General features: G+C 35.2%; 4 protein-coding genes and 1 long non-coding RNA gene across 7 annotated transcripts; 3 read left to right on the forward strand and 2 right to left on the reverse strand.

Moving 5' to 3' along the window:
- Nucleotides 1-20,712: 20,712 nt before the first annotated feature.
- LOC122290778 (lysM domain receptor-like kinase 3) lies at nucleotides 20,713-22,245 on the forward strand. Its single transcript, XM_043098418.1, has one exon. The coding sequence runs from the start codon at nucleotides 20,833-20,835 to the stop codon at nucleotides 22,051-22,053; it is 1,221 nt and encodes a 406-aa protein (XP_042954352.1). The 5' UTR covers nucleotides 20,713-20,832; the 3' UTR covers nucleotides 22,054-22,245.
- Nucleotides 22,246-23,788: 1,543 nt separating this feature from the next.
- Nucleotides 23,789-24,788, reverse strand: LOC122290779. The gene is made up of 3 exons (XR_006236552.1): nucleotides 24,672-24,788; nucleotides 24,535-24,591; nucleotides 23,789-24,105 (listed from the first exon to the last, which is right to left on the reverse strand). It is a non-coding gene; the product is annotated as an uncharacterized LOC122290779 (long non-coding RNA).
- A 15,401-nt stretch (nucleotides 24,789-40,189) lies between these two features.
- Nucleotides 40,190-59,347, reverse strand: LOC122291732. Of its 3 annotated transcripts, none has more exons than XM_043099659.1 (10): nucleotides 59,098-59,346; nucleotides 52,395-52,497; nucleotides 50,835-51,021; nucleotides 49,929-49,978; nucleotides 48,047-48,125; nucleotides 47,151-47,953; nucleotides 46,014-46,292; nucleotides 45,879-45,935; nucleotides 45,287-45,447; nucleotides 40,190-40,211 (listed from the first exon to the last, which is right to left on the reverse strand). In XM_043099659.1, exons 2-10 carry the CDS (start codon nucleotides 52,467-52,469, stop codon nucleotides 40,205-40,207), a joined length of 1,698 nt encoding a protein of 565 aa, XP_042955593.1. In that variant the 5' UTR covers nucleotides 52,470-52,497; nucleotides 59,098-59,346; the 3' UTR covers nucleotides 40,190-40,204. The 3 variants fall into 3 exon arrangements, with proteins under 3 accessions (XP_042955593.1, XP_042955592.1, XP_042955594.1); XM_043099658.1 differs by lacking the exon at nucleotides 40,190-40,211 and adding an exon at nucleotides 44,443-44,659; XM_043099660.1 differs by lacking the exons at nucleotides 40,190-40,211; nucleotides 52,395-52,497 and adding an exon at nucleotides 44,443-44,659 and having other exon boundaries at nucleotides 59,098-59,347.
- LOC122291734 (lysM domain receptor-like kinase 3) lies at nucleotides 42,746-44,351 on the forward strand. Its single transcript, XM_043099661.1, has one exon. The coding sequence runs from the start codon at nucleotides 42,877-42,879 to the stop codon at nucleotides 44,233-44,235; it is 1,359 nt and encodes a 452-aa protein (XP_042955595.1). The 5' UTR covers nucleotides 42,746-42,876; the 3' UTR covers nucleotides 44,236-44,351.
- Nucleotides 59,348-62,051: 2,704 nt separating the features above from the next.
- Nucleotides 62,052-64,918, forward strand: LOC122290992 (protein FAR1-RELATED SEQUENCE 9-like). Its single transcript, XM_043098648.1, has 4 exons — nucleotides 62,052-62,114; nucleotides 62,405-63,077; nucleotides 63,159-64,726; nucleotides 64,814-64,918. Exons 1-4 carry the CDS (start codon nucleotides 62,052-62,054, stop codon nucleotides 64,916-64,918), a joined length of 2,409 nt encoding a protein of 802 aa, XP_042954582.1.
- The last annotated feature ends 7,171 nt before the right edge of the window (nucleotides 64,919-72,089 follow it).

Raw genomic sequence — 72,089 nt, forward strand, 5'->3', positions numbered from 1 at the left:
CCCTCTCAATGAGTTGCTTCCATGAGAGCACATGAGAGAATGAATGAAGAATAGATGAAATGATCATTGTTCTTCATCACCAAACTTTTTTGGCTTGTCTTCAATGGGGACCATGCATTTGGACACATGCAACCTGTACCTTACGTGTCTATGCGCCTGACTCACCTACACACATCTACAACTCACCAAATGAAGCAGACTTCCTATTGCAGCCTTTTGAATCTTCAATGGGGATGGGACGATAATTCCATTTTGAGATGTAAACACATAGCAGCCGTTCTGATCCCATGTTGACTAACATGCGAAAGGTAATGTTTGGGCTTGGGGTTCTGGATGAACCAAAAAAGAAAAGAAAAAAGACAAAAGGTGAAAACGAGAGAGAGAGAGAGAGAGAGAGAGAGAGAGAGAGAGAGAGAGAGAGAGAGAGAGAGAGAGAGAAAGAGAGAGGGCTATGGCACGTTCTGTAGTATCTTTTCACCTAGTTCCAGGTTTAAGGATACATGAACACATGCTTCCATGGCCCCCGTCTTGACAGCTTAGATGCTAGCTGGACCCTACAGTGTGCATGAACTTGCAGCTTTTCTTTTTTGGCTTGGCTTTTCAAGGGGACCACACACAAAGCAACAGTCCTTTTTTCACGCATGCGATTTTATTTTTATTTTTTTATTATTTTTTTACGGAGTAATTGTTGAGATGCACTCTATAAAAAGAACGGAAGCAGGGTCTTTTGGAAAGTCTTTTTTTCTTTTTATTTTTTCAATTGAGTAGAGTTAAAGCAGAAAAGTTTTTGTGCTAAGTTGTTTTTTTAGATAGCTTAGGCTGGGTGAGGGAGACGACAGTGCAATTATAAAGCCCCTTGGCCCAACTGTTGCTGCCCATTCTTTCTCCTCTACATGTAGTCTTTTCTCCAGTTATTTTATGAGAGAAAAAGATGGTAGTATAGTTGTAGAGCCCCTTGGCCCAAGAGTTGTTGTCCATCCTTCTTCCTCCGCCTGTAATCTTTTCTCCAGTTTATTTTGTGAGAGAGAAAGAAGGCAGCATAGTTGTTGAGCCACTTGGCCTAATTGTTGCTGCCCATCTTTCTCCCTCTGCTTGTAACCCTTTTCTCCAATTTATTTTGTGTGTGAGAGAGAGATGGCAGCATAGTTGCAGAGCCCCTTAGCCCAATTGTTGCTGTCCATCCTTCTTCCTCTGCTTGTAACCTTTTTCTCCAGTTTATTTTAATTCCAGTCGTTTAATTTGATGTCATTTATTTTTCTTACACTTTTAAGCTTTCATTTAAATTCCTGCATGTTTAATTTGATATCATTTATTTTTCTTGCACTTTTAAGTTTTCATTTAAATTCCTGCATGTTTAATTTGATGTAATTTATTTTTCTTGCTTTTAAATTTTTGCTTATTTAATTTTATGTCAGTTACTTTTCTTTGCTACACTAAAAAATTCAACAATATGAATATGGTTCATGACTAATATATTTTTCATTTCCGTTATACTCTTCCATTCATTATATATATCACCATTTTTATTTTCTCTTTGTGAATATTTTCACTATTTTATACGGGTTTGATTTTAAGCAAACTTTCCTTGTAGAGAAGCTCTAGGAATTTTATTCATAATTATTACGTGACATCCTCTTGCACTTGGGAGAACCTTTGTACTACTCATTTTTGAGTAAGTCATAGAACGGTCAATAATATTACAGTAAAATATTGTCATCCCATTTCTAGATTAGATGATATGCTTGATGAATTGCATGGTTCATGTATTTTCAATAAAATAGATTTTAAAAGTGGATACCATCAAATTAGAATGAAAGAGGGAGATGAATGGAAAACTACTTTTAAGACTAAATATGGATTTTATGAATGATTGGTTATGTCATTTGGACTTATAAATGCGCCTAGTACTTTCATGAGATTAATGAACCATATATTACGTGCATTCATAGGTAAATTTGTAGTCGTGTACTTTGATGATATCTTAGTGTACAACAAGAACTTAGATGAACACATTGAGCATTTGATATGTGTGTTCAATGTATTGAGATGTGAAAAGTTGTATGCTAATTTTAAGAAATGTATTTTTTGTATGGAAAAATTTATTTTTCTTGGTTATGTTGTTAGTAAAAAACGTATTGGGGTAGATTAAGAGAAAGTCAAGGTGATCAAGTAGTGGCCAACGCTTAAAAGCATCACTAAAGTACAAAACTTTCATAATTTAGCTAGCTTTTATAGGCATTTTGTTAAGGATTTTAGCATCATTGCTACACCACTCACTGAAATAATTAAAAAGAATGTTGTATTTCATTGGGGGATTGATAAAGCGAATGCATTTTCTACTATTATATAAAGGTTATGTTCTACACCTGTGCTAGCATTACCTAACTTTAACAAAACTTTTGAGATTAAATGTGATGCTTCAGGAATAGGAATTGGAACCGTTTTGGTGCAGGATAGGCAACCCATAGCCTTCTTTAGAGAGAAGCTAAGTGGAGCTGCTTTGAATTACTGCACTTATGACAAAGAACTTTATGCTCTTATTTGCGCTTTAGAGACATGGCAGTGCTACCTTTGGGTTAAGGAGTTTGTGATTCACACCGATTATGAATCATTGAAACGTCTCAAAGGTGAAGGTAAATTAAATAAGAGACGTGCTAGATGGATGGACTATATTGAGACCTTTCCTTATGTCATCTATTATAAGCAAGGTAAGGAGAATATTGTTGCTAATGTTTTATCACGGAGGTATGTATTTCTTACTTCTATGAGTGCAAAAATGCTTGCATTTGAATATGTGAAAGACGTGTATGCTAATGATGCTGATTTGGTTGACGTGTATATGGCGTGTGGTAAAGCGGCATTTGGTAAGTTTTACAAGTATGATGGTTATTTGTAAGCAAATTATGTGTGCTAAATTGTTCAATGCGTGAATTATTGGTACGTGAGGCAAATGGTGGGGAATTAATGGGACACTTTGGTGTCGAAAAAATCTTAAAAATTTTAGATGAACATTTCTTCTAGCCTAGGATGAGAAGAGATGTTACTCGAATATGTGGTAGGTGCATTACATGTAGAAAGGTCAAATATAAGCTTTTACCACATGGGTTGTATATACTCGTACTCGTTCCTAATGAGCCATGGGTAGACATATCTATGAACTTTATTTTGGGCTGCCTAGACAAAAAAAGTGTAGAGTAACTATTTTTGTGGTAATGGACAGATTTAGTAAAATGACACATTTCATTCCATGCCATAAAACAGATGATTCCATAAACATAGCTGATTTATTTTTCAAGAAAATAATACAACTCCATGGTTTACCTAGGAGTATTGTTTCTGATAAGGATGTTAAATTTCTTAGCTACTTTTAGAAGGTTTTGTGGAGAAAATTAGATACCGAACTTTTATTTTCCACTACTTGTTATCCACAAACTGAAGTAGTCAACAAAACTGTAACTCAACTCTTAATATAATATCATTCAAAAGAATTTAAAAACTTGAGAGGATTGTTTGCCATTTATAGAGTTTGCATATAATAAGATTATGCATACTACTACTTCTTATTCTCCATTTGAAATTATTTATGGTTTTAATCTACTTACTCCTTTAGATTTGATACATTTACCTATTGATGAAAGAAGTAGTTTCTATGAATATAGTAAGACCGAATTGGTGAAGTCAATTCATAAGAGGGGACGACTTCAAATTGCGTAGAAGAATGAAAAGTTTACTTCCTAAGCCAATAAAGGGTGAAGACATGTCATCTTTGAACTAGGAGATTGGGTTTGGGTTCACATGTGCAAAGAAAGATTGTCAACCCATAGAAGAATTAAATTACATCCTCAAGGAGATGGATCTGTCCAAATCCTTGAGAAAATTAATGATAATGCTTATAAAGTGGATCTTCCAAGTGAGTATAATGTCCCTGCTATTTTCAATATTTCTGATCTTTCTCCCTTTGATGCAGGTGACGATTTGAGGTTTAAACCTTTTGAGGAGAGAGGTAATGATGGACAGCATAGTGGACCAAGTCTTAAAGTTCACTTGTAAGTTCCAGATGGGCCAATCACAAGGTCAAGATTTAAAAAGATCAAGGAAGTAATACAAGGATTGGTGCAATCCACTTCGGCCAAGTTTGCAAATTTATCAAGAAAGACCCCAACATTCAAGATGGACTTGAAAGAAGAACAATCATTTTTAATCTCTGTGATACAAGCTACAAAGAGGGGCGACATAGCCTAATGGTTTAGTGTAGACTCTTTATTTCATCAAATATAGGCGTGTAAGCCTATTTTATGTTTGTATGATTGTAAGCATTTGGGTCTATTTAATTCATTAAGTGGACTTCTTTTAATTAGTTATAGGCATGTAGCTAAGGATGTTTTGGGCTTGAAAATGTTCAGCCCATGTCTTTTAATTGATAAAGGCCTTAGTTGGCCCTAGGGTTTCATGGACGGGTTTAAAAAAGACTTATAGCCGCATTTTGGAGGCAGTTGAACATAAATGAAGTTTTCTTCATAGAGAATTTTTAGTTTTCTCTACTTATTTTTTATTGAACTAAGAACTTATCAAAAGCAAACTCTTTGTGGCGTTCTCATCAAATCTAGATTCTTGAAATAAGATTTTAATGGGTCTAAATCATCTTGACTTGATTCTTGGCTTTCTTGAGTAAGTTTCAATTTGATTGTGTGTTAAAAGGATTTCGATTCCACGAGTTCACATCACTTTTTAGTGGTCAAATGAATAGTAAAAATGTCAAATTTACTATTCATTGTATTAGTAATCCACCCCTTTGCCTATATAAGAGTGTTTGACTTTGTTGAAAGATAGAACATTTTATTTTCGGAGAACCATTAGGAGATCCAGAACCTAAGAACCCTTATCTTCTCTTGCTTTCTTGTAATTCCTAAATATTTTCATGTACTTTTGTTCATCTGGAAAGGAGAACTACAATTGTTTCAATTGCTAATTCTTGAGTATTTGTAGTATTTTATATTGCTTACTTTCTTTCTACTTCAATTAATTATTACTTACAACTTTTATTCCAGTCAACTGGTGTGATATTCCATATGATAAGGATAATGGTAGATATTGTATGGGATCTCACATTGCTTGAGAAGAAGAAGTTCTTACTCTTTATAAGGTTCCAATGGGACTCCAATTGTATCATTAACTAATCATTTTGAAGTATAGGCCATGTAGTTTGGGCCTTCCATTAAGGTGTTACGAATGGTATTATAGCCTATCCCAACAAAAAATGTGAGACTTGATCCGTGCCACCTGAGGATGGTAGATTGTAATATCCCAAATAATAAAGATAAGGTTAGGTGGTGTATAGAATCCAACATTGTTCGGGAATGAGAAGATGTTGCTCTTTATGAGGTTCCAATAGAATTCCAGTTGTATCATTGATTAGTCCTTTTGGAGTAGTCAACGATACAACTGACCATGTGATTTGAACCTTCCATTGGGGCGTTATATCTGATCCCTTTGGACTCTAGTTATCTGGTCCCAGATTTCAATTATTTACTTACTTATTTTTATTTACTTATTTAATATTTTCATGTATTGTTGTTCATCTAAAATGGAGAACTACAACTGTTTCAGTTGCTAATTTGTGAGTATTTTGCTTACTTTCTTTTTACTTAAATTAATTATTACTTACTTACAACTTGCATTTGAGTTATTTGGTCCCTTTGGTCTTTCGTTATTTGGTTTTAGAATTTAATTATTTATTTACTTACTTACTTTTATTTACTTACATGTACTATCACTCCAGTTATCTGGTCCCTTTAAACTCCAGTCATTTGGTTACTTCGCTTCATATATATAAATATATATATATATATATATATAATGATTGCCACATGTGCTTGCCCCTCAACTTGACCTCTCATGTATTTTATTTTATTTTTTATTTTTTTAATAGTTAAGAAATGATTATTAGTGTATTGATATTTTGAAAAAAAAAATTATCTGATTTTAATGCACGAGAGTTTGAGAAAATGACAAGTAATTTCAAATAGTGTGTTGCTTAGGTTGTTTGATTTTGAAAGTTCTATGTTAACTCTAAGATAAAAATATTAGGCTCATGGAAGTTCCTGTGCATAGACACACAACTATAATTAAATCACTGATAATTATAGTATCGTAATTATTTATAACCCAGACACATTAACTTCCAACGCTAGTTGCAGTCTGTAGATACTCTATATATTGGAAGCAAGTGATCTCATCAACAACTACCTACACATTCTTAGTCAATATCAGAAAATTTCTCCACGCATAGTATATTCCAATGGTACAATACACCTTGTAATTGTATTTGACCACTATAACATACTCTATAAATACAATTGAGGAGACTCTCAGCACTCTCACATGACTAAGAAATTTTATCAAACACTCTATAGTTTGTACCAAACCCCACGTGAGAGAAGTAGAGTCTTCCTCCATGACCACCGTTATTCTGAATGTGGGAAACTTTGTTATCCTATGCCTTAACAATTCCAATTATACCCTCTATGACGTGAACAAATTTTGGTCTTGGTTGAGGGCCAAGACTTTGTTGAACATCTCCTTGGTGCAACCTCAGCACCCCCTAGAATTTGATATCTTCATCGATGGCGCTTCCAGTTCCATTAAGCCAAACCCCACCCCAGCCTTCTTCTAGTGTCGTAAAACGGAACAATTGCTACGTGGATGGATAATTGGCACTTTCTTTGAAGAGACATTGGGTCTCGTCGTCAAACTAGACTCTGCTCACAAGTGGTGTATTTTAAGGAGGTGTACACCCATGACTCCTAGGAATGTGAATTTCATCTCATATTGCAGCTAACCTACCTATGGAAGGAGCTGACCACATCGCTCAGCAATCACATATATACATTCAAAGGGTTGTGTGAAAACTTGGCCTCCATTGGATGCAATGTGCAAGACAACTTGAAGGTGTTCTCGTTGCTAAATAGCCTCAGAGCCAAATACAAGCCCTTCACCACGTTGATGTTGAAACCTCTGATGCCGTCCTAATCCGAGTTGATCCCTCTCCTTCAAGGGTTTGAGATTCCACCTCCTTACATGATTCCTCAATTAACTCTACATTTGCTTTATATGGATAGAAAAACAGTGCCCCGACCTCTAGATACCACCACCAAGATCATTGTTCTCAGCAATGATTGTTCCCCTCGAGAGACCGTGGGTTTCAGCCATCAAGCCACTCGAACAAACCAGAACAAGCCCCTGGCTCTTCAAATATGCTTGAGCCCACACCTACTAGCCCATCCAACAATCCATGGCTCTCATCCTTCAAGGGTTAACATTTGTGAAATCTATGGAAAAAAAGGTCACGTGGCCCTTAAATGTTGGAACTGAATTAATCATGCTTACCAACCTAATGATATGCCCTAGGCACTTGTTTCTTTGACCCTCGAGAATTTTTCTCATGATACCAAGTGGCCTATTGATACTAGAGTGTTGGCCCATATAGGTGACCCTGGAATGCTCGAAAACCTTCGTCGCTATCTTGGTAATGATGTTATTATCATAGGTGATAGTAGTTCCTATGCTATTACACGTGTTTATACTAACAATGATGCTGCTAAAATTAAATTAAAAGAGTCTCTTTTAGTCCCGACTTTGGCAATAAATCTTTTATCTATTAGGTAATACCACTTTGATTATCCCTATAACTGTGAATTTTATGGCATTGGTTTTGTTGTTAAGGAAATGGAGACCAACCCCGTCCTGTTGACTAGGCAAAGAAAGAGTAACCTCTATAGTTTATCTACCCCTTATGAAGCTCACTTCTCCACTTGTTTCCAGATAGTATCTGAAGAAGTGTGGCACCAATGTTTGGGACCCTCAAGCCTTTACACTCCAAGTCCTAAAATCTAAAGGACTCATTCAAATTATGGGTTCTAATAAAAATTCTTCTATTTGTGAAAATTGCCAGCTAGGCAAACTTAGAAAATTACCTTCTTCTTTTTTACCTCCCTTTAGTATTACTCATGCCATATTTGATAAAATTTATTGTGACTTATGAGGTCCTGCCCTATTATTTCTGTTTGGTAAATCTCAGCATTATACCTACTTTGTTGATGCTTTCTTTAAATACTGTGGCTAATTCCCTTACGAAAAAAAATCTAATTTCTTCTCTATCTTTTTATTATTTGAAAAATGTGTTGAACATCAGTTTAATAGAAAAATCAAAGCTTTTCAAACCTAGTTTTCTAACACCCAATCTTCATCCCATTTACAACAACAATGTATGTTTTTCACTATTTTTCTTGTCCACATACTCCTGAACAGAATGGCATGGTTGAGCGCCATCATTGTACTATCTATGAACTAAGTATGACCATGCTCTTCTACAATGGTGTTCCAAAGCTCTTATGGGTTGACGCCTGACACTTCTACTTTTTTAATTAAGCGGCCCCCCTCCACCACTCTTGATTTACAATCTCATTTCTCCATCCTTTATGGGACCTATCCCAACTATAGTTGCCTACTTTTTTTTGGATCAAAATGATATCCTTACACTTGGGATACCCAATAGAATAAATTTGACCCCAAGATCTTACCATTTGTCTTTATAGGCTACATATGCTACTACCCTACTTGTCGCAAGTACATTTCACGACATGTTTTTCATGAACTCATCTTTCCATTTAAACAACTTGGGAACCTCCACGTGCTTTTGCCCACCAAACCAATTATCTCAACTTTTGATATGTGGGTTGCCCCCCCTCATCCTCCTCTATACCTGCTGTCACCATCTCTGAAGTCCCTGTCACCACTTCTCTCAATGATCTTCCTCTCCCGATGCAATTCCATTGTCCACCTCACTTTCCCCTTTCCCCACCACCCCTACTAGTGATTCCCTTTCCATTGTCTGACACCACTATGATTCACTGACTATCATCTCCAACTCCCTTAGTGCTCTTCCTACACCTTCTTTATTGCCATCTGAACACACCATGATTACCCACTCCAAAGCTAGAATTCAAAAACTTAAACTCAAATATATTAACCTTCATGATTTCACTACCATTTCTAAAGAAAACGGTATGCTCTGCTCTTAATCATCCAAGTTGGTCCCAAGCCATCCATGATGAATTCCAAAGTCTCACATGCCAAAAATACCTGGACTCTGGTCCCTCGTGAGCCTCACATGTCTATCATCGATTGCAAATGGGGTTTTTAAAATCAAACTCAACACCGATGGCACTCTTGATCGCCTAAAGGTTGCCTTCGTTGCTAAAGGTTTTCATCAGGGAGACAATGTCAACTATCATGAAACCTTTTCTACGGTTATCAAACCAAGCACAATTTGGATTTTCATTACTCCTACTCTGATCAAGCCTTGAAGTTAGATGTCAAGAATGCATATCTACATGCTAATATCTAAGAATTGGTCTTTATGGACCAGCCTCTAGGTTTTATCCACCAAAGTCACTTTTATTATGTTTGCAAGTTAAATAAAACTCTTTATGGTCTCAAACAAGAGCCCCATGCTTGGTTTGACACGTTTAGTAATTTTTTACTAATGGATTTGTTTGTAGTACTGCTGGTCCCTCTCTATTTTTTTGTTATTCCTCTCGTGGTTCTCATTTTTATTACTCTATGTTGATGAGATTTTATTAATCGGTTCTTCTTCAACTTATCTTCATGAGTTTATTTCAACTCTTTGTAGCCATTTTGCCATGAAAGACCTTCACCCTCTTCATTACTTTCTTGGCATTCAAATCACTCCAACCCATTATAGGCTTACCTTTTATGAAACCAAATATGCCTTCGATATTTTAGAACGTGCTCAAATGCTGGACTTAAATACTATTAAAGGAATCACATCTGATGCACCTTTTCTTGACCTAGCATACTATTGTAGCCTAGTCAATGCTCTCCAATATTTCACTCTCACTCACCCAAACCTATCTTATAGTGTTAATTATGTTTATAGGACCTATCTTATATTTACAAGGTACTATTGATCTTGGTTTACATTTTAATTCAAACTCTATAGTTGATCTGTGTGCCTTTTCATATGTAGATTGGCTGATAGGTTTGCCTTATTACTAGGCGTCCCACCACTAGGTATTGTGTTTTCCTTGGAAGCAACTATATTTCTTGGTCTGCCAAGAAGTAACATACAATTTCACGTTCTAACTCTAAAGTTGAATATTGTGCTATGGCTCAGACTTCTACCAAGCTCACTTGGATTTCGTTCCTCTTACATGACCTAGGTGTTTCTCTTTCTTCTACATCACTCATCCTTTGTGACAATTTGAGTGCTCTTTACATGATAGTCAATCCAGTCTTCCATGCTCGAAGCAAACAAATCGAGATTGACTACCATTATATTCAAGAACAAGTCGAGTTGTACTAGGCCTTCTTCATACGCTACATGTCCTCGCTTCACTCTAGTTGGCTAATCTCCTAACCAAACCACTTGGACAACCTACATGGTCTTTACTCTGGACCAAACTTGGCTTCGTACCTCGATCTAGTTTGCAGGGTGTATTAGCTCGGACACATTAAGTTCCAATGGCACTTCTATAATCATAGGCTCCAGTCCAACTAATGATGATACTCTATACATGGGAAGCAAGTGACCTCACTAACAGCTATCTACACAATATTAGCCAATATCATAATTTTCCATATATAGTATATTTCCTAAATCCCAATTGTACATTACACCTTGTAATTGAATTTGACTACTATAACATACTATAGATACGATTTAGAAGACTCTTGGCACTCTCACATGCCAGAGGAGTTTTATCAAACACTACACATTGTCTTTAGTAATTACAATAATTTAACTTTAGTTACAAGAATACATGCACACAGATTTCCCTATGCATGATGCTCGTGCCCAAGACAACTATCTATCTTATAAATAAACTCAATCTTTGCAGCTAAAACGCAATTTAGATTACTTAATTGGAGTAGAACCTAAGAGCATTACAATGGCTTAGCCAAATTCACCTTCAAATTTGGCCAATATCAACATTTTTTTGTATTTGTCTATTCCATTTAAATTCAATCCCCACATTAGATTAGCCCTTCATTCTCTATATAATAATAAAATATTATTAAACTAATAATTTTTTTATTTAATTTATTTTATCACATTTTGTAACTCTACCAATTAAATGTTAATAATAATTATATTCTAATTAAATTAATATTAAAAACTATTATTAAATGTTAATAGTAATTATATTCTAATTAAATTAATATTTAAAAAATTAATGTTAAATGTTAATAATAATTACATTTTATTCAATTAATATTAAAAAATATTATTAAATGTTAATAATAATTATATTCTAAATGTTAAATGTTAATTATATTTTAATTCATTTAATTTTTGTTTGGAATGATAACTTAACATTTTAATGATTTGTATAATTGTATAATTTGTAAGAAATGATAATTTTGAGGAGAAAGTTGATTGTTTATATATTTGATTTTTAGGTACATTAGGAATTGTCCAATCTTATAAATTTTTTTCTATATCTATTATGCTATAATCTTCTTGGGTTATATTTTCAGTTTCTAAATGTGTATTGATAGTAGATGTTTCATGTTTGAATAAAGAATTCATTGAAACAGAATTTTTATGCAAAGATTTCTTATATAAAAGAGAAATAAATAGATTAAGATCTTGAGGGAACACCACCGGAACCATCCTTAAAACCTTCTTGGCAGGAACGGGCTAACCAACAGATTTTCATAACTTACCATCATAAGATTATCAATATACTCTATTTTCTTTTATGTAGGTTACCGTTAATAAAAATTTGCACCAATGAATTTTTACTTTTTTTTTATTTTATAAAACAAGAATATTTAGGTGATTTCTTACACTTTTAATTTCTGATTTTAAGAAGTTACAATGATCATCTAATTCTTCTATTATAGCTTGCGTACTTCTATATATATGACATCTTTATATTATTAAGCAATAATCTGATTTTATTAATAATTTTTTTCCTTAAGATATTTTATCTTTTCTATTAAATTATTTAATTTAAGTCTCAGATTATATTCTAAACAATTTAATTCATAACGATCACGAAAACTAATATCATGTGCATAATAATTCATCATGAAATTAAACATAAACAGAATAAATCAACAATAAAATAACTATAATAAAATATATATATAATAATTAATATTAATATTAAAAAAATATTGTTAAATGTTAATAATAATTACATTATATTCAATTAATATTAAAAAATATTATTAAATGTTAATGATAATTATATTCTAAATGTTAAATGTTATTTATATTTTAATTTATTTAATTTTTTTTTGGAATGATAAATTAATATTTTAATATTTGATAAATGAATAGTGGTATTCCATGTTTAACCAACCACTATAACAAGAATCTAAATTATTTTAGATTTATCTAATTTAATGTAAAGGATTTTTGAGCCAAATTATATAAAATTTGGCCAAGCCAATGAGGATGCCCTAAGCAATATTTGGATTGTCCCAACAACCCATTTTTTAAAAAAATTTTAAAATTTTATATTCTTTAAGATATACTTTATTAGTTTTGTATTTTTTCCCAATTTTCGGCTTTAATTTGTGGAAAATGTTGGGGACCAATGAATTGGACTCCCAATTTGACCGATACTTTTTTATATTAAAAAAAATTAATTATATAAAAAAGTTTAATAGTTAAGAAAGTATTTATTAATAAAAACAATTAAAAAAATAAAAATAAATAACTGGACGATACGCCCTTCGGTATACTGCAGCCGGCATAGAAGCCGCATCCATCCCTATAAACGATGGGGTAGCTATTGCTTGACGACGTCAGCATTAAAGTGTGGCGTCATTGCAGTATTCCTAGAAGCCTACGGAAAGGCTTAACTTCCCACGGGCTACTGTGGATGACAGTACCTACGCACCTAGCTTGCTTTTTTCGTTCTCCATTTTTTCTGGCTTCTCGGATTTCTCTGGATTTTACATTACTGCACTTGGCTTTCCCCCCATAGGGAAATGATGGATCATTGCTTCTCGATAAAAGTTATCGATTTTTTTTTAAAAAATATTAAAGAGTTTTTTAAAAATAAATTAGTGAATTTTCTTACACATTTAAAATAATTTTAAAATAAACTTTTTAACATATAAACCTACACATCACTTCTCTTTTTTTCATCTTTTTAAAATTTTATTTTTTTTAAATTAATTAAATTGTTCTATTCATTATCCATATACCAAATATTGATAAAAAAAAATATGATGTGTAGATTTATATTTAAATATTTTTAAAAAAATACTTAAAAAAATATATACAAAATTAAAGAAAATGTAACTTTTCCATAAAAACTCTCATCACCGCAGGTCCTTGCAGTCCCCTTCCACCATAATAACGTGACTGCTACAGTGCTACTTCAATCTTTGGAATTCTCAACTGACTAAACTGCCCTCTCTACATCAAATAATGTCTTTTAGGATGTTTTGCTTATAGAAGCAATTCGGTTAATCTTGCACGGTCAGCCTTCGGTTATTAATTTCATTTAAAATGAATTGGAATGTCGCATAAAATCAACCCGTAAATGCTCCATGCTTCTTACCTCGTGGAAATCGAGCTGCTGCCATTTTACGGAGATTACAGTTATGTTTTTCTTTGGAATTACATAATTTTGTAGTATAAAGTGACTCACTTCTTATTATTAATAAACCACTTGCTGCTGGACAGAATCTGTCTCTACTTGTAAATTTGATCTATGATGTTAAGGAATTGACAAGGAAGATATCAAGATGCTCAATTTAGCGCACAGATAACACGGACAATGAAGCTGCACACAAATTGGCTAAGCATGTAAGGAGTCTTGAAGACATTTCGGTTTGGTAGAATTCATCTAGTTTGTATTTCACAAATTTTTTTGTCCGATTTAATGATGTAATTGAGTTTTCTGTTTTGAATAAAGTTTCAGTTTCTATAAATAAATAAATAAATAAATTAGATATAACGTATCACATTAAATCACGTCAATAAATAAATTATCTTAAAAATAGACATTCTCTTTAATTGTTTAATCAAATACAATAAATAGACAACAAAATTTAATATTATTCCTATAAAATCTTCGAACGGTTCAAATCTCATGATTATTTTACTGATATGCCTATCTTTCTTTATATTAAACCATCAATTCGGTCAAAATACTGGCATTTTTTTTTTAATCTTTTCCCGCTTTAATATATTCCAAATATACATCTGATGCAAATTTTTATCAAATAAAAAGAAAGTAACTAGAATTGGTTAAATTATACACAAGTCTCCCTCCGCATGCGGTGCTGTAATTTCAAGAATATGCTGTCTGCTGTGGCGTCGCATGAAGATGATGATGGAAATTTAGTGATTTGTAGCCATATATGTAGGGATTATTCCCAAGGTCACAATGACCATTCATGTGCTTTTTGATACGAAGAAAGCATGTGTTTATCAAGTACTGGACCCATTTCCCTTGAGAATAATATTCACGTTCTTATTTCTTTCACGCGGGTTATGTTGAATACCACACAATGAATTGGATAGTGGATACTCATTCCTACTGTCAATCACCTCGTGTGTATATATATATATATATATATTATGTTATTATATATTAATTAAAAAAAAAAAAGGAAAAAAACTCATTTTCCACCTTTTCATTGGATCGTTTGAGGGTTCCTGGCCTCGAAGTTAATGTATCAGATGGACGGTTGGGTACATACTGAATAACATTGGAAGTCTGATGGCTTGGGGTATAATATGAAATAAAAAATGTGGTAATTTAATTAGTGATGCCAAATGATGTCTTTGAAAAAACAGTAAGAAAAAGTTGAGGAAAATAGAGAAATATATAAGAGAAGTGATGCGGGTTGATAGAGATTTCACAAAAGGAAATTTACAGTAAAAGTAGGTTAGATCAAACTTCATGTTACAAAAAAAATAATTTTACAGTCTAATTTATCATCAGTTCGTAAATTTACTTTTATGATTAAAACATTCTTAGTCAAGAAACTTGATTAGTTTGAAAAAGTTTTGGAGTACTTAAACTTGCTCAATCAATTATATGCTTGGAAATAGAGTGTAAAGAATTCGATCAGGATCGAAAAACTAACCGGATTGAATGGTTCTAGTCAGTTAAGACCAGTTGATCTTATAATTGCAAAATCTGTTCGCTTATTTACATGATGTTGTGTTGATCATGATGAAATGCATGGATTATTTGTTTCATTAAATATTTACTGTCCCTCTCAATTTTTGTCATTTTCTTATGATCACGGGGTCTCTTGTAAATGGACGTTGTTGTTTCTATAGAGGTATCGAATACAATGTCTACATCTAATACAAATGAATAAGGTGATAAGAATACATTACTAAACTAGTTATTTTCATTAGCGTAAACAAAATTCTAAACTAAGACATTTATTATTTGTTTGTTATGTTTTTGCTGTGAAGTTGTGGAGACTTGGAGTTGTGGCATTTCCTTTTCTATTACAATTCAATCATTTGTAATTTGTAATATCATTTTATAAGTAGGTGGGTTATGGCTAAATATATGGATTGTCAATTGTAATAATTTTTATATGTCATTTCCTTTACTTTTTTTCACTTTTTTTTTTCTTTTATTTGGAGTTTGGATGATTAGAGATATTTTTAAATTTATTTTTCTCTGTTTTTTGTTTTTCATTTTATTAGTATGATTGATAATCTTTTTTGGATGGATATGGATAATTTTTATTTTTATTTTTTCCTTTTTTTGTATTTTTATTTTATTTAGAGTTTGGATGTTGTTGGCATATTGCATCTTTTTCAAGTTTATTTTTTTATTTTATTTTTTGTATGTTAATAATCAGGATGAAAATGGGATAAAAGCAAGGATTTAGACCAAGACTTGACTAGCAAGTAGCAAGGTCATTTGGGCTGAATGTGAAAAGAACTGGCCCATTTGGACAAGGTCCAACTTAAAGAACTGACGGACCGACTGGACAGATTGGCAAGAGTCTAGTCCGGTCCAAATGTAAATTCGGTCTATTTCAAGATGGGAAAAGTCTAGACCGAAAGAGTATAGTCCGGTCCAAAAACTCTACAGGAACTTATCGAATTAGACTGAATTCACCCCTACAGCCCTACTTGAAAAGAAACGAAAGGAAAATTTTGAAATTCACGTTTTACTTTGATTGCCGTTTTATCATCTTTTTATAATGAGCACTCGAGAATTTACTACGCAGTGATAATTAGTGGGCCATTTCGAATTTCGATAATGGTTTTGGGAGATATGGGACAGCCGGGTAAAATCCATCATTTTCCCCTAATGGTCAAAGCCTGGGAACTTAATTATTATACGACGTCGTTTAATAATTAAAAAGACAGCACAAGGTTACAACACAATAATAATGTAAATGGAAGAGAGACATCGTTGGATAAATATTTCGAAGAACTGAGAATATAGTTGAAGTCTCTTCTTATATCAACTGCTTAAATTAAAAGCAAATTAAAACAATGTGCATCAGCTGATAGAACTGAGAATGACCCAATTCAGGATGAATAACAACAATTTTTTTTATTCCAACTTTAAGCATTTAGAGTGGGGAAATGTAAATATCTAAAATAAATCTTCTAACATTTATTATTGTATGTGCAAATTTTTTAAGAGTAATATTAGATATAGTATTAAAATGTGTCAGTCTCGCGCACTCTTTTTGAAAAAAGATAGGGTCTATCATTAAAAAATAATTTTTTATACAGGTCTCATATTTACCTAATTTTTTCAAATAGAGTGTTCGAATTTACACGCTCTAAAATTATAAATATCATTTCTCATTTTTTAAAATTCGGTTGCTTGAACAATAAATATTATAAAAACTGATTTTCTTTTACAATTTTAAGTGATTCAAATTCAAGTCGGCCGACAATTCTAATCATTTGACGAAGTGGGAGAATGCTTATCACAGGCTGACTGCCAATTGATGGGGGTTACAACCAAGACACTTGTTGGGAATTAAGGGAGCCCAATCCATTTGTTTTTGTTTTCCCCTAACTCGGGGTGGGCTACTGCATGCTAGGCCTATGCAGAAAAAGCCTTGGACCAGATCTGTTTGAAGGGACTTAGCCCGCTCCTTCATAGTCGGGCTCATCGAGTTAAGTTTGAAGCCGAGTTGATACAATCTTGTTTTAGAAAAGAGCCCCCCAAAACAAAAAAAAAAATTAAATTAAAAAAAAATTTAAAAAAAAAAAAAAAAAAAAAAAAAAAAAAAAAAAAAGTACAGGGTCGGGTCGGTTTGGCACATTTTTGGCGGTTAAGTTGGGTTGGGCCCAAACGGCTTGGGCTGGTCAGTTTGCCGGCCTACTACACATATAAAGGGGGGTAATGGGGTATAATGGATGGCTGTTATAAGATTATCCTTGTCATTCAAGTCACTGCGTGTGCTACTATTGTGGACCCAAAGAAACGGGCTCTCAATGGCTCGTTATTGAGCCTACTGGGTTGGGCCACGCTCATTGAAGATGGGCTTCTGGTTTTATATACGAAAACAACAGCATCATCACAACTCATTTCCCTTTAGAATGTACAAAGTAGAGTTTATTTCATAGGCTCCCTCGATTGTTTGAGAAAAGATGAAATGGGCGAATTGCATTATTTTCATACAAAAAATAAAATTTAATTTGTAACTGTTTTATTTGAATACAGTTTACATTATTATGTTAAATGTGAAAAATGATATTTTCAAAGTAACATTTATGTTAAAAATTCTGTTATATTCAATCACTTTTTCATATTTTTTATATACTCTATTAATATGATTGACTAAAATAATTATTTTATATTAAAAAAATAATATAATCAATTATATTAATAGAATACATAAAAAATTAACAAAAATGATTTCACATAAATTTTTTTTGTTGCATTAAAGTCAAAACCTCATCATCTTAAAAAGATTTGAAACCACTTACGTAAACATCAGAGAAAGAAATAAAAATAAATAAAGGAAACAAGCCGATCAGCAACAACTAACGTTACGAAGATGCCAGAAGTTTGGCAGCGAGGATATATTTGCCGCCAAGTAATGTCACGACTCACGAGTGATGTCAGAGACTTCCTTTAAAGCAACGAATATTGCGCGTCATTTTATAAGACTTCTTTGTTCCATTCAAGATAAAAAAACCAATTTTCTTTCCAGGCTTCTGCCGGTGGTGTGAACAACTGCATGCGTCAACATCTAATTCATTTCATTTCTAATATTTCTTTAGAGACAATTAATTTGGATGTATAGTTTTTAATATTTTAGCTATAGATGTGATTATATATGACACGATTTTTAAATCCAGTAAAAAATAAATATATTTGAATTTGATATAAATATATTTGAGTCAAAACAGATTGAACCCATAAGACACAATTCTTAAATAGGTTATGTATTATTAGTTTGAATATTGATAATAAAATATTTTATCATGAATTCAATTGTAATTATGAGTTATTTATATAGTTATTCATGTGTTATATATGAAATTATATTAATTGGGTTAAAAAATAAATACATGGGTCAATTCAATCTATTTATATGAAATGGGTTAAATGGATCATGTTCAGGTTAATCCAATAAAAATTAATTATTAACCAATTTAAGCAGGTTATATCATTTCACTCGTTATTTATATGGATCGTATTAAGATTTTAGGATCTAATTCATTTAATTAAATCAGATTGACTCATATAGTATAATACTTATGACTTAACACAGCACAAATATGACTCGCGAAAATAGATTGCCAACCCTAAATAGAATACATCCTTAATTAGGGTTAGGTAGGTACAACTTGGTTTATATATAAGAAAAAAAAATATTTTGTATACACGATTGTCTTCCAGAATTGTATCTGCACTTCAATAATGGAGTGATAAAATATACATATGTACACACTAAGCATCACCTCTTGTTCAATTCCATATATTGATGAATTTGTTTATTGTATGTGTGATGTTGTTCGAATCTTTATATAATTTGTACTTCAATAATGGGTTGAAGTACCTTTTAAATCTTATTAATTATTATTACTATTAATTAAGGAATAATTATCACTTCCTCTATCCCTTAATTAATATCTGATAGGAGCTAAATTATTCCAAAGAATAATATATACTTCATAATCTCGATCGGATTCTTTAGGGTTTTACAGCTCTTTACTCTAATCTATCAACATTAATATATTGCACTCTTAAATTTTGAGATAAAATGAAAAATGATACTTGTAATTGTAATTATATAAGTGTCAAGTAATTATTTAAAAAAATGAATAAATATAGAACTTATATTAAAAATAAAATTAATATTTTAATAATAGATCATCATTTTTTTTAAAATAACTGTATAAAACTTACATAATTAACAAGAATTACTCGATTAAAATATATAAAAATTAGGTGACGCTACATAATTTTTTTAATGATTTAAGATATAGATAACAAAATTCTTAAATAATTAGAATATGGAATCTTCAGTAATTTCAGCTGTGAAACGAGTACGTTTACTTTTTCTTCTTCTATTTATGTATTTATTTTCAGATCATAGAGACGAGGACGTCAAAGTCGTAAGCCACTAAAAAGCCGCATAATGTGAGCGTTATCCATTGGTCTGAGTAAAAAACGCGTTCATTATTTTACGGTTTACCGACCTAGCGTAGGGCAAAAACCAGGAAAAAGTCCTGCATTTGTCGCTGTAAAACACTCAAGTTGATGTCACCTCTGTCTTGTCCAAAACAGTGTAGATTGTGGATTTGGTCTACGATATTCACACCGTTAAGCAAGGGGACGACCGAGAGTCAAGTTGCTGAGATAAATGCCAAAAGGTATTTTAGATCAGATTAACAATAAAATAGTTGACGAATATATTAGATGAATAATAAATAATTTATAAATAATATTAAATTATTTACTATTACTAATAAACTGTTTATGAAAAATAATGAAACAATTTAAACTTTCTCGAACTCAACTTCACTTTACCTTTCAATTTACCTATATTAAAATATAAATTAATATTCATTGGCAGCAAAATCAAATATCAGATATTTTAACGCAATATTACAGTATTCTTGACTTCACCAATTATGAGTTAGGCTCTTTTAACTATTTAGCCATGGTTTCTCAACGGGAGTTCTTATACATGGGATCACGATTCTCTCTCCCGACTATTATAGCACGTGTGTCACCTAGGGCATAAGGAGCATAACGACTTAACGTCATTCTCACATTCCTCCAACTTATCACTAACAATCTACTTAAGATTTCAAACTCAATGATGACAACTAAACATGAGAATTATATTTGATAAGAGACTTAACAAAACACCTCACGGCACAAGCTTATGACAGCCATGCACCACCTGTATCGACATTTCTAGTTAAAGCTACAATTGCACATAATTATATGAATTATTGTAGTAAAAGTTATTTTAGCCAAGTGTTTGATGAATAAAATGTAGAAGCATTTATATGATTTTTGGTTAAAATTTACATGAATTTTACTAGAGACTGATGATCGATGCTGATCAATGTTATTTTTTTAAAATATTTATATGTACCTTTTTAAAAAAAATAATAAAAAAACAAACACACAAATACTTAAAAAATATACGGATTGGTATACTTTTTCGATACACTAAACATTTTCCATTCAATAATTCTAAACGGAAGCCTATTATTTTCCAATCCCATCATCTTCTCTCTCTCTCTGTCTTGTCGAGTCCTTTCCCTTTCCCTAACCCCAACACCACTTCGAGAGGAAAAGATAAAAATAAATCTGAATGCCTATGTGCAAATCCAAGACGGCCATCGACGCTGCCCTTCCTACCTCTACCCCTCGCACTTCCCGCACCTCCCTCACCGGCCTCCGCCACTCCCTCCCCGAGAACCCCCACATCTATGACTACTCTGAGCTCTGCTCCGCCACCAACTTCCTCTCCAAAACCTACACCTCCGCCTCCTCCACCCGCTCCTGGCGCTGCACTCTCCGCGGCAAAGATGTCCTCGTTTTCCAGCGCAAGTTCCGCCGCAGCATCGACATGCCCCGCCTCAGACAACTCCTTTCCCTTATTTTCCAAAGCCACCACGTCAGCATAATTAAGCTCCTCGGCGCTTCCGTCTCCGGCGAACACATTTTTCTCGTCTACGACTTCGTCGACGGCGCCAACCTCTCCGACTGTCTGCGAAATCCCAGGAACCGGAGTTTCACCGTGCTCTCCACCTGGATTTCCAGAATGCAGATCGCCACGGATTTGGCGCACGGCCTCGATTACATTCACCACAAAACGGGGCTCAACATGAGACTAGTCCACAATCACATCAAGAGCAGCAGTATCGTGGTCACCGAGCCTTCTTTCAACGCCAAGATTTGCCATTTCGGTGCCGCACAACTCTGCGGCGAGATCGATGAGGACCAAGGTCAAGAAGACCGCGCTACGGGTTCGAGTGCGAGTTACAAGGGCGAAATCCAGGAGGTCTCAGAGGAAGAGGATTTGAAAAAAAAGTCGTCTTCGAAATCGAAGCGATCAGACAGTCGAAAGCTGCAATTTGAAGGCGTGAGGGGGTACATGTCACCGGAATTCCAATCCACCGGTATAGCGACGCAAAAATCGGATGTGTACGCGTTTGGGATCGTAATCTTGGAGCTGCTGACGGGAGAGGAGCCTTACAAGTTCAAATATGACAAGGGTGATTACGTGAGGACGTCGGTAATAGACACGGCGAGAATGGCAATCGAAGGTGGCGGCGACGGCGACGATGGGAAAGATATGGAGGGGAGGTTGAGACGGTGGGTGGATAGCAAATTGAGGGACTCGTTCCCGGTGGAGGCGGTGGAGAAGTTGACACGTCTAGCGCTGGATTGCGTACACGTGGATCCAGATGAGCGGCCCAACATGGGACGCGTGGCGGGGAAGATCTCCAAGCTTTATTTGGATTCTAGGATTTGGTCCGACAGTGTCCAAATGCCTACCAATATTTCTGTCTCTTTGGCACCTAGATAGGGACTTTGGCCAATTATTCCACGCCTTGGAGTGTGAGGATCCAAAAAAAATAAGGAAAAAAAAAATGTCCGCCAAAGAACTAATTCAAATAATCTCAATGACAACGTCGTAAAACCATAATTCTGTAGTCAAATCCTTTATTATTTAACAAGTTTTGGATGGGACACTGCGTCTGTCTTTGTTCCCGGAAAATGACATCTCTGCTTGGTGCCATAATTTAGGTCTCCTAACATTAAAAAAATGAGGTAAAATCAAGAGATCCTCTAATAAAGTATAAGCATATTGACGAGGAACCGATGGGCTGCAGTGTTTGGCCTCCATGTACCTTTAAAAATGTCATTTAATATGTTCACTGATGAGCGTTATAGAGACGGAGGGGAACTTGAAACTTGAAAGTCTACAACGTCCAGAAACTAATAAAACAGAAAAAAGATGCCACGAAAAAGTCAGGAGTCAACGAGGCAGCAGTTGGGTACTTGGGGTCACCTACATAAATAGGTATACGAATAATGCAGTGAAGAAAACGTTAAGGTGCAAGTTGTACTAGGAAATCACCTTTATAGAGAGCTTCAATCATTGACCACAAGGATTACAGATTTGGGGGAAATCCAAGTCAGCGCAGACATGAAACCACCGTACAACTAATCTTTTGGTATGGAATTCAAGGCAAAATGCAAACATCACAAACAATAGCATATATTACAAAGGCACAAGTTAGAAATTCACTATGTTTGAAAACTACGTTTTTGCCTTAAAAAAAAAAAAGAAAAAAAAAACCCACCGAAGAAGAATAAAAACAAGAGAGACGCTTCACGCCGGTCGGGCTGTAAATGAGATAAAAACAGCCCTCCATTCACGTAGTGCCACGTAGGAAAAAACAGTGTTAGACAAATGGGGTCAACCACAGGGAATCATCAATTCATCAGCTTATTTCCGTCTGTTTCTGCCTTTTACCGGACGCCCCATCTCGCATAGCCCTTCTCCCGGACGCCCCATCTCAGCACGACGCCGACGGACGCCTCGCAGCACAACGCCGACGGACCGATGCTTCTCAACACCGTCCGCAGCTCAGCATGACCCCAAAAGTGTAGAAGACGAGTGGGAGAAATCGTCTGCCATCATGAAACTCGTCGTTCGTCACCCATTAATATTCACTTTAATTTACCAGCCTCGTTTGGCATAAAGAAAATCAACTCTTCTATTTAAAGTAGAAGAAAAGACAAATTTATCAGAGGAAGTTTTGCAATTTTCAAAATCTCATTGCGATTCAGTCGGTCGTTTCCCCAAGTGCAAACTCGTTCACGTTAACTCAGTTCCTCTCTCTACGCCATTGATGCAGGTACTTGGTTCTGGGGCAAGCTTGTTGCCATTTAAGGCTGATGGAGGACGCCATGGCTCTCCTCCAGACCGGCAAGTGCCTCGCCACTGCTGCATTCCGCCGTGAAAGCATATGCCGGTCCGAAGACAGCTTCTCCGTCTCCTCCGCCATCACCATCTCCACCACAACCCCTCCCACCACTCCGCCGAGTGATCTGACCAATACCGAGAGCGTAAACCAACTCATCAGCCACATAAAGCTCCTACTCCGTTTCGTGTTTCTGATTTCAAATGCCCCAAATAATTTTCACATGTAATGCAGGTCTACGGAGGTCTCAGTGGAAGGCTTACGTGTTGGGTTTTTATTGGCTGGCTGTTTTTATCTCATTTACAGCCCGACCGGTCCTAAGGTTTTGTCTAAAAACAAAGCAAAGAAAGATGCAGTTTCATTCCAAGCATTCTTTTCTCTTTTATCAGTTAGTAAAGGTTTCACACCTACAGCAGTTCGCTAATTGCTAGTATTATTTTCTTTGCCTTCAACTATCTTCAGACACTAGTTGTCAAAGCCACGGACCTGTTTTTAATGGCGGCTGGAAAGGATGAAGAAATGGGGGCAGTGTATGCCACCTTAAAATTGCTTTCCCTTGGATATGGATAGGTCGTGGCCAACTCTCTAACGCGCCACAGAACAGACTCTGGCACTCGATGTGCTGCTTGCTTCTGCCCTTGCTTGACCTACATGAGCGACGAAACAAACTTAAGAGGCAGTAAAGAACTGTATGACAAGCCATAAGAGTACTCACCTCAAGAGTTTAAACATGGAACTATAGTAAACAAATCTGGAAGATGAACATAACTTCTCCTCAGACTCTCCCCTTCTAATAAAACCCTAGTTCAGCAAGGGATATAATTATTCACTCGCCACTTACATGACGCTCAATATCGGTTACTATGCCAACAGCAGAATAATAATCATATTACTGACAAAATCAGGAAAAAAAAATCACATAGAAATCATAAAATGTTAAAGATTGAATGTTAATAGTAAACGATTAGAGGTGTATCCGTATATCTTATTTATGAGGGCATCATATATAGATGGAGATATGCCAAACAACAAACTTGTATTCTGCCACAAGCTAACAAAAATAGTTCTAATGTAACCTTTCTCTTGCTCTGCAGCTGAGCGCAACAAGCCCGTAACTGATTTCGCCACTTGTCCTGGAAACCCAAGAAGAATATTTTCAGTTTCCAGAAAATTATATGAGTAAATTAATCAATGTAATAATTGCATTAACTACCTTGAGATCAACAGATGTTCAACGTGAAGATGATGGAAACGATAGCCTCTTTATTTCAGCCCATCTCCCAACTCCACACTGAGAGACTCCTTCAAGATGGGAAAAGTCTAGACCGAAAGAGTGTAGTCCGGTCCAAAAACTCTCCAAGAACTGATCGAATTGGACTGAATTAACCCTACTTGAAAAGAAATTAAAGGAAAAATTTTAAGGATAATGATAGACTTACAACTCTTTTACCATTAGTTTATTATTTATAATGTATTTATTTTTTCTTTATTTTCTTTTAAGTATTTTTTAATATATTTAATCATTAAGAAAAAATTTTAAAAATATAAAATTTTACTAATAATCACTTTTTTAATCATTAAGTAAAAGAAAAATTTTTTAAAAATTAAAAAATTAAAAAAAGTAGTAAAAGAGTAGTAGAATAGTGATAAGACTAGCTATCATTATTCTTTCCCTTAATGGTCAAAGCCTGTGAACTTAATTATTATACGACGTCGTATGATAATTGAAAGACAGCACGAGGTTACAACACAATAATAATGTAAATGGAAGAGAGACATCGTTGGATAAATATTTCTAAGAATTCTTATAAGAAAAATAGTAATAATTTTAATCTTAGGTTTTATCATATTTTAATGCACTAGTTTATCTTATATAGTTGAAATGTCTCCTTATATCAACTACTTAAATTAAAAGCAAATTACACCAATGTACATAAGCTGATAGAACTAAGAATGACCTGATTCGATCAGGATGAATAACAACATTTTTTAATTCCAACTTTAAGCATCTAGAGTGGGGAAATATAAATATCTAAAATAAATCTTCTAACATTTATTGTTGTCTTTGCAAATTTCTTAAAATTAATGTTAGATACAGTATTAGGATGTGTAAGTTTCGCGCACTCTCTTTAAAAAAAGGTAAGGTCTACCATTAAAAAATAATTTTCTATATGGATCTCATCTTTACCTCGTTTTTTCAAATTAAGTGTTTGAATTTGCGCATTCTAAAACTATAAATATCATTTCTCATTTCTTAAATGCGGTTGCTTGAACAATAAATATTATAAAACAGATTTTCTTTTTCAATTTTAAGTGATTCAAATTCAAATTGGCCAACAATTCTAGTCATTTGATGAACTGGGAGAAAGCTTATCACAGGCTGACTGTCGATTGATAAGGGTTACAACGAAGACACTTGTTGGGAATTAAGGGAGCCCAATCCACTTGTTTTTGTTTTCCCCTAACACGGGGTGGACTACTACATGCTAGGCCTATGCAGAAAAAGCCTCGGACCAGATCTGTTCGAAAGGACTAGGCCCGCTCCTTCATACTCGAGCTCATTGGGTTAAGTTTGAAGCCGAGTTTATACAATCTTGTTTTTAGAAAAGAGCCCCCCCTTAAAAAAAAAAAAATACAGGTCAAGTCGGTTTGGCAAATTTTTGGCGACGGGGTTGGGTTGGGCCCAAACCCGACTTGGGCTGGTCAGGTTGCAAGCCTACTACACAATGTAAAGGGGGGTACTAGGATAAGAGAATTCCTTGGGACCGATTGGGTTGGTTTTAGTCAAACAACAGCCTGCCAATCACATACCAATACCTAAGACTTCCACCACACTTATCATGGACCAGCACTACATCAGAAACGAATTTGGGGCTTCAGAAATTAGAATTTCGTTCAACCCATCTCTCTTCACAATTTCAAATTAGAACCCCTTGCGATTGCTTCAGAAATCATTAACTTCGTTCAACCCATCTCTCTTCGCGATTTCTCCAATCTGTGTTTTACAAGGTCGGTCGGTCAATGGTTGTTCATCTGGCTTACTTTTGGCAGCTGAAAACCAATTACTTGAGATCCAAAAAAAAAATTTCTTTCTGTTTTATGGACATGTGGGGTCAATGGTTTTTCTTTCTAAACATTCCCACTATGTTTAGTAGTACATGAGAATATTCAGGAGGAGTCTACGATTAAGATTGGTGATTTTAATAAATAAAATTAAAATAAAGACTGTGCTGAGGTTAGGGAGTAATGGCTGCTGTTATAGAATTTTATTGTCTAGATATTTTACTTTAGTTCCAGGAATGTGTTGGTGGTGATGATAATTCTGTAGTTTAATTACTTTTGTTGGTTGTGAATATGTGCTTTGTTTTGTTTCACTTTTTTGGTTAGAAGCATAATGTTGTAGAAGATATTTTCAATCTAGGCAGCAGGGCAGAGGATGCAAATACAGTGCAGAGGGTAAAATTCCAATCGGCATCAAACTGAGATGGTTGAGTTGGCGTCGGCATCGGACTGAGGGCAGTGCACAGATAGCAGCGAGGAAGAGAAGGCAAGAAGGCAAATGAGAAACGGGTTAGTATACAAATTGATTCTATGTGGTGAAGTGTATTTTTCTTAGAGTGTTTTTGCTTACGTGGCTTAAGATGAATGGATGGCTGTTTTTGTGGGATTTGCAGGCCGACCGGTGTGAAGCGCTTCTCATGGATATATAATGGATGGTTGTTATAAGATTCTCCTTGGAGTTTTGCTACGGATCAGCCACTGTTTACGGTTGATCCGTAGCACACCAATCGGCATACCAATCAGCATCGAACTGAGATGGTTGAGTTGGCGTCGGCATCGGACTGAGGGCAATGCACAGATAGCAGCGAGGAAGAGAAGGCAAGAAGGCAAATGAGAAACGGGTTAGTATACAAATTGATTCTATGTGGTGAAGTGTATTTTTCTTAGAGTGTTTTTGCTTACGTGGCTTAAGATGAATGAATGGCTGTTTTTGTGGGATTTGCAGGCCGATCGGTGTGAAGCGCTTCTCATGGATATATAATGGATGGTTGTTATAAGATTCTCCTTGGAGTTTTGCTACGGATCAGCCACTGTTCACGGTTGATCCGTAGCACACCATACGTGTCTTTTTTTTTTTTTTTTTGTAAAAAGTTAAAAATGCTCGCTTTACCCAAATATCCGATGCGTTTTGAATTCTAGGTTCATCCCGCGTCTGCAACACCTGCATCCCATTTGTGCCCAGCACCCGCCGTCGCCCTTTCTCTGCTCTAGGTACCACATTGTCGTCGCACATCCTCAACCCAGCACCCTGCATCGCCATTGATCATCCTCTGCAAGACAAACAACTTTGCAAGAATTCGGTAAATTTCCATCCGGTAAGTTTCCGCATCGCCCATACTTGGTGTCTTCATCCGATACCTTGCAACTTTTTTACTTTGGAGGAAGATTCTTTGTTGTTCATAGAGCTTTTGCAAATTATAGAAAAAGGAAAATGCCATTATCTCAAAAATAAAGAGAATAAAATGTCAATCGATTTGAGAAATAATCATTGTCAAACTTTATTCCTTTGATTTGCTGGTGGGATTTTTGCCTACTATAGTTAAAGAGCTTCTTTGCGCATTTCACGGGAAGGATTTCTCTTTTTTCTTTTTTCTACAACTTGTGTTGTGTTGCGCTTGTGGTAAATCACGTTTTGAAGGGAAATTCCATCTTTATCTCGGTTTCTTGTTCAATTTCTTGTATTAATTTATCACAAGCGCTCAATCTAACCCTTAAAACACCAACTCTAGTAATATCTCATTCCTCTGGTACATGACCCTTAACAGCCTCATATATGCTTCATAGCTCTATGACTTCAATAAAAAATAAAAATAAAAATCATATAGATGACTTCAATAAATTGGATTCAAATGTATTTGAGTTGAGTTTGATTTTGATTTTTTATTCATATCAAACCTGTGAAAATATATCCCAGTTCTAAAATCTATTCGGGATTGACAACAGCAAAACATACAATGATTCCCTTCCAAACTCTATATTGAATGACATAACCACTCCTTTGTTTCCCTTCACAAGCAAGAGACTACTAATTTGTCTGTTTATCATTAGACAAATTTTCCTCATTATGACTTTCATTATATGATTTGTCTGTTTCTACCATTTTTAGATATGGTCTTAAATTTTGGTAAATATTCCACCCAATATTTTGAATGGCTTCAGATTGACTAAAATTGACAAGATTGGAAGCAAAGACAAGATGTTGATTTTCATATGCTATAGATTTAGTTCATGTATAACTTTAGTTTAGTTAAAAAGTTTGATTGCACCATTTCTGACTATTTCTTTGGTATTAAGTTCACAGCCTATTTTATTTTCCTTTTTACTATCTACTATATAAGTACCCCTTGTAGAACTTCAAGTTATTTAGACTTGTAAATGCATTAATGTTTCATTTTTGCTCTTTTGTTTGTTACTGGCCAAACCAGATGAATTAATGGAAGTTTAATCCATCCCTCATATATGTTTTTTGTTTTTTTTTTTTGTTTTTTAATTTTGCAGAAATAATGATGGAGATCGAAAATGAGATTGGACAACACTCTAGACACCTTCAGAATTAAAGATTTATGGAAATAGTTGCAGCCAAACAGTGGCCGTGGGAGTTGTATTTGTCTTTGGTGGGGTTGCATCCAAAGGGTTCACTGACTATGATTACATCCACCATGTGTACCTTGTGTATATACTTATATCTACCTGAAATTCAGACTGATGGATATAACAGCTTTATATGAATTTCTGTTATTTTGGTTTAGCTCTAAATTTTTATGTTTTCTTGCAATAATTTTCTTGTCACGTAGATGACATTGACTTCTTTGTGATGGGTACCTTAAGAAACAAGTAGGCAGGTTATGGCACTTCTCTATTCCTAGTCACAGAGATAACATGGACAGGGGGTTTCGCCCTGAATAAGTATTCTTTCCCATGTATTGTTATTACCATGCCATCTTGGTCCTTTTTGGAACATTTGAGTATCCTTTTTGGTGGATTTGTTTTAAGGACTAAAAGGAAGTCATGTTTGCCGTGCAACTGGGACAAATTATGAAGAACCTCAGGATGTTACACTTCTACTCTCCTTTTTTTGGATTCATGCTTCCACTTTCATTTTATTGAACTTTATAAAACTATGATAAGCGCAAATCAGTGTTCTAAAGTGGCATGTACCAAAATATAGCTTCTAGCATAGAAAATTCACTTGCTTACATTTGCAATATATTTTTTTTTATAAGTAAAAGATCTTTTTCATTCTAAAATATGCATAGCCCCAAGTACACTTATTGTGTACATGAGAAAACCAGCATTTCATTCTTGTTAATTGCTACATCATGAGTTAATTGTTGTCCAATTGCAAACAACATATAAATACTACATTACATAGGGGGAGTACCATTACAGTTGATCCATACAAAAATCATGTAGACCATTACAGTTAATATGGAACTTAGTGAGACTGAAAATTACAATGATCTCTTCATCATTCAAAATAACATTGCAACTCCTTTAGGCCGATGTTGGAAAACAAATGTTTTTGTAGGTTGGCAGGAAAGGTATCTCCCAAATGGCCATCATATATGGCAAACAGCCCTAATTAATGTCTCTTCCATATAAATTTAGCAACATGATTATCCTCCATCGAATGATTAGCCTTTCCTTTTACTAGGCTGAAACCATAGTTTATTACCCCGTCATGGCTTCTTCCTTTACCAGAGCTAGAAGAGGAACGCACTCCTACAAGCTACATAACAAAATTATGAATAACAAAGACCACAATAAAAATCTAGCATGGCTTGTATGCAATTATAAGGCACAGAAGCAAACAAATGGTAGTTTGCAATTTTCAAACCATTTATACAGTAGCAGTTAGAAATTAAAATTAAACAAAGAAATCACTATCATGCTTGATTAACTACAACATCACAAACAAATAAAGCACTGAAAGCTATCAACATGGGGACCTTTCTCTGACCTATCACTATCAACATGGGGAAATATTTTCTTCACCATATAAAATCAAATAAAGTAATCACACACATCCATGATAAAAACAAAGCAAAGAAATTAATCAATAAATGATTAATCTCACACACATCCATTAATCAATAAACAAAAAAATAAATAAATAAGGGACTTGTTTTGTCTGGATTATGAATTTTTTTTGTCTTTTGCTCTTTAGTCAGTGTACGTAAATGGGGAACACCCCCAATATTTGGTGTGTAATATTAACGTCATGATCTCTAAAGTTTTCAAAACTTATAGTGTTAGGAGCTTAAAAATCTTAATATAACTGAATTACCCAACATGGATGCTCATTTATAAGTGGGCGGCCTGAGACAAATTGAAAGAAATTTCTGCTATTTGAGGAATACGTCATTGCTTTTACAGCAATCTCCAATTTCTAGCTAATACTAGATATGTAATGTGCATCATACAGAAACAACCCCATTAATTTCTAGCAAATTACCATTAAATTATAGCTAATATACCTAAACACGGGAGGAAAAAAGAATGGAGTAAACAAAGAGAAAAAAAGAAATGCATAAGACCGACCTAGAATCATAGAGAAAAAAGGAGTAATACAAGAAAAATTTTGAAGAAGATTATTTACAATAAATGATACATTACCCCTCCCACAAATCTAAGGGCTTCACGTCGATGGAATGAGGGCTTCGCGTCGGTGGATTGCATGCTTCGTGTCGGTGGACTGTGTGGTTCAGATATGAGTATGTTGAAATCGCTGAGAAGAAGAATAAGAAATCTTAGTGCAGAAGAAGAAGCAATCTCATCGCAGAGAAAAGGAAGTCGAAATCTCATCGGCCGAACTAGAAATCGCATCCCACAAAAGTCAAAATCGTAGTGTCCAAAATCTCACTAAAGCTTTTCTCGCCAGGGGCCGGGGGGGTGAGAAAGGGGGATAGTTGCAGGCTTCGGGAAACTGAGGGCTTGGGGGCTTAGAGGCAGAACCGGTTCACTTGTTAGTGGCTTTGAGTAGGTGGACTCCCCCCTCCCTCGCCTCGGTGGACTGTGGGCGAGCTTGCGTCGGTGGACTGAGGGCGGCTTCGTCTCGATGGACTGACAGCGACTTTGCGTCGAATGGACTGAGGGCTTCGCGTTGGTGAAGTTAGGGACCGCTTGGGGACTGATCTCCTAGAGAGGGCTGAGGTCGTGGTGGGGAGGGTTCAGGTCGGTGGTTGCTTCACTTCGAGGGTTGAGATCGGAGAAGATGAAAGGATGAGGATGAGCGAGACGAATGGGAGTTTGTGGGAGAGGATGAGCGAGACGAGGGGGAGAGTGGGCTGAGCTACCTGGTGGGGGGATGGGTGACGGAATGGACACACGTTCGGGGTAGAGGAGCAAATGAGACCTGTTTCGTTCACAAAAATCAAATGTTTGCCATAGAGGGAGGGAACGGAAAGCTGGGGGGACAATTTGGTCTTTTACCAATGCCACGTAAGGTGTGCGTCAACTGCTCCCAATAATATTTCTTCTCGTTGTTATTCAAGTCGCTGCGTGTGCTACTATTGTGGACCCAAGGAAGCGGGCTCTTAACGGCTCGTTATTGGGCTTACTGGGTCGAACCACGCTCATTGAAGATGGGCTTTTGGTTTTATATACGAAAACAACTTCATCATCACAACTCATTTCCTTTCAGAATGTAAAAAAGTAAAGTTTATTTCATAGGGCTCCCTCGATTGTTTGGGAAAAGATGAAATGGGCGAAGTGCATTACTTTCATACAAAAAAATAAAATTGTATCTGTAACTGTTTCATTTGAACACAGTTTCCATTATCATGTTAAATGTGAAAAAGGATATTTTCAAAATAGCACTTAATGTTTAGAGTTTTACTATATTCAATTATTTTTATATATTTTTTATACACTTTATTGATATGACTGATTAAAATAATTATTTTTTATTAAAAAAATAATATAACTTTTCACATTAATAAAGAGTCCTTCTATATAAAAAAATATTCCACATAATTTTTTTTTATTACATTAAAGTCAAAACCTCAACATCCTAGAAAGATTTGAAACCACTTATGTAAACATCAGATAAAGAAATAAAAATAAACAAATAACAGGAAACAAGCCGGTCGGCTACAACTAACGTTACGAAGTTGCCAAAAGTTTGGCAGCGAGGATATATTTGCCGCCAAGTAATGAATGTCACGACTCACGAGTGATGTCAGAGACTCTTTTTAAAGCAACGAATATTGCGCGTGATTTCAGCTGTGAAACGAGTACGTTTACTTTTTCTTCATCTATTTATTTATTTTCAGATCATACAGCCAAGGACCTCAAAGTCGTAAGCCAAAAAGCCGCATAATGTGAACGTTATCCATTGGTCTGAGTAAAAAACGCGTTCATTATTTTACCGACTTTAGCGTAGGGCAAATAACAGGAAAAAGGCGTGCATCTGTCACAGTACAACACTCAAGTTGATGTCACCTCTTTCTTGTCCAAAACAACGTAGACTGTGGATTTGGTGTATGATTTTCACACCGTTAAGCGACGGGACGACCGAGAGTCAAGTTGCTGAGATAAATGCTAAATGGTATTTTAGATCAGATTAACAATAAAATAGTTGACGAATATATTAGATGAATAATAAATAATTTATAAATAATACTAAATTATTTACTATTACTGATAAACTGTTTATGAAAATAATGAAATGATTTAAACTTTCTCAAACTCAACTTCCCTTTACTTTTCAATTTACCTATATTGAAATGTAAATTAATATTCATTAGCAGCAAAATCAAATATAAGATATTTCAACACAATATTACAGTATTTTTAACTTCACCAATTATGAGTTTGGCTATTTAACTATTTAGCCATGGATGCTCAGCGGGGTACATGGGATCACGATCCTTTGTCCCGGCCATTGTAGTGCGTGTGTCACTTAGGGCATAAGGAGCATAACGACTTGACGTCATCCTCACATTCCTCCGATTTATCACTGACAGTCTGCTTAGGGTTTCAAACTCAACAAGGACAACTAAACATGAGGGTTACGCTTGTTGAGAGACTTAACCCAACACCTTACGGCACGAGCTTATGACAGCCATGCACCACCTGTGTCTGCATTCCCAGTTGAAGCTACAGTTGCACATAAGTATATGAATTATTGTAGCAAAAGTAGTTTTAGCCAAGTGTTTGATGAATAAAATGTAGAAGCATTTACATGATCTTTGGTCAAAATTTCTATGGATTCTACTAGGGACACTGATGATTGACGCCGATCAATGTTATTTTTTTAAAGTATTTGTATGTACTTTTTTAAAAAATAATAATAAAAAACAAACACACAAATACTTAAAAAATATACTGATTGGTATACTTTTTCGATATACTAAGCATTTTCCATTCAATAATTCTAAACGGAAGCCTCATCATGCACACCACTTAAAGCACATGTGATTTTCCTTTTTACCCTCATATTTAGACATTTTTCATTCTCCCCCTTTCTCCTATCCCTTCTCCTATTCACTCTTTCGATTTCCACACGTCCCTACTCTTCTCTCCCTTTCTTCATATCCTTCTCCTCCCTTCCCTCTTCTCCTTCACTTCATCAATCTCCTTCTCATTCACTTTTCAGCGAGAACAAAAGTTAGGGTGGGAACCAAATGCCATAATTAAAGAGAGGAATCTCTACTTATTGAGAAGCATAAGTTGCTCTTATATAATATCCAGAAGCCAAATAGGCTAAAGGCATATTGAAAGAAAAAAAAAAAAAAAGTTTGTCAAAGAGAGCTAGCTATAAAGTAAAAGCATGCATGATAACAAGACAAAAGAAAAATGGATCTTCCCCTTAATCTAGTTATTATTCATTACCCAATAAAAAAAATTACTTTGTTCATGTTTTTTGATCAAGTGATTCATTTGCCGATCTTCTGTGATGTCTTGACTCCTACATATGAAAATGAAGGAATCATGTCAGGATGATGACAACACGGATACGCATCCCAATGTTAAGTGCTTGAAGTGTGTGCAACATGCAAACATTTATAATAAAATTGTAATGGACAAATAAAGAAGTCAACTAAGTACCATAATTTTAATTACATGTCTACCGAAATAAAAATGCCCAAAAAAATTATATAGTAATCTAGTAAAAATATAATACAAAACAAAATACATAATAATAGTGGAAAACAAATCCCATGATCCAAAGTGACCACATGTCGCTCCTCTAGCGAAGCCAATTCCTTAGGCTCAATATCTTCATCTATATCAAAATTTATGATTCTATAAAACAGAACTGTAAGGTAGGATTATTACAGTGAGATTATGAATATCAGTAAGTAATCAATCAAATAACCTAAGAGATATGAACACATTAATGCAACCAACATACATGCGTGCACATTAAGAAACAAGCATGTGGCCTAAAACCATCATTTTTCTCGAAAATGACCATTTTTAATACACGCCAGAAATCTCATTTGACCCAAAACATGCCATTCAATATCATCCGTCATTTTCCTCGAAAATGACCCAAATACAAACCCACCATTTTTTTAAAAAATTGTAATTGTATACATTTAATTATAAAACGTCATTTTTCTAGAAAATGGCCCAACATATACATTTATCAAATCACTGTAGGCGGGAATCACAGGTAGGACTACCACCATCCTTACCATGTGCACCATAAGCAGGAAGCACAGGCGGGACTACCACCATCACTACTTACTACCATCCCTACAGTTCATTTTTCCTCTCTCACAATCATTTCAATTCATTCATTACAAATATACCCAAAATCCTTTCTCTGAATATGCATGCAGAAATGCAATAAAAATCATGACAACAAACACAACATAAAAGCACCCAAGCATAATTCAATTCAATAAACAAACCAATTCTCCAATCCAACTCGACCCATACTTCTCGGACTCAAAGTCTGGCACAGCCAACCAGGATAGCAGAAAATATATTAGTACAAAAATATATTCAAATCTTAAAAAATTCTTTGCAAAAATACTTACAATAACGAAAGACAACTCTAGAAGACCAAAGGTTGCGCCAAAAGTGGCGGAGCAGTGGTAGATAGAGATTTAAAAAGTGTTGGTCGTGGGTCTCAAACAAGAAAAAATGGAGGGGGAGCTTGGTTGGCTATGGAGGGGTATGGAGGGACTAAAGGTGGTGCTAAGAGGCAAGTGGTGGCGGCAGACGACAAAGATCTAGCCACAAGAGGAAGTAAAACCCATTTCGGGTTGGGTGTTCAATGGAGGGGAAGGAGTTGCCATTAGGGGCCGAGTTTGGTTGTGGAGTGGACTAGGCAGTGACACCGAGGAGTGGCGCACGGTGGCGCAACGGGGGAGAACCCAAATGGGTTTCTAACGTCGTGGGGAGAGAGGGAGGGATTGTGGGGGATGGAGACTAGGGTGGGGAGGTCGTCGGTGAGGGAGGAGGTGGTTGGTAGTGGTGGCGATATCTTAGAGTGGTGTACGACAACGCATGGAGGAGAAACCCGTGGGTTTTGGGTTGGCTACCGTGGGAGGATGGAGGTTGTGATGGTGGAAATCGGTGGTGGGGGAGAGGTTGCCGATGTGAGGTAAGGACGGTGAGGTGGGCAGTGAGAACTGGCGGCCCACGGTGGCTGGGTTGGTGGAGAGAAAATGAGAGAGGAGGGGGTCGCACGCGGGAAAGCAGTAGAGGAAAAGAGAGGAAGGGAAAAGAGAAAAGAAGAAAAAGAGAAAAGGAAAAAAAAAAGGAAAAAAGAAGGAAAAAAATATGACCCAGTCTTTTCAATTAGGGGTCTCAAAACTGATCCAACGAAAAGAATTTCAAAATGGCAAGTTAAATAAAATAATTTAAACGTAGTAATTAAATAAAATAAAATAATAAAATCCAACAATAAAACAATAAAATAATTTAGAATAAAGATGAATGTAAATAATGAACAATATTTAACAACAGGAAAACACATTAAATTAAATTTCACAGCTAAAAATCGTAAAATAATACCACGTAAATTATAACAAGAAAGTTCAAAATCTTAATAAATGAAATAATTAATTAATTAAAATAGACATAAATACAATATTACACATTTAATACTTTATTTCAATAGTCCCGATTCAAGGAATAATATGCTATACAACAATAATCTTTGACGCTATTTCTCTTGCAAGGTTTTAATTCAAAATGTAAAGCCCTAGAGTCCACAAATTTTAGAATAGACGCCAATGGACCTTTGGCAAGATAAAAAGGGTAATTATGTGTTATACCTTCTCGGTTCTTCCTTCTGAGTTCTTCAGCAATGGATTTCTAACAAGCCGATGGTTATGTGAAGATGGTTTCAAATTTGGGGCTTAAGGTTTTAGACAACTTTGTGAAGACAGTTCTTATTCCTTGGACAGAGACGACAACATAAGGGTTGCTTCCATCGGATTTTTCTTCATTCTATTTGAACCATTTTTGTTTTTTCCTCCATGTCATCGAAATTGAGGGGCGTCTTAAATTTCAAGGCTGCTATATGGCACGACTCTTTTCCAATTTACATTCATATATTTGCATTGACTGCTGTCACTTCTCTTAGACATGTTCTGTTATGTGCATTGTTGTATTCCAATTGCTTGTTTTAGTATAGTGTGCTAATATACTAAGAAACATAAACAATTAGAGGAAAATTTGGTTTCTCATTAAGAAAATCATATTTTACCCTCTCAAAGTTACTGCTCGGATATTTTAATTTCTTTTTTTATTAATTTTGCCCCCATAACTACTAGTGAAGTGTATTTTTTTTTTTTTTTAACAAAATGTTTAAAGATTTTTAAAAGATATTTGAAAGAAAAAAAAAAAGGTACAATTCAACTAACAGGAAGTTAAAGGCGGCAAACTCATGAGGCTGAATATCAGCATCCTTCTTGTTAAATTGGCAAAGGCTTAGAGGAAAATTAAAATAGGGATAAGTACAAAACAATTTTTGCACTACCATCGTTTCTGCTTTTGGATTTCAATGTTATTGTTTAGCTTGCTGAGTTGTAAAATCTCATCAATTAGCTCATTCTATTAAATAATAAGATGGAACACTGACAAAACAAAAATACTGTAAAAACTAAAAATGTCATTTTTTAAAGCAAACAAATTATTTAAAAAAGTCAATTTTGTTATCTGACAGGACTGGTGGATGAGATTTTCTCCTCTTTTTATTTACAGTAGAATGGTTTATATAGTGAATTGAGATGAAAGTTGAATAAAATATTATTAGAATATAATTTTTATTTTAAAATTTGAAAAATTTAAATTATTTGTTCTATTTTGTGTAAGAGTTTAAGAAATTTGTAATGATTAGATGAGATGAAAATTTCTCTCAATCTATCAAAATTAATATATTACACATTTAGATTTTGAGATAAAATGAAAAATTATACTTGCAATTGTAATTATATAAGCGTCGAGTAATTATTTAAAAAAATAAATAAATATAGAATCTCTATAAGAATAAAAATAAAATTTAATAGTAGATTATCATCTTTTTTAAAGTTTTTATAGTGACTGTATAAAACTTGCATAATTAACAGTTGAATGTAGAATTACTCGAATAAAATATATAAAAATTAGGTGACGCTCCATAATTATTTTAATAATTTAAGATATAAATTACAAAATTCTTAAATAATTAAAATACGAGTCTTCAATAATTTCAGCTGTGAAACGGTTACGTTTACTATTTTTTTTTAAGATCATACAACCAAGGACCTCAAAGTCCGAAAGGGAAGACCGAGAGGAGGGAAAAAAGCCGCATGTTCATCCATTGGTCTGAGTAAAAAACGCGTACATTACTTTACCGACGTAAGGAGGGAAAAAACCAGGAAAAAGGCCTGCATCTGTCACAGTAAAACACTCAAGTTGTTGTCACCTCTGTCTTGTCCAAAACGGTGTAGATTGTGGATTTGGACTCTGATATTCACGTCGTTATGCAGGGGGGCAACCGAGAGTCAAGTTAGCTGAGATAAATGCTAAATGGTATTTTAGATTAAATTAACAATAAAATAGTTGACCAATATATTAGAATAATAATAAATAATTTATAAATAATATTAAATTATTTACTATTACTAATAAACTGTTTATGAAAAATAATGAAATAATTTAAACTTTCTCAAACTCAACTTCACCTTTACCTTTTAATTTTCCTACATTGAAATGTAAATTAATATTCAGTGGAACCAAAATCAAATATAAGATATTTCAACACAAAATATTTCAATTTTTTCGAATTCGTCAATTATGAGTTGGGTTTTTTAACGATTCAGCCCTAGATGCTCAATGGGTATTCTCGTACATGGGATCGCGACCTTTTGTCCCGACCATTGTATCATGTGTGTCACTTAGGACATAAGGGGTATAATGGCTCAACATCATCCTCACCTTCCTCCGGCTTATCATCGACAATCTGCTTAGGGTTTCAAATTCAACAGTAACAACTAAATACGAGGGTTACGCTTGTTGGGAGACTTAACTCAACACCTTATGGCACTAGTTGACGACAACCATACACCACTTGTGTCCGCGTTCCCAGTTAAAACTACAGTTGCACATAATTATATGAATTACTGTAGCAAAAGTTATTTTAGCCAAGTGTTTGATGAATAAAATGTAGGAGTATTTACATGATCTTTGGTTAAAATTTACGTGGATTCTATTAGAGACAAAAATGATTGGCATCAATCAGTGTTATTTTTTTAAAACATTTATATGTATTTTTTTAAAAAAATAATTAAAAAACACACACAAATACTTAAAAAAATATACTGATTGGTACACTTTTTCGATATACTAAGCATTTTCCATTCAATAATTCTAAACGAAAGCCTCATCCAACGGAAGCCTCATCATGCATACCATTTAAAGCACATGTGATTTTCCTTTTTATCCTTATATTTACACATTTTTCATTCTACCCCTTTCTCCCGTCCCTTCTCCTGCTCCCTCTTTCGATTTCCACATGTCCTTACTCTTCTCTCCCTTTCCCCATCTCCTTGTCCTTCCTTCCTCTTCTCCTTCACTTCATTGGTCTCCTTCTCATTCATGTTCCAGTGAGGAACAAAAGTTAGGGTGGGCAATGAATACCATAGTTAAAGAGAGGAATCTTTGCTTATTGAGGAGCATAAGTTGCTCTTATATAATATCCGGAAACCAAACAGGCTAAAGGCATATTGAAAGAAAAAAAAGTTTGTCAAAGAGAGCTAACTATAAAGTAAAAGCATGCATGAGAGATAAGACAAAAGAAAAAGGGATCTTCCCCTTAATCTAGTTATTATTCATTATCCAATAAAAAATAATTACTTTATTCATGCCTTTTGATCAAGTGATTCATTTGCCAACCTTATGTGACGTCCAACTCCTACGTATAAAAATGTAGGAATCGTGGTGTCAAGATGATGATAACACGTGCACGCATCTCAATTTTAAGTGTTTGAAGTGTGTACAACATGTAAACATGTATAATAAAATCGCAACAGATAAATAAAGAAGTCAACTAAGTACTAGAATTTTAATTACATATCTACCAAAATAAAAATGCCCTAAAAAATAATACAGTAATCCGGTAAAAATATAATACAAAACAAAATACATAGCAATAGTGGGAAACAAATCCCATGATCCAAAGTGACCACATCTCACTCCTCCAACGAAGCCAATCTCTCAAGCTCAACATCTTTCTATGTATCAAAATCTACTATTACATAAAACAGAATCGTAAGGTAGGATTATCACAGTGAGATTATGAATCTCATTAAGTAATCAACCAAACAATCCAATAGATATAAACACATTAATACAACCAACATATATGCGTGCATATGAAGAAACAAACACGTGACCTAAGACCATCATTTTCCTGAAAATGACCATTTTCTAACACACACCAAAAGTCACATTTGACCCAAAACACGCCATTAAATATCATTCGCTATTTTTTTTGAAAAATGACCCAAATATAAATCCATCAATTTTTCAGAAAATGGTACTCGTATCCATTTAATTATAAACTGCCATTGTTTTAGAAAATGACCTAACATATCCATTTATCAAATCACTATAGGCGGGAATTATAGGCAAAATTACCACCATCCATACCATGTGCACCATAAGAGGGAATCACAGGTGGGACTACAACTATTCCTGCTTACCACCATCTCTATAGCTTTCACTTTAGGCGATAATCGCAGGTAGGGTTTTAATTCAAAATGTAAAGCCCTAGAGTCCAAAAATTTTAGAATAGACGCCGATGGACATTTGGGAAGATAAAAAGGGTAATTATGTGTTATACCTTCTCGATTCTTCCTTCTGAGTTCTTCAGCAATAGATTTCTAACAAGCCGTTGGTTATGTGAAGTTGGTTTCAAATTTGGGGCTCAAGGTTTCAGATGACTTTGTGAAGACGGTTCTTATTTCTTGGACAGAGACGACAACATAAGGGTTGCTTCTATCATATTTTTCTTCATTCTATTTCACCCATTTTTGTTTTTTCCTCCATTTCATCGGATGTGAGGGGTGTGTTAAATTTCAAGGCTGCTATATGGCACGACTTTTTTCCAATTTACACTCATATATTTGCATTGATTGCTGTCACTTCTCTTAGACATGTTCTGTTTTGTGCATTGTTGTATTCCAATTGCTCGTTTTAGTATAGTGTGCTAATATACTAAGAAACATAAACAATTAGAGGAAAACTAGGTTTCTCATTAAGAAAATCATATTTGGCCCCCTCAAAGTTACTGTTCGGATATTTTAATTTTTTTTTATTAATTTTTCTCCCATAACTACTAGTGAAGTGTATTTTTTTTAACAAAATGTTTAAATATTTTTAAAAAATATTTGAAAAAGAAAAAAAAAAAAAACAAGTACAATTCAACTAGAAGGAAGTTTGAGGCGGCAAACTCATGAGACTGAATGGCAACACCCTTCTCGTTAAATTGGCAAGGGCTTAAAGGAAAAATTTAAAATAGGGATAAGTACAAAATAATTTTTGCACTACCATTGTTTCTGCTTTTGAATTTTTAATTTGTTTAGCTTGCTGAGTTGTAAAATCTCATCAATTAGCTCCTTCTATTCAATAATATGATGAAACACCGACCAAAAAATACTTTAAAAACTAAAAAGATAATTTTCTAAAGCAAACAAATCATTGAAAAGAGTCAATTTTGTTATATGACAAGACTGGTGGATGGGATTTTCTCCTATCCTTTGATACAGTAAAAATATTTATATTAAGTTGAGATAAAAATTGAATAAAATATTATTAAAATATAATTTTTTTAATATAATTTATATTTTAAAATTTTAAAAATTTAAATTATTTGTTATATTTTATGTAAGAGTTTAAAAAATTTATAATGATTAGATGCGATAAGAATCTCTCAATCCAAATAACCCAGAGTGGTTAAAGAGTGCCCGCCGTAGACAACGAACCACTATCATTCAAATTATGATTGGATTGAGATATATGTGCTATTAAGATCAATGGAAGATGTTTTAATAACTAAGTTTTTTTTTTTGGTGCAAACATGTTTAAACAAAGCAGAGAATTTTTTTTTTGGGAAGAAATAGTTATATTGAATATGTTTGGAAGGAACAATGCTAGAATACGTAAGTCATGAATATTTTAATTTTAAAAAATAGGCTCCCCATTAAAAAGTAAATTTTTTATATAAATTTTAAATTTATCTATTTAAAAAAAAATGTATGAGGACTATGAACTGTGTAAATAATTCTCAATTGAAAACCAGTACACTTTGAGCACTCCTAATAAAAGTTCTATAATATAATTTTCTTTAGAATATTAAAAAAGTCTCTCAAAAGTGCCATCCAATGTATTTTAAATTCCATTTTTTTATTTTACATTTTGCGACAAGATCCGACTAGATGTAGAAGCAACTATTTATCATTATAAATATTTTAAATTAGTTTATCTCTCGTGTTGTTATTTTTATTGGAAGAAAAATATTAAAAAATATAATATTTAAATGATATAAAAAAATAAATAATGTAAAAAAATAAAATTTAATGATATATTTTAAAAAATAAGAGAAATAATCATTGAAAGTTATGATAATACATGACCATAAAGCAAGCATAACTCCAAACAATCAAAGAGAAGAACCACCCACTATATCGGTCGAAAAGCTCAAAAGTAAATCTGAAATTTGAAAACACAATTAACACTCAGCCACCGCACCGCCCGTCCTTTACTTTTCCACCAAATTGGCCCACTTCCACCACGTGCGCCCTATTATTTTCCAATCTCTCTCTCTCTCTCTCTCTCTCTCTCTTATCGAGTGCTTTCCCTTTCCCTAACCCCAACACCACTTCGAGAGGAAAAGATAAAAATAAATCTGAATGCCTATGTGCAAATCCAAAATGGCCATCGACGCTGCCCTTCCTACCTCTACCCCTCGCACTTCCCGCACCCCTCGCTCTTCCAAATCCAGACCCACTTCCACCACCTTCGTCAGCGCCTCCTCGTCTTCATCCGCCGACCCTTCTACCTCCAATACCACAGGCAGCGCTCTCTACACCTCCACCACTTCCGCTACCTCCAGCTCCCGCACATCCCTCACCGGCCTCCGCCGCTCCCTCCCCGAGAACCCCCACATCTATGACTACTCTGAGCTGTGCTCCGCCACCAACAACTTCCTCTCCGAAACCTACAGCTCCGCATCCTCCACCCGCTCCTGGCACTGCACTCTCCGTGGCAAAGATGTCCTCGTTTTCCAGCGCAAGTTCCGCCGCAGCATCGACATGCCCCGCCTCAGACAACTCCTTTCCCTTATTTGCCGAAGCCACCACGTCAGCATAATTAAGCTACTCGGCGCTTCCGTCTCCGGCGACCACATTTATCTCGTCTACGACTTCGTCCACGGCGCCAACCTCTCCGACTGTCTGCGAAATCCCAGGAACCGGAGTTTCACCGTGCTCTCCACGTGGATTTCCAGAATGCAGATCGCCACGGATTTGGCGCACGGCCTCGATTACATTCACCACAAAACGGGGCTCAACATGAGCCTAGTCCACAATCACATCAAGAGCAGCAGTATCGTGGTCACCGAGCCTTCTTTCAACGCCAAGATTTGCCATTTCGGTGCCGCACAACTCTGCGGCGAGATCGACGAGGACCAAGGTCAAGAAGACCGCGCTACGGGTTCGAGTGCGAGTTACAAGGGCGAAATCCAGGAGGTCTTAGAGGAAGAGGATTCGAAAAAGAAGTCGTCTTCGAAATTGAAGCGATCGGACAGTCGAAAGCTGCAATTTGAAGGCGTGAGGGGGTACATGTCGCCGGAATTCCAATCCACCGGTATAGCGACGCAAAAATCTGATGTGTACGCGTTTGGGATCGTAATCTTGGAGCTACTGACGGGAGAGGAGCCTTACAAGTTCAAATATGACAAGGGTGATTACGTGAGGACGTCGGTAATAGACACGGCGCGAATGGCGATCGAAGGTGGCGGCGACGATGGGAAAGATATGGACGGGAGGTTGAGACGGTGGGTGGATAGCAAATTGAGGGACTCGTACCCGGTGGAGGCGGTGGAGAAGTTGACACGTCTAGCGCTGGATTGCGTACACGTGGATCCAGATGAGCGGCCCAACATGGGTCGCGTGGCGGGGAAGATCTCTAAGCTTTATTTGGATTCTAGGATTTGGTCTGACAGTGTCCGAATGCCTGCCAATATTTCTGTATCTTTAGCACCTAGATAGGTAGAGAGATGACTTGGGCCAATTATTCCACGCCTTGGAATGTGAGGAACCCAAAAATAAAATGAAAAAAAATGTCTGCCAAGATCCATTTTTAATATTGTTTACGAGTTTTTCAATTTTTTTTTTCGTAGAGTGATACCATTTCATTAGTGTGCAAATCTGACAACTTCCCAAAGAACTTATCAAATAATCTCAATGACCACGTGGTAAGACCATAATTCTGTAGTCAAATCCTTTATTTATTTAACAAGTTTAGGATGGGACACTGCGTCTGTCATTGTTTCCGGAAAATCACAGCTCTGCTTGGTGCCATAATTTAGGTCTTCTAACATTAAAAAATGGAGGTGAAATCAAGAGATCCTCCAATAAAGTATGAGCATATTGACGAGGAGCCGAAGGGCTGCATTGTTTGGCCTCCATGTACCTTTAAAAATGTCATTTAATATGTTCATAGTTGAAAGATAGAGAGATGGAGGCGAACTTGAAACTTGAAAGTTTACCAAAGTCTATAAAATAATAAAACAGAAAAAGATGCCACGAAAGTAAAAGTCAACCAGGCAGCAGTTGGGTACTTGGGGTCACCTTCATAAATAGGGATACGAATAATGCAGTGAAGAAAACGTTGAGGTGCAAGTTGTACTAGGAAATCACCTTTATAGAGAGCTTCAATCAATTGACCACAAGGATTACAAATTTGGGGGAAACCCAAGTCAGCGCAGACATGAAACGACCGTACAACTAATCTTTTGGTATGGAATTCAAGGCAAAATGCAAACATCACAAACAATAGCATACATTACAAAGACACAAGTTAGAAGTTCACTATGTTAGAAAACTACGTTTTTGCCTTAAAAAAAAAAAAAGAAACAAAAAAAAAAAAACCACCGAAGAAGAATAAAAACAAAGCAAAGAAAGATGCAGTTTCATTCCAAGCATTCTTTTCTCTTTTATCAGTTAGTAAAGGTTTCACACCTACAGCAGTTCGCTAATTGCTAGTATTATTTTCTTTGCCTTCAACTATCTTCAGACACTAGTTGACAAAGCCACGGACCTGTTTTTAATGGCGGCTGGAAAGGAGGAAGAAATGGGGGCAGTGTATGCCACCGTGGAATTGCTTTCCCTTGGATATGGATAGGTCGTGGCCAACTCTCTAACGCGCCACAGAACAGACTCTGGCACTCGATGTGCTGCTTGCTTCTGCCCTTGCTTGACCTACATGAGCCACGAAACAAACTTAAGAGGCAGTCAAGAACTGTATGACAAGCCATTAGTGTACTCACCCCAAGAGTTTAAACATGGAACTATAGTAAACAAATCTGGAAGATGAACATAACTTCTCCTCAGACTCTCCCCTTCTAATAAAACCCTAGTTCAGCAAGGGATATAATTATTAACTCACCACTTACATGACGCTCAATATTGGTTACTATGCCAACAGCAGAATAATAATCATATTACTGACAAAATTAGGAAAAAAAAAAAATCACATAGAAATCATAAAACGTTAAAGATTCAATGTTAATAGTAAACGATTAGAGGTGCATCCGTATATCATCTTATTTATGAGGGCATCATGGATCGAGATATGCCAAACAAAAAATTTGTATTCTGCCACAAGCTAACAAAAATAGTTCTAATGTAACCTTTCTCTTGCTCTGCAGCTGAGCGCAACAAGCCCGTAACAGATTTCGCCACTTGTCCTGGAAACCCAAGAAGACTATTTTCAGTTTCCAGAAAATTATATTTGAGTAAATCAATATAATAATTGCACTAACTACCTTGAGATCAACAGATGTTCGACGCGAAGATGATGGAAACGATAGCCTCTTTATTTCAGCCCATCTCCCAACTCCACACTGAGAGACTCCTTCAATTAACCTCATCACTTCAGAAGGAGTCCACGATATATGATGCTTTCTACGGCTGCTGCCTTTTCGAACAATGCTTCTTGAAACATGTTCATCTTCAGAAATTTCATCTTGTGATGCAGTAGCAGAAGGCTCTGTAACAAGTTGTTTTGGAGATGAAATTCTGTCATCCCTGCAGTTCTCAGAATCCTGGAATTCAGTGGAAAAAGGATCAACTGCAAGTTTTAAATTGAATATAATTATGGCAAAGATGCAACCGTAAAAATGAAATTGACAAATGTATCAAAGAAACATGCATTATTCACACGTGAGATGCATGCCTACATATATTCTCCATGGTATATCTCAAAAAGAATAAATATATATCCTAAAATTGTTTAAATCATTGTTTTGCCTTGAGATGCTACCAAGATGCCAGAGCAGCAGAGCTGCCTTGCTTGTAGCTCCATGTAATGAAAAGAGTCAGAACTTACCCCATCATTACATGGAAATTGATGGTTAGCATAGGAAACAATTCAAGCCTGATCCGTACTTTTCCAGCAAGTGTTCCAGATATCAAACTTATGTTAAAATGATGCCGAATGAAGTTGATGCAAATTTTTATTTGCAGTCATAAAATTCATTTGGTGCTTAGTATGGTCATACTAATTGTTTAAAAAAACCAACTCTGCCAGAAAGGTCAGTAAACATGGACTAAAGCACCTTGGATGCAGGATCACAAAGACAATCTATTTAGTTGACAGGGGGATCTGATGCCTTAGCGAGTCATGTGGCCCTCAAAGGTAAGTAGAGATAGAAAATGTAAAGTTGATTGCTTTTTGTAATACATTTTAAGACCACTTGCTCCTTCAGCTTTTGTATATATTATTAAGCAGTAAAACTGCCAACACATCCGCCATCTATATCAATGCACAATAAAAAATAAAAAACTTAATCTATCCATTTACTAATTTTGACCCAACAACCAGCCAAGTCATCCATGGCATTGTAAGAATAAATATATAAAACATAAGTTCACTCAGGCCATACAACTGCCATGTTCCTTACCCAATATGATGCATTTATCTTCATGTGCCCTTCCTCTATCGGAAGACCAAATGGAACCTGAATGCAACTTCCTTTGAAAGGTTTGTCTTCGCAAGCCAACTGAGAAGTTCCAAATTCCTTCAGGCACTTCCGAGGTCTGACAGCTCCACTTTTTCCCTTAAAATATTTTGAATTCGCTTCCAATGATTCTTCAATGTATCTTTTGGGAGGCTTTCGCAATCTCTTTTGTGTGACAAGTGCTTTATCTCCTCCATCATGTGAACATAATTCAATCTCGCTCAACTCCATAGAGGTGGTCTGCAAATCATCGAAACCAGCAAGTCCCTTCCTTTCAACATGCCAATCTAAAGACATAGTTTCATCACCTAACACACATTTGATGGAGCTTGTGGCACTCCTAGATGAGTCACTACTGGATAAGCACAGAGTTTTGTCTTCGGTTTTATAGGAAGTTGTACCGCATTTTATGTGGTTCAAATCATTGTCTGACTCAACCTGGTTCCGCAAGCCAAATAACACACGACGCTTCAGCCATTGCTTGTCTGTCACTAAGGTTTCACGACCAAACACGCTCTTAAAGGCCTCATGTAGTTCATGGACTGTCATTTGGTCAAGCATGGGAGAGTTTTGGTTATGTGTAAATTGAAGTGCAGGAACACTTGCAGAAGACATGTCTGATATCTCAGCAACATAGTCTCTTTCATAGAAGCCTGGGGAGAGGCTCTCTAAATCCACATTTCCCAGGTAGGATTCTTTGCAAGGACCATTATCCAAAATGCCGACTTTATCGGCAGACTTGGCATCTACAGAAAAGGAGGTGAGGGGTGGGTAGAATGAAGAATAAAATAGAGCAAAAATAATTTAATCAAACTAGGTAAAATACTCTCAAGACTTACCCAAACCGAATTCTTTGCCTGTAGTTGGAAGCCTGGTTTTTCCATCGAAAACATTATCATTCAACATATCTTCAATAGACTACAAGCCCGGCAATATATCATCAGAAAAAACCGAGGTAGGAAATTATTCAAAAATAATATATTCCCCTCAACATGAAAACCTGAAGCTGGATATTATTAAACAAAAAACAACTACATGCAAAGGCAAGTTTGAATATACCATTCTATCAGCAAGCAAAGAGAAAAAAGAAATTGTTTTGTTTAGAGCTACATTTTTAATTTCGGGATGAAATAAACAATTTTACAATCTGAAGTAAAATCCTGGGGAAAATGGGTTTTGAGCTGCTTTATCCAAACCTGGTTTATATAAAGCATGGTAGTTTAATGCTGACTGACACACATTTAACTAGTTAATAGGTTAGCTGAAGTTCTTAGCTCAACAAAGTACCACACTAACTGAATCACACCCTTAGAAAATTTCATGGGAGGTTTTGCAGATTGGAAAGCTATAATTCTCGTTATGTATTTCAATCCTAACCAGTAACCACGAACTTCATGGTGGAAATTTTATTCTTACATGGGATTGAAAATTGTTGATCTTATGACACATAACCCCCTTCATAAATGCAGATAGATTTAAAAAAAGAGGTACTAATTTTCCACATAAAAGTAAATCTTGACATTATTAAATCAACCAGTACAATAAGGACGAATTTTATATGTACCACAAAGCAGATGGTGAAAGTTATCCACCTAAGTTCTCTTACCACGAAAAATATTACTCTTACAAGTTTAATGACAATTTATACACCAAATAACCAATCCCTTACAAGTAACATGAAAATTCCACTGTGCTTATATGACTTTGTGCTTATACCCAAAACATGATCATATAAAAAATAGAGAAAATATATTTGCAACCGTGAATTGTAAAACTGCCGCGTAATCGCTTTGAATAAAGTGAATAAAACATGGGACTCGCATGAAAAAAAAATTAATTTTTTAATAGTGGATCCCACTCTTTTTCAAAATGGTTACGTGGTGTTTATGCACTTCATGGTTATATGTAGAATTGCTCCAAAAAATAAGGCTGTTAAGAGTCACTAGCTTGAATCGACAACAGATCCAGATTGTCCATCAAATATTCAACTCTCCTGGTTAGATTTACAATTGATGAAAGGGGCGGATAAACTCAACCCATCCCCAACCCTGGCTGCGTGTCCATCAATAGCTTAAGGAACAGTAAAGGAAGCGGGTCTTTATGTGTAGCAACCACATATTTCATTAGAAGGGAAAAAAATACAAGTGCTGCCAAGGCTATCATTACCACCCTAGTCAACAATTCTATTTATAAGTAAATTTTATTTAACAATAACAATAGGTAAGGCCCAGATACACAGGCATATATAGGAAAAGCACCTAGTAGAATCAGAAACCGATACAAGGAAATTATTGAGACTTGGTCCATTAAAATCTATAGCTATCGCCCAAGGGTAGAAAGTTATATAGAAAAAGTTGTGCTCATCCAGCATTACTGAGTGGAAACCTAGGAGGATTAATAACTAATAAGGAGACATATAATGTGTTACAAACTCCAATGCAAAGAGTAATTGCAAAATGGAAAGTGCTATTGTATGAATGGTTACCATATGGGACTAGAACATCAATATGAAATGATCTTGGAATAGGAAACACATTAGGAAACAAAGAGGCAGTAATATCAAGAGTGTGATTGTGCTATCTAAAGGGTAAAACTGGTTTGAGATACAGACTGACTGAAAGACAAATTCATCCTTCATCTATGAAGCTCCAGTAGAAATGACAACAAAATTTAGAATTCCAATTAGCACTAGCTTCATTAACACTGTCAAACAGCGCATACCTCCTGCTTTTCCTCCCGTACTTCTTTAGCACCATTAGAACACACTACATCTGCAAAGAAAGAAAGCATGAATACTAACCACTAAGAGAAAATTTATTGTCCACAAAGAAATACAAACATTCAAATTCACAGGCCTGCACAGTGATAGGAGCCAAATTGAAGCCATTTCAAAACAATTATAAACTATAAAGAAGACCTTTTGTGGATATTTTCCACATGTGAATGCCCTCAGTAGTGAAATTACATGAACATGAGTGCCTGTAGGGTAAATTCACTATGAGCATCTCAATGTTTAGTGCAAACCCAATTGGTGGATAGAATTACATAATCGATGCATTTAAAATTTAAAGTCCTCTTGAACCAATAAATGAATAAACACAGCCCCGCCATGACTATCATAGCTTCAGAGCAATCACAAATGTCAATTTATAATATTTACTCTTTCTCAACTATGTACAACTACTGAGAGAAACAGCCTAAAAATAGGAAGTTCTACAACAGTTGTTACCAAAGGAATCTTTTTTGTGACAAGTAAAAGGAGTGCAGTTGCTCTCGTGGAATCTTAATGAGACAAGTAATAAGGAAACTAATAAATAAGTGCAGTTGCTCCCAAGACATGTTCCAAATCAACAAATCAACAAATCAACTTCCTTTGAGGCAAAAATATAAGTTAAGGAAACAAAAGATAACTTTTTTATACACAAATAGAAGACACCCAGCAATGATTTAACTAAATGTTTAGGCTCTGCACCTGAAGGCCGACCATTCAATCGGGATATCAGTATTTGAAGGTAGTAGTAGTTCTATCTACACATTCTCTTCTGTGTAAAATCATTACATTATCATGATATGTGCATGTGGAGAGAGAGAGAGAGAGAGAGAGAGAGAGAGAGAGAGAGGGATGACCACAATCATGCTTTGTTTCATCGTACTCAATGGCGCCTGAAAAATCTTCAACATCGAAGAACTTCTGTGAATGGAAAGTTTCAAAATCAACCACACCAACTAAGTTTCTGTTACATTTAGGTTCCATTAAGAAATGTTCCAGTCCTATAGCTTCAGGTTCTGAGGCAGCAAAAAGGGACAGATCAACCTACACAGAACAAGATATACTGTCATAAAAGAACACAAGCATATGAGAGTCTCAATGTGATTATGGAGAATTGTGCTAAGATCTCAAGGTCAGATTACCTATTTCATAACAAATTAAACAGTGAAAGAACCATTAAGCCAATAAAATCACATGGTACCATAATCTTTAGGGAAAACAGCCACTACATGGTCACAAATGTTGAACAACATAATTTTAGTTTTATTCGTCAGTATCCCAAAAAGATGTCAAATAGTGTCCAAAGTCAAATGAGTGTCAACTCCAACACATTGGTATTTGGCCCCTATTTTGTAGCGGGTAGAAGGTTCTAGTTCTGCCTGACGAAGAGGGTCAGCTACCAAATCAAACAGACCCTGACAAATGAGAGCCTGACCTTGAGGCTTGAGGCCACAGATCCGACCATGATAGATTAAGGACAGTAATTGTGGCTGTTGATTGTTACAGAACAACATTAGAGAATTTAAAAATAAAAAAAGAATATAATAATAAAGTAATAAAGAAGTAATTAGCAACTGATGAAACAAAAAGCAAAAGAACTTCTAAACCTGAATAAAATGGGGAAAACTTGCATAGTTCAAGGAAATCTCATGCAGAATACAGATCAAGAAAAGAAAAAGCTACAAAAAATAAACTGAAACACAACTACCTAGGAAGGAAGAATCATTTCTTTTTTTCTTATAAGTAGAATGGAAGAAGAATCTTTTAATTTGCTTCACTCTTTGACTACCCCCCCACCGCCCCAGAGGAAAAAAGAAGAAAAAAGAGACTTGTTCTTGCTCTCCCAATTTAGGGAGAGAGAAATTGCCAGTTGGGTTGGTCCAACCAAGAAAGGAATAGTGGTTGCTTTGCTAGGCATTATTTGGCCCAAGTTAAGACTTACCATAGATCAATAACTCAAAAATACAACATAAAAAGGAAAAAGCTGCCTTAAATTGGACGATATGATGCACCCTCATCAAAATCAAAGAGAACACAAGAACACGTACTCATTGATGAGAAAGAGAGAGAGAGCATATGGTGAAAATTGCTAGAGGCCTTCTGTGTGAGGCACTGAGATGAGTGTTTCTATACATTATATATATACACACACACATAATGATCAGCAAGTCAGACTTACTGACACCCCACCAAAGGAAGACGAGGGAAAATCCAACTGAATCTAGTTGGTTTAGGTTGATATTCAAGGGTCGGTCAGTTTGGGCAACCTTGATCATCATAGTACAAACTTTAGGAATCAACACAGAATCAACAAAGCTCGTTTTGTCGAAGATTCATAAAATCATGAAGATACCTTAGAACAATAGCCCAGTATTGGGGGCAAGTGGAAGAGGAAAACTATAAACGATTGTACATACCTCGGAAAACTTAGGAGCGAACATGTTTGCAATCTCATCAAAAGTTATCGAACAGTCCTTTGACGTGGTATTCATTGTAACCCTCAATTTTCTATCTCCTGCCCTGTTTGTAATGCAAGAATAAAAAGGAGAGGGAAAAAATGTCTATTACCAAAAAAATTAACAGTTTCCAAAACTTACATATCATAATACATTTTCAGCTACTTTAGATACAAGGTTATAGCAGATGCAAAGAAATAAGATGCTGTGACAGCCCCTAGAGATTGTTTGCATCCAAAGGGATTTGAACCTTAGATCTGGATGAGCAATATCCCCAAGCCCAAGGCCTTTACAACTTGAGCCAACACCTAGGGTTTAATTTAAGCAGCTAAAATGTCCTTAATATATCAGCTAATCACAAGACTAAACCAGATTTACCATTCTAAGACACTTTTACTTCTAGCATAGAAAAAGAGAGCCCCATTTTATACTCAATTTCAATCATCTTCCTTAGAATATAAACCTAGATAGATTTTGTTTATTATGCACATATGAAAGGTTTCCAAAAAATTACCTATTAAAAAAAAGGACATGAAGGTCCATAATCTTATCTAAATAACATATAACTCATCTAATCAAAGTTTTCATGAGCTTTCGTACTAAGAGGAATGTGCCAGGGGGACAATATGTAAAACTTGAATGATTTAATGCTGTTAGAAATTAGAACCTACAAGAAGCAACAAGCACACAAGGAGTATACAAGGGTAACACCTATTGAGAGGAAGAAATAGATACAAAAAAGTCATGTAGATTTTTCCCATTAAAGTCAATAGAGACAGTCCACATAAGAACAGGAATGATAAAAAAAAGGTTTTGAATTCCACCAATGTCCTTTCGCAGTCCTCAAAGGATCCACAACTGTTCTAAGCATCGTCCAAGCCAATCCTACCCCACTAAAGAATACACCCCATAAATTGTATACTATCTCACAATGGAGCAGACGATGCTCACCGGACTCTCTTTTTTTACATACAGCAACAGTCCATTACAATCATGTCTCTTCCTTAGATTACCCATGGTAAGAATTTTCCAAAGATACTTATAAAAAAAAAAAAATCCCCGTCCAAGCAAAGAAAACTGCTCTCAAATGGGTCTTAATCCACCATATATTCTTCCAAGGGAATGGCATGAGTGATGACACCACGAAGAGAGCGAACATTGAACACCTCTTTCTTGGACGGAGCCTACAAAATCCTGTCTCTTCACCCCTTCTTCTCACATTAAATGGAATATAAAAGGTGGAAAAGTCATTAAACACACTTACCCCCAAGTCTTGCGTCACTTTGGTGAATGTTATTGGCAAGAATGAAAATATATTGAATCAAGTAGACAGGCATAGCCCAAGTATATAGGAAGTATATGAAAGTGAACACCTAATTACAATATGGGAACTAGAAAACGATGCAAGAAAATCACGTATACTAATCCCATTGAATATAATAGCTGAAGCCCATAGAAATGTGTGGTCGGAGTGGAAAAAGAAACATCTCAGTTCATCCAAAGAGAGTTCACCATCTTCAAAACCCCTGCCATTCCTTCCAAGCCAAATGCACCGCATGAGACATAAATGAATCAAATTCCATCTAGCCACAATATAAGAGTTACCTTGAAGACTTCTCCAACAAGCGAAAAGACCCACAACCCTCCTAGGCACCACCCATGCCAATCCAATCCTTCTTAAAATTTCATCCCATAACACCCTTGCCACCTTACAATGAAGTAATAAATGATCTACTGATTTGCCACATTTTTCACACATAACACCAATCCATGACAATAACTCCAAGCGTCCTCAAGTTGTCAACCTTGGAAGGCACTTTAATTCTCCAAATGCACTTCCAAGGAAAAGAATTATAATATTGGCAAGACAAAACCTTGTAGATGGAAACAGCAAACATCTTATTCTCAGAGTGGATCCAAATCAAATCATTTGTCTCAACCTTGACAAGACTTGTAGCATACAGCAAGCTGAACAAATCGGAAATAGCACCAATTTCCCAATCTTAAGCAGCTCTAAGAAAACACACATTCCACAATGGAGATCCCTAGAGATATCCCAAAGATCTGCCAGCGAAGCATTCTGGTTATGGGTGATCCGGAAAAGAGCGGGGAATGACACCTTAAGGGCTGTACTACCACACCAAGAGTCATTCCACCAACCACAAAGCTAACATGAGTGGCAAAATCGCCCCAATCACTCCTAATATAATTCCACAACCCCACGCCATGTGTGCCTCTCACTTCATTAGAGCACCAACTCCCCTAGCACTCTCCCATATTTGGAATCAATCACAATCCTCCATAATGCCATCCTTCCTCATGCGAAATAACCATTTCGCACGAACAGCTTCATTAAAAGTCATCAACTCGTGTACCCCCATCCTTCCACTAGAATTTGGGAAACTGATTTTGTCCCAACTAGCCAAGTGAAACTTTACACACCCTCCCCCCCCCCCCCCCGCGGGAAACAAAAAAAAAAAAAAAGGAAAGCACGAAATAACTTCTCAATCCAATTAGACATGCCGGTAGGCAAGGGAAATAAAAGATAGAGCATATGCTGGGAGGTTAGAGAGACTGCTCTTGATAAGAATGATTCTTTCCCTTTTTGATAGATAAGTTCTTTTCCAGCCTGGCAACCTTCTCTCAATTTTCTCAATTATCTCGTCCCAGTTAGTGAAAGCCTTAAAAGCGGCCCCTAGGGGAAGACTAAGGCAATTCATTTGCAAAGAAGATACCTTGCATCCCACAATATGTGCCAAACTTCTAATATTGCTCACAAAGCCCACTGGGTCTGCTTCGGTGAAATTTATATTCCATTCAAGAGAGCCGCTATCAATCTCTAAATTATTTGCCATTAAAACTCTAGAAGTGGAGAAGAATTGTAATAGTATTTCTTATTATTTTAAAATAAGATACAATCCGTATGTCTTATAGACTACAAGTATAAGCTAAAAGGAAAGAATAATAAAGGAAAGAATGACAATTGCTAACAAATCTCCTAGAATATCTCCTAAGAATATTTTACATAATTACAGAAATTTCTCCTATAATTCAAGGAGAGTTGACTAGATAAAGTTGGAAACTTTCCAACACTCCCCCTCAAGCTGGCTATGGTTTGAAGATGTCTTCCATAGCCAGCTTGCCGATCAAATTTTCAAATTGCTTCTCTGGTAGTCCTTTTGTAAGTATATCTGCTACTTGTTCAATGGTAGAGATATGAGGCAAACAAATCAGTCCGCTGACCAACTTCTTTATAAAATGCTTGTCGACCTCAACATGTTTTGTTCTATCACGAAGCACTAGATTGTGAGCAATGACCATGGCAGATTTGTTATCGCAATACAGTGTCACAGGTAGTGGATTAGTGACTTTCAGTTCTTCCAATAATTTTTTAATCCACAACACTTCACAAATTCCATGAGCAACTACTCTAAATTCTGCCTTTGCACTACTCCTAGCTACCACATTTTGTTTTTTGCTGTGCCATGTAACCAAATTTCCACCAACAAAGACTATGGTCTTCAAACAATAGACCTTTTCCAGTTCCCTTTAAATATCTCAGGATTCTATAAACCGCATCAAAGTGGTCAGGCCCTGATGAGTGCTTGAATTGGCTTACCATACTGACAACGAAGGCTATATTAGGACGTGTATGTGATAGATAAAGTAGCCTTCCAACCAATCTTTGGTACTGGTCTCTGTTGGTTACTTCTTCAGGCTTGGCAGGTTGTAGTTTAAAGATTAAGCTCTATAGGTGTCTCAACTGCTTTACACCCTCGTAAACATATTTCTCCAAGCAAGTCAAACATATATTTTCTTTGTGAAACAAAAATATCTTTTCTTGACCTTGCAAATTCCATACCGAGAAAATACTTCAAGTCACCCAAGTCTTTAATCTCAAATTCATTAGCAAGCATCTGTTTTAATTTCTCAAGTTCCTTCTTGTCATGACCTGTCAAAACAATATCGTCAACATAGACAATTAGAATAACAACCTTCCCTTCACTTGAGTGCTTCTAAAACATGGTGTGATCAGCCTGACCTTCGCAGTAACCATGACCCTTTACAGTCTTCTCAAAGCATTCAAACCAAGCTCTCGGAGATGGCTTGAACCCATACAATAATTTTTTTAATTTACACACCTTATCTCTGCCAAGATTACCTTTAAAACCAGGTGGTAATTCCATAAACACTTCATCCTCTAGATCTCCATTTAAAAAAATAGTCTCTACATCCAACTGGTGTAAGGGCCAGTCAGAATGTACAGCTAAGAAGAGTAACACTCAGATTGAGTTTATCTTGGCCACTAGAGCAAAAGTTTCTTGATACTCAATTCCGTATGTTTGTGTAAACCCTTTTGCGGCGAGTCTCGTCTTATATCTCTCTATACTTCCATTAGACTTGCATTTAAGGCCTCGTTTGTTTCCCCAAACTTAAACTATCTCATCTCATCTCATCTCATCATTACAACTTTTTCAAATCCCTACATAAAATATAATAAACAAATCAACTTTTTCAAATTCCAAAACAAAACTAATATTAAAAATATATATTATAACAATATTTTATTCAACTTTTAACAAAAGATTTCATTTAATCTGAATTGTATAACCAAACGAGGCCTAACTGTAAACACCCATTTCCAACCTACAGTTTTCTTTTCCTTTGGTAAATCAACAATTTCCCAAGTACTGGTGTTCCGTAGTGCATTCATCTCTTCAAGAACCGCTAACTTCCAATCCGGATGATCCATAGCTTCCTGAATGGTCCTTGGAACAAATAGGTGAGAAATATTGGATGTAAAGGCCTTATGATTATGAGAAAATTTGTGATATGATAAATATTTGGCAATGGGGTGTGTGGTACAGGTTCTAACTCCTTTCCTAATGGTTATAGGTATATCAAGGTCAATAAATTGATCAATTGGAAGTGTAGTAGAAGGATTACCTGGGATTTTGAAATGACCAATTTTTGGAGGTGATGATTGATTTTGCTATGGAATTGTGGGATGATCCTTAGTGTTAGAACAATACTTGCCTCTAGAATACCTGCTTTTGATACCATCTAGAAGTGGAGAAGAATTGGAATAGTATTTCTTATTATTTTAAAACAAGGTACAATCCATATGTCTTATAGACTACAAGGATAAGCTAAAAGGAAAGAATGACAATTGCTAACAAATCTCCTAGAATATCTCCTAAGAATATTTACATAATTATAGAAATTTCTCCTATAATCCAAGGAGAGTTGACTGGATAAATTTGGAAACTTTCCAACAAACGCCTTCTAGACACGAGCCACATTGACATCTCTAAGAAAACTTCTTTAATGCCCTATCACCACACTACACACCCACAAGTTGTAAAGATTCTTATATAATAGTCTTTTTCTTCTATGAAGTGACCTATAATTATTTTTTTTGGCCATGCTAGAACCCCAAAAAATAAGTTCTAATAATTCTTATATAGTTTGTATTTTTTATGAAGTGATCTCCAAAAAATTAATTTGTAAGCCCTCCAAACAATTTCTTTTAACAAGGTTTGATACATAAAAGTAAAAGACTAAGATAGAGTTGTATGAAGCCCCAAGGTGAAACAAATATTATACAACTAAGAAAAGAAATTTTTCTGTTATGAAACTTGTAAAAACTAGATTACACACTAAAATGGAGGATGGGTTTCTGGCAAATCAGTTGATAGTTTATATTTATAAAGAAATTGCTAATCATTCCAATAAAGACCATCACCGAGCATAATCCAACAAAGATGCTAAGATGTTTTCAGGAATTTATTTTTCGAACATGCTATAGCAAACTAAAAACCAATGTTATCAAAAGATTTTTTTTTCCTAAGATGATTAAAGAGACATGTAACTTTTGTAGATAGTTAAGGCTTATGATTTACTGTGAAATTAAAATTGATTTCTCTATTTTTATTTTACATAAACATGCACACATACTCATACAGAGTCTAGCGAGTATATATTTAGGTAGCTTGGCCGCCACACTGAAATTTCAAGTTTTTCCCCTGATCACGCATATCTGGCCAAGCAATAGAATGAAACCAAACCACAATTAAGGTAACGGTCACATGTTATGTTTTCTAACTCCCTAAAAATGACTTCACTGATTTAAAAAAAAAAAAAAAAACCCTAAAACGGCTGTCTCAAAGTTTTAGCATTGCTTCCTTAAAACACTTTGCTGAGGATTCTTTCCTTTTCTTTTTTTTCCATGTGTATTGTCATCATCAAACACGAAGCGAAACAAGATGGAGTATCTGAGCGTCAATGGGAAAGCCAAAGACGCCATGCAAGAATGTCCCCGTCCTCTGGCATGTTTCATAATTGGACCAATACATGCCAAAAGATATATTAAATCATAACATAAAAAATCCCATGTACTATAGAGTATAAGATATACTATCAATTTAAATTTTTTAAATACAACCCAGTAAACCCATTACGAAAATGAACCAAAAACATGTAATTTAGAAATTTTCCTAAAAAATAAAAGACACCCCAAAAAAACACAAAAAACAAACAAGCCTGAAAAAAGTATTCGGACCAAAAAAATATATATATGTTGCAGAATGAATGTTATGTGCACCACCTTAGTACACTGATAATCGAAAATGAGAAATTAAAGAAAAGAGTTCAGAGAAAGTACCTCAAGTTCGGAACGACCAAAATGAGCTCAAAATAGAGGAGCCAAAGCAACTCTGAAAGCCTCTGATTATCCAGAAAATAAAAAAGAAGAAAGAGTAAAATGGAAATATGTTCATCACATTGTAATGTCAGAAAAAGTAGGAGGGAATTTCAGGAACCCAAAAGCTGAAACCAGCAACGATACCCAGGGATGGAGCGAGACAGAGAATGAGAGGGAAAGTGTGCGTGGGAGAGGAGGAGCAGTTCCCTCTTTTTTATTTTTTATTTTATTTGGGTGACGGATTTGAAATACATTCAAAGTTAGATTGGAATCGGCGGGTTTGGACTATGGATTGCACGTGGGCTTCTGAATTCTGACGTGACAAAGACGGCGTTACTACCCATGTCAATGTTTCAGCAAGCTATTTTTTATTTTTATTTCTATTTTTTTATTTATATTATTTTCTCTCTCTCTTTTTTTTTTATTAAAAATATTATGAATGAATTAGTCAAAAGGAAAATGCTAGATCCCCCGCTGGGGGATCCCGCTCCCATTTTTTTTTTTTTTTTTTTCTTTTTTCTTAGTGATTAAGTAAAAATTGTTTAATATTATTATAAATTTTTTATATTTTTTTAAATATTTAAAAACATTAAAAAAATGATGTAAAAAAAACAAAAACAAAAAAAAAAGAAAAAACTTTTGGCCTAGCGGGAGCTCCCAGCGGGAGCCCCAGCGGTGGCCCTAGCACTGCCCTAGTCAAAATAGTTAAATGATCATTTTAATAAATATACGATGAATTTAATTTTTAACTATTATATTCATATAATATTAATTTAATATAATTTTTAATATATTTACTTTTATTATATTTTACTACTCTACTGATTATATGATAATTAGTAATCATATATTAATTAAATGATTAGTTTAAAAAATCATAATTTTAATGGTTATTTAATATTAATAATCATAAATGTCTAATTAAATTCATCTAAAATTTAATATAAATGCAAAAAAATAAATTCAATATAATGCTAATAACCTTCGTTGACATTGATTTCTACAGTAAAAGTCAAAAAAATCAAATGGATTTTTGAGAAAATATCGAGAGAAGAGAGAGAGTGTTACCAAAAAACTAATAAACTAAAGATCTATTTCTTAAACAGTTTATACTAAATTTGACTTTACTTTTATAAATATTATTGAAACCAAGATTTCAATTTTCGTATAATTATATATCTACAAATAAATTTTGATGATAACAAACGAATTCAAAGAATAAATAAGTCTCAACCTTAAATTGTCTACACAATAGAGTCAAGCACATTGAAGAACCAAACATGAGCAATAATTAAACAATAGTGCTACATACCCCTGGGGTGTAACCCCGCCGCGGCCTTGGGGCTGACCTGGCTGTTGCCACGTCAGCTGGTAATTTAAAAAAAAAAAAAAAAACGAAACGAAAACGGAAGAAAGCTGAAAGGTAACGCAGGAGGGAGGGGGGGAAGCCATTTTCAGCTGATTTTGAAGAGAAAACTCGAAGGAGCCCAAAACCGGAACCTCCCATCTCGCCAGCGAGCTGTAACAGGTGACCATTTACCATTTACCAGCTTCTTTCCTCTGCATCTGTGGGTAAGAGATGGGTCGATTCTGGTGAACAAGGAGGAGACGCAGGAGCCATAAACCGGAACCTCCCAACGTCGCCGACGAGCATGTACAGAGGTGACCTTTTACCAGCTTCTATCATCTGCATCTGTGGGTACGAGATGCGTGTGATTTTGGGATGAAAAAGGACGAGAACTGCGCAAGGAGGAAACTGGGTTTAACTGGGTTTAACTGCGCAGACAATCTCGCCGAGGCTTTAACTGGGACGGAAGCAGAGAGCTCGTCGAGGCTTTAGCTGGGTTTTTTTTTACACATTCATCTGCATTTGTGGGTAAGAGAACGATTTTGGCATTGAGTTTGTGTATGAACATTTGATTTGTGTTGTTGCTTTGTGAATGTCGTTTGCTGTCTTTATTTTCGTTAAATATTTTGTGGTTGTTTTTGTTTGTATTTCCTATTGCTTAGTACTCCTATTGATAAAGCAAGACAGCGTGAAATTTTGTGAGATTTAGGCAGAACATCGGCTAGTTCATTAGCATGCACAATCTGATCCTTAGAGAGAATCCAACTGATTGTGAAGTTATCATGTTGTGCTTTCTGTAATGTTATTTTTGGACAGACCACATTTGTCCATCGGCTAAACCCGAATGGTTTTATCAAATTCCAGAGGTACATGCAAGGAAAACTTTTATTTTTTATTCTTGGCTGAATCCAAGGGAAACACAGCTCTGAAAGTATGCCTTTACCTTGTAGAAATTCATTTTTTTTAATTGGAAAACTCACCTGTTTTGTAAACTAGGGAATAAAGAAAATAACAAATAAAATTAGAGAGAATCTAGTACCGACGCATGTTGTGTTGGATGCTTTTTTTAGAGTTTAATTTCATTGTCTCCCAAGTTTCAATATGTATTAGAATTTAATTTGTCAGTTCTGGTTTTTGTTAATATTTTAAGAGTGGCTCTACAGGCTATAGCCACCAACTCGGGCCAATGTGTAAGAAAGTTTTTATTTTTCTTTGTTTTTCATGTATTTTTAAAATACTCGTAAATATTTTTTTTTAAATTCACAATATTAATTAAAAATACTTAATCACTAGGGGTATATGTAAAATCATATGTCGATAGAAATGCTCGGGACCATTATCAGGATCCCAATCATTTCTCTTGTTCTTATTATTGGTGCACTCAAATGAATATCTTCAACTCACTAGAAAATGAAAATAATGTCATAATAGAAAAAGAAAAAATTGGAAATAAAAGGAAAAAAGTGTTTCTAAGTTTGGATTCAGAGATGAGATTGATGAGATTGTCAGTTGTTAGTACTTATGTTGAATTACTTAATTGGTGCCAGTTCTATTATATTTTCCCAGCATGGAAAACGAGAAAAATCAGCCAACTCCGCAGACATTATCTACCTCAAATCCCCCATCCGAGGTATGTATGTTATATAATTGAAAAAATCGATTACATTGGTACTCTTGGTATTTTTTTCCCAAAATACATCAATAACATTTATCTAATAACATGTTAGGCCATACCATCAAGTAGTCAAAACATTCCAAATTATATGTCCGGTTACTTTGGAGCAATGCCTACGTGGTCACCAACCTTTCTACCATATCTGGCTGGTAACCAATATCCAATCAACATACAGGTAGTGATAACTGATTGATCTGGATTTATTCATACATTTTTATATTATATCCTTTTATTATTTGTTGCAGAATGCTGGTTACTCATTTCAACAGATCATGGAACAACCGACTCCTTTCAGCAATACAAGCTCAGCCACGAGCAAAATAGTCGGTTCAGAGCTGGATAATAAAACTGATGGTGGGGAATCTGAAGCGCCATGTGCATCTCCTATAGTGGATGAGTGTACTGAGGATAGACCAAATCTTACGGAATGTAATAATGCTAGTGGCGAAACATCTCAGAATGTCGAAGTGGTTGATGATGAGGCGATTGAGGAGCCAAAGTCGGGAATGGAGTTTAAATCCCTTGAAGAGCTATTAAGTTATTATAAGGAGTATGGTAAAAAATGCGGATTTGGGGTGATGACGAAACGGACTGATAGGGATGAAGATGACTCTGTTAGATACGTCACTCTTTGTTGTGCCCGTGGTGGGAAAGCCCGGAATCGCACGTTGAATGTTGCCAACCCACGTCCGACAGGAAAGACGGAATGTAAGGCAAAGATTAATGCCTTAAGGCAAGATGGAGTGCTTCGGTTGACGACAGTACATAATATCCATAACCATGGCCTCAGTCCGAAGAAATCCCGGTTTTTTCGATGTAATAGAAAAGTTAGTGATGCCGTAAAAAGGGTTCTAGAGACAAATGATATGGCTGGCATTCGAGCGAATAAGAGTTACGGATCTCTCGTTGTTGGTGCGGGTGGGTTTGAGAATCTTCCATTTTTGGAAAAGGATTGTCGTAATTATATTGACAAATCAAGACATCTATGACTTGGCGCAGGTGGTGCCGGAGCACTTCGACAGTATTTTTTAAGGATGCAATACAAAAATCCTGGGTTCTTTTATATGATGGATATAGATGATGACGGGAGGTTAAAGAACGTCTTTTGGGCAGACCCCCGTAGTAGAGCAGCGTATCAATATTTTGGTGATGTGGTCACATTTGACACCACATACCTAACGAATCGATATGGGATGCCATTTGCACCACTTGTTGGTGTAAACCACCATGGACAGTCAATTTTGTTGGGAGCAGGGTTAATTTCTAGCGAGGATACTGAGACGTTTGTGTGGTTATTCGAGACATGGTTGCAATGCATGGATGGTAACGCTCTGAAATCTATTATCACTGATCAAGATAGGGCGATGAAAAATGTAATCGGGATTGTCTTTCCAAATACCCGGCACAGATTTTGTCTTTGGCATATACTGAAGAAAGTTCCGGAGAAGCTTGGCTCATATGGTTCCTACAAAACTGGGATGAAGAATGCATTGATGAAATGTGTATATGACAGCCAGCATGTGGATGAGTTTGAGAAATGTTGGGATGAGTTGCTTACCACTTACAACTTGCAGGAGAATGCATGGTTGCATAGCCTATACGTTGAGCGTGAACATTGGGTGCCGGCATTTTTTAAGGATTGTTTTTGGGCTGGAATGAGTACCACGCAGCGAAGTGAGAGCATGAATGCATTTTTTGACGGTTATGTACATTCTAGGACAAACTTAAAGGAGTTTGTAGACCAATTTGATAATGCGTTGAAAAAAAAGATTGAGAATGAAAATCTCGCGGACTTCCATTCATTTAATGTCACAATCCCCTGTATATCTAGATCTCCAATTGAAAAGAGGTTCCAAGAGTTGTACACGATTGCTAAATTCAAGGAAGTTCAGCAGCAAGTGAACGGTATCATTGATTTGAATCCAAAGTTACATACTGAGGATGGGGCCGTAAAGACATATATGGTTGACGATGAAGTTTGTTTGGAAGAGTTTACTAAGTTGGTTAGATACTTTGTGCAGTTTAGTGAGATTGATGCAGTTGCAAAGTGCTCATGTGGATTATTTGAGATGAGGGGAATATTGTGTCGGCACATTTTGGCCATATTCAGGTGTAACGATATCAAATATTTGCCGGAAGTGTACATTTTAGATCGATGGAGGAAGGATATTAAAAGGCGATACACTTTAATTAAAAGTAGCTACGATGAAGGGGAACAACGACCAGATTCTAATAGATATTCAAGTCTCTTAAGTATATGTTATCAGATGATTACCCATGCAGCGGGTTCGATTAAGCACACTGAGGATGCGAGGACTAAATTAGAGGCAATGATTGAGCTTTATCGTGCCAATGAAGAACCACCATCGATGACTCGGATTGATTCTAATGTTGATAGTACGGCAAATGCCACTACGGTCGGTGGGACTGGGGAAGTACACAACCCACGTGTGGTTAAAGGAAAAGACAGACCTCCATCTCTGAAGAGAGCATCCAGGATGGAGATAGACATATGGAAAGCGAAAGCAAAGACGAAGAAAGCACAAGCAAAGGGAAAGCGTAAAGAGGTGCATATATATATTATTGAGTTTAGAATTTATTTTATAATAGAATCCCAGCATGTAATGTATTTTTATTTGTTTCGACATTTTTAGCGAGAAGGAGTACACACCCGAGTCACAGAAAGAGAAGATATGCCTGTTGTGGAAGTATGCAGGAATTTATTTGGCCCTTCTGAACTTGATGTGCCAAACATGTAGGTATGTTAATTAGTATAAGTATATCGAGGATACCAATTATTTAGTTTAATTTGATGAGTTTGTGTGTCAACAGCCAATGGCAGAGAGAGAAAGCACGGCTTCAGCTCTTTTTGGAACCCAGCCACAAGAAATAGTGCTGCAGAGTCAAGAAAGCATAAGTCATCCTGCCTCATTTTTGAGTTTGTGAAGTATTATCTATTACAAAAATAAAATATTTTCTGTTTAATATTTACAGATGCAAGTTGGGTTGGATGGATCACAACCTTTGCAATAATGGGTTCCCAATTAAATTGCATTTGGAAACCTATATCACAGATTGGAGCGAATTTAAGTGTATTTGAGCAATTCATTTTGTGAAGTATTGTTGGAAGAAAGCATGTATGTGAGCAAATATTTGAGCAAGTTAATTAGTATTAAAAAATATTGTTGGAAAATATTTTGTATGGTACTTCCATTTATTTTGGGATGAAGTGTTAAAGCTGAGAAATTATTAGAGTTGAAGATGAACTTGGAAATTCTGTTGGTGTATTTGAGCCTTTGGGATATTGTGATTTTTGCAGTGTTCATGCCCATAATGCATTTTCTGTGATATTGTTAATTTGGAAGTTTAGTTGGTACATTTCGGTTTGTGACCAATTTGTTGGAAAGTATGCAGGTGTTTGAGCAAGTTATGTACGTTACGTTGGAATGAATTATTAGTGCTGCAGGTGTTTGAGCAATTAATTATGTTACGTTGGAATGAATTATTAGTGCTTGGAGATTTAGTGATTCAGTTGTGAGGTTAGAAACTAAAATCAGGTGTATTTGAGTATTTGGTTCATTTGGTGCATTAGAAGTGTTGATTTCTAGCGATATGGGTTGTAATTGTGCAAAGAATTGAATGCAGGTATGTAAGGCAAATAATTGAACGCTTCCATGTAGTGCATCCTGCTAAATGTCATTTTGCCTTTAGATTGTCAGAAAATAATACCAGAAAAAGGGAAGGATTAAAATCAAACCATCTATTACTCATGCCAACAAGTTCCAAAATGCATAGACATCAGTCTCTTATGTTGAGCGTTGGTGCTTCCAATTCCACCAAATAACTACAAACATAGCACTAACAACTAAAATCCCAAATTGAGCCAATACCAAAAAATAATACAAATGTACAACACTATTTGAGCTAACAATGAACCAAGAACTACAAATCCCAAATTACTAATATAACACTAGGTAACATGCATGTACAAAGGCAAAAATGCAATAAATCCGAAGAAGGTAAGCGAAACGCCTTATTTTAGCTTCTTGTGCTGCATGCACCAACTCCTTTTGCATATCCTCGTCGATTTTCTTGGTTAGTACGATCTCCACTCTCTCGAGGCGATCCACTATCTTACGCAACTCCATCTCTCTCTTCTCGAGATGCTCGAGTATTTTCTCAACCTCTTTCTCTTTCTTTAACAGTTCGTTGGCCCTTTCTCGAACTTGTAGCTCAGTCACTTCATTACCATCCAACCACTTGAAAAACTTACAATATGGTAGATTTCAGAAAAATCATTAGAAATAATTGAACTGTACTGGAAATTAAAAATTATATATTAAAAGATGGTCGTGGCATCTAATTAGTGTGGTTACCTGGGTATTGTATTTTGAACACCCCAAAAACGGTCGTCTGGGATTTTTTGCAGTTGTAGACCATTTCAAAGTGGCTTCAAGCTCGCAGAAGCACAATGTTTGACCCAAAATACGTTTGGGAAAAGATGAAGAAGATATTGATGAGGATGATGATGACATTCTAAGATGAACCCCCAGAAAACAATGTAATGACTTCTTGGATAATAACAATGCCAAACCACCCTCAAACAAAACCCAACCAATCCAATATGATAATAACATTCTAGGATAAACCCACAAACAATAACCCAACATAATTATATAGCTCAAATAAGAATAAAACTCGAAACAGAACCATCTCGGGAGAAAGTGTAGAGATGCATAAAACAATCAAACGTCAATCTAAATATGAAAACAATCCCACCACATCTCAATTGTTTCAACAATCTAAGCATGTCTAGCTAGTGTATCTGCCACTTCATTACCTAGCCTATTAACAACTAAAATCAGCAACTTCATAACTTCAGAAAACAGAACACCAATTCTTGAAGATGATACTGCAGAATGTTGAAGGTCTTCTATTAATAGCAAACAATCACACTTTCAACAATAATCCTCTTTATTCCCATATATTTATGTTGTACCGATATTCAATTTTAATAAAAAAACCAAGATCAATTCAACAATCCAATATGATATAAAATAAGGAAAAGTCAATCCTAGCAACCAAAAACATTAATCAAAGTAAACACAGTTCATTAGGACAATGTCAAACCACCCTTAAACAAAACCCAGCATGGATAATACAACCCCCCAACCAATCATAAACACACAACAAGCAAACAATAACCTAACCAGAATCATGAAATCGAAACCCACGGCATATAACCCAACAGAAACCAACAATCAATTTCTCAACCAGAATCATGAAATCGAAACCCACGGCATATAACCCAACAGAAACCAACAATCAATTTCTCAACCAGAATCATGAAATCGAAACCCACGGCATATAACCCAACAGAAACCAACAATCAATAACCCAACCAGAATCATGAAATCAAAACCCACTTATATAACCCAACAGAAACCAACAATCAATACCCCAACCAGAATCATGAAATCGAAACCCACGGCATATAACCCAACATAAACCAACAATCAATAACCCAACCAGAATCATGAAATCAAAACAAACTTATATAACCCAACAGCAGCCCACGGCATATAACCCAACAGAAACCCACGCACAGGCTTAAAATTGTAACCCTACAATTGTAATGAATCGAAGAAAACCTATTTAAAAGAACCTCACAGGCTTAACTGAGGGAGATAAGAGAGAGATTCACTACCTTCTTAGTCTTCGAGGGGTCGAAAACAGACGACGGATATATTAGGGTTAGGGTTTGAGAAATGTTAGGGTTAGGGTTTGAGAAATGTGGAGAAGATAGGTTACGGATGACAGGGTTGAGAAGAGATGGTGAGAAGTGACCGATTAGGGTTACGGTCGAAGAGATGGGGAGAAGAGAGGGAGAAGTGGCCGATTAGGGTTACGGGAGAAGAGGGGGAGAAGTGGCCGATTAGGGTTACGGGAGAAGAGATGGGGAGAAGAGGGGAAGAGGTGGCCGATTAGGGTTACGGGAGAAGAGATGGGGAGAAGAGGGGGAGAGGTAGTTGATTAGTGTTACGAGAGAAGAGATGGGGAGAAGTGTGGCCGATTAGGGTTACGGGGCTCGAGGGAGAAGAGATGGGGAGAAGAGAGGGAGAAGTGTGGCCGGTTAGGGTTACGGGGCTCGAGGGAGGCAGATGATAGAAGAGAGAGATGAGGGAAGGGAAGATGGGGATGACCTCGGGGCTGAATGCGAGCGAGGAGAAGAGATTTAGCCAAAATCAAAACGACACCGTTTTGATTATTATGCCACGTAGGCCACGAGGCCGCGGTGGGGTCACTCCCTGGGGGCATACAGACTTTTCGATAATTAAAACTCATAGAGTAATGTTGTAAATATTTTAAAAAATTCGAAATTAGGATTAAGGATCAAAATTAATATTTTATCATAAAACATTAAAATACATTTTCCACATGTGCATGAATATTTTGAAAAGTAAATTTAAAAATTTGAAAGATGATTAATTATCATCCTTTACATGTGCATGACATGATTAAGTTTGAATTTTAAAAATATTAAAAATGATTGTTTGTCATCTTTCACATGTGCATGTTTTATTTAAATATTTTTAAAAGTAATTGATTTTTTTTTTTACTTATACAAAAGGTAAATGATTTTGTATGAAAATTTTGAAAAATAAATAACGCTCATTTTGTAACATGCAAAAAGTAAAAAGATTATATTTGAAATTTTTAAAAATTGAATGATGTTATGTTTGATAATTGAAAAAGAAGAAATTTGTATTCGAAATTTTTGAAAAGTGAATGATGTTGTTTTTGACATGTGAATCTTTTACAAATTTGAATATACAGTTTTATATGCCTATAAATAGCTCAATTGAAATCTTCAAATTTATAACATTAAGAGTATATGCATATCATTGCAAGTTTTGCAACATTCATTTAAAACTTTCAATCTCTCTTCTTTAGACATTGAGCTTTAACCCTTATTCATTTTAAGAGAGATATAGTTTGCGCTGTATTGTTCTTATTTAACTCATTAAAGAGTGTTCTCTGATAACCTACTCACTATCAGCTCTTGTATATGTAAAATGGTGTGTATAACATTTGTGCGTATAGAAAGTTTTCTACACAGGAAATAGTTGAATTGCCATGTGTAAGCTAATTGCAAGTGTAGAGGGTGTTCTACACTGATCCTTTGCAGCGGTGTTGTTTAAATGTGTAATAGGTTTCTATCCCCACCTGAAAGAGGTTGAATAGTGAATTTAAGAATTCTCAAGAGGTAGCTTGAGGTTAAGACGTAAGCAGTGGGGCCGAACCTAGTTAACATACTGAGTTTGCTTCTCTCTTACTCTTACTCTTTATATTTATTACTGCTTCGTATTTTATTTATATTTTATATTGTGTATTTGATTTATAATTGTTAATTTTTAAATACAACTCAATTCACCAAACCTTTTGTGTTAGTCATTTGGGCAACAATTGGTATCAGAGAAATAGTTTTTTTGTAAGGTTAATAATTTTTTAAATTAAATCTTATGGCTAACATTGTAACTACATTTAATGAAAGTTAATCTAAGAGTCGGCCTCCACTCTTTTGTGGAGACAATTACTCATTTTGAAAATTTAAAATGAGAATATTTCTTTAGGTTCAAGGTCGAGAAATCTGAAAATGTATTGTAAATGGACCTTATATCCCAATAAAAGTGATTGATGGAATAAATGTCAAAAATGAAGAAAAAGAATTTAATTGTGAAGACGATATAATTTATACATTGAATTTAACGGCTATGAATTTCCTATATAATGCTCTCAATAGAAATGAATTCAATAGAATAATGACTTGTACTACGGCAAATGAAATTTGTGATAACTTGAAAGTTACTTATAAATGAACTTCGTAAGTTAAGAAATTAAAAATTTATATTCTTATTTATAAATATGAAATGTTTAAAATGAATGATGATGAATCTATTTATAGTATAGACACTCATTTTACTACATCATAAACAACTTGACAGCTCTCGACAAAATTTATTCTAAAGTGGAGATATTAAGAAAAATTCTCAACTGTCTATTAAAATGTTGTGAATCAAAAGTGACAGTAATTTTTAAAACTAGAGACCTTAAGAAGCTCTAAATAAATGAACTCATCGGGTCACTTACCACTCATGACATTGAAAAGAGGAGAAAGAAAAGGAAAACCAAAGAAGAGTTTGGCACTTAAAACCGTTCCTTATGAAAGTGAAAGTGATGAATATGAGAAAAGTGACGACAAAAATGAAGAAGTTGCGATAATAAAAAGAAAAATTAAGAGGTTTTTAAAGAAAAATAAAACTCTTCCAAGAAAATCTTTCAAAAAGTTTTCCAATAAAAATTCAGGTAAACTGATTTTTTAATTTGTTATGAATTCAATAAATCTAACATATCAAGGTAGATTATCTCCTGCTAAAAAAAGATTGAAATAAGGCAAAAAAGTAATAAAAGATCATGGGATAATAATTCAAGTAGTTCAGACAATGAAGCAAGTAATGAAAAATCAACAAATTTTTATTTTATTGCTAAAGATGACCTTGAGGTAACAAATCTTAATAATATTGAAAATTTTTCATATGAAGAGTTGCAAAATATTTTAAAAGAGGTATACGAAGAACTTGAAAAATTGGGTATCAAGTATCCTACTTTAAAAAAGAAAAATTCTTCTTTAACAAATAAAATTGATGTTTTAAGAAAAAAACATCGTTTCGAAATATGAAAATCTTGAGTTAAAGAAGAAAATAACTGATTTAGAAAATATTGTTGAAAACTGTACGAATGCAAAAAGAAATTTTGAAAAACTTTTTGGTAGTTAAAGATGTGCTTTTGACAAAGTATGCTTGGATACATGCCAAAACAAAAGCACAAATCTTAAAAAAACTTATTTGATAATCAATTTACATCAAGGTCCAGTATTCAAAATTTTTTTTATAAAAATAATTTTGTCAAAGAAAGATACTGTTACAATCACTTAACAAATATTCCACATGTTATTTGCAATTTTTGTAATAAAAATAGTCATAATTATCATGTTTATCCTATTAGAAGAAAGCATACAATGACTATTAGGGGCATATGGGTACCTAAAAATCTTATTTTTTGTAATACTAATAAATGAAGGACCTAAAGAACTTGGGTACCAAGAAAAATTATTTTAATTGTTTTTATAGGTATGCATGAAGTCTTCCACAAGCAAAAACAAATGGTTTTTAGATAGTGGATGTTTAAGACATATGACGGGAGACAAGACTGAGTTCTTTGATCTTAAATCTAAAGAAAAATGACACGTGACATTTGGAGGCAACTCAAAATAGAAGATCGTGGGAATAGGTAAAGTTGGTAATGAATCTTCTCTCTTAATTGAAGATGTTCTATTTGTTAAAAGTCTAAATCATAATGTTTTGAGCATAAGTCAATTATGTGATAAAGGATTTACAGTTACTTTCAAAAGGGATAAGTGCATTATTTGAATGATCATGATTGCAATATTTATTTTATTGTTTTTAGAAACAACAATATTTATACAATCGAATTTGAAGAAATTGCCTCACAAGATACTATTTGTTTTTCAACTCAAAATAAAACTAGTTGGCTAATGCATAAAAGACTAAATCATGCCAACATGGAATTTATTTCCAAACTTTTAAAAAATGATTTTGTGAGAGGTTTACCAAAAGTAAATTTTCTTAAAGATAAAATTTGTGATGTATGCTAATTTAGTAAACAAACAAAAACTTCTTTTAAAACCAAGAAATTTATTTCCGCTACTAGACCACTACAATTGATATACATGGATTTTTTTGGACCAAATAGAGTTGCAAGTTTAGGAGGAAAATATTATGCATTTATTATTGTTGATGATTTCTCTAGATATATTTGAGTCATTTTTCTTGCTCATAAAGATGAGGC

The sequence above is a fragment of the Carya illinoinensis genome, chromosome 13, assembly GCF_018687715.1.
Source record: "Carya illinoinensis cultivar Pawnee chromosome 13, C.illinoinensisPawnee_v1, whole genome shotgun sequence".
In the NCBI taxonomy this organism is placed as follows: domain Eukaryota; kingdom Viridiplantae; phylum Streptophyta; class Magnoliopsida; order Fagales; family Juglandaceae; genus Carya; species Carya illinoinensis.

Coding starts and splice junctions, on each gene's coding strand:
- LOC122290778 (XM_043098418.1), top strand. CDS start 20,833: ATGCCTATGTGCAAATCCAAGACGGCCATCGACGCTGCCCTTCCTACC.
- LOC122291734 (XM_043099661.1), top strand. CDS start 42,877: ATGCCTATGTGCAAATCCAAAATGGCCATCGACGCTGCCCTTCCTACC.
- LOC122291732 (XM_043099658.1), bottom strand. CDS start 52,469: ATGAATACCACGTCAAAGGACTGTTCGATAACTTTTGATGAGATTGCA. Junction 47,954..48,046: donor AGGCAAAGAATTCGGTTTGG/GTAAGTCTTGAG, acceptor CCTTTTCTGTAG/ATGCCAAGTCTGCCGATAAA. Junction 44,660..45,286: donor CCAGCCGCCATTAAAAACAG/GTCCGTGGCTTT, acceptor ACATTTTTAAAG/GTACATGGAGGCCAAACAAT.
- LOC122290992 (XM_043098648.1), top strand. CDS start 62,052: ATGGAAAACGAGAAAAATCAGCCAACTCCGCAGACATTATCTACCTCA. Junction 62,115..62,404: donor CCTCAAATCCCCCATCCGAG/GTATGTATGTTA, acceptor TATTTGTTGCAG/AATGCTGGTTACTCATTTCA. Junction 64,727..64,813: donor CAAAGGGAAAGCGTAAAGAG/GTGCATATATAT, acceptor CGACATTTTTAG/CGAGAAGGAGTACACACCCG.